This window comes from Megascapheus bottae, chromosome 8 (genome assembly GCF_031878675.1).
Source record: "Megascapheus bottae isolate mThoBot1 chromosome 8, mThoBot2.hap1, whole genome shotgun sequence".
NCBI lineage: Eukaryota > Metazoa > Chordata > Mammalia > Rodentia > Geomyidae > Megascapheus > Megascapheus bottae.
In genome coordinates, this window is record NC_143516.1 from 22,422,847 (window position 1) to 22,485,027 (window position 62,181).

A 62,181-nucleotide genomic window follows, 5' to 3' on the forward strand; every position below is an offset into this window, starting at 1 on the left:
ACCAATGTAACAGCCATAATATAATCACAAGACATTATGTTAGAAATGAATTTTACAACTTAGGGGTGGGATGTCAGGGAGGGGGGAGGGAAAGTGGAAGAAAAACAAGAGGTAATAATGTTTGACAAGAAACGTACTCATTAACCATTACCTTACTTATGTAACTGTAATCCCTCTGTACAACACCTTGAATGGTAAATTTTACTCTGCAAATGTACTGCGGCATTTTTTAATTAAAGGGTATCAAATGTTCGAGAATACACCCACTACCTAACAAATGTAACTAGAACTCCTCTATACAATACCCTGACAATAATATTTCTTTTTTAAAAAAAGTTTTTAACAGGCATGGTGGCAAGACTCTGGCTATTCTGTAAGATCCTGTCTCAAAAACATACAAGTTTTCAGTATAAAAATAATACATGTTGAAAAGAAAAATAACAAAAAATAAAAAATAAACAGATCCACCTTTCCAGAACCCACGGTTAACTCGATTTGTTCGATTTGTTTTTCAACATTTTTCCCTATGTTACTTCACCTTGGTGCCTTTTCAAAATGCTATCCTGATGTGTGTGTTTTGATGCCCCTTTAAAAGTATTCACATAGCCATCGCTGACTTATGCCTGTACTCGGGAGGCTGACATCTATAGCTCAAGGTTCAAAGCCAGCTCAGATGGAAAGTCTATGAGATTCATCTCCACTTAACCTCCAAATAACCAGAAGTAGAGCTGTGAATCTCGCAGAATACCAACCTTGAGTGAAAAAGTTTGGGGACAATGACTAGGCCCACCAGCAAGCCACTCACATAATCTAGTTACTGAGGAGGCTAGTACAGAGTGTCACAGTTTTAAGACAGACAGAGCAGAAAAGCCTACTAAATCACATATCCAAAAACAACTAGCAAGAAGCTTAGATGAAGATTTGATTCAAGTGGTAAGAGTACCAGTCAAGCAAGCAAGTTGACCATGTTCAAACCCTGGTATTAAAAGAATATCTGTAATAAATTTTTGCCTTAACAAAATGTTCTCCTGTATCATTTTTACAGGACCCTAATAGCCCAGCAGTGTTCTATTTCATCATTCTTCAACCAATGAAAGCATGAATAATATTTCTGTAATGCATATACTTAGAACTATTCCTGTTCTCCCATTAGAAATTTATCTAATAAACATGATTTCTTAAAGATTCCATGTCATATCTGGCCAATATTAACATACCCACACTGAACCAAGAAGACCTAAATCCAACTAAGCAGACCTATTTCAAGCACTGAAACAGAAATGACAATAAGAGGCCTTACATCCAAGAAAAGCCCAGGGCCAGATGGATTCACAGCTGAATTTTATAAGTTCTTCAAAGCAGAGCTCACACCAATACTCCGCAAGCTCTTCAATGAAATTGAAAATGAAGGCTCTTTGCCAAACTCATTCTAAGAAGCCACCATAACCCTCATCCCCAAACCAGACAGAGATTTATCAAAGAAAGAGAACTATAAACCCATTTCTTTGATGAATATTGATGCAAAAAACTTAAAATACTGACCAACTGCCTTCAGCAACTCATCAAAAAAATTATACACTATGATCAAACAGGATTCATCACAGGGAGGCAAAGCTGGTTCAACATGCTCAAGTCAATTAATATAATCCAACACATCAACAGGAGCAAAGACAAGAATCACCCGATTGTCTGAATAGATGCAGAAAAAGTATTTGACAAGATCCAACACCCCTTTATGCTAAAAGCTCTGGAGAAACTAGGAATCCATGGAACATTCCTCAGTTTAATGAAGGCTGTGTACGACAAACCCACAGCTAGCATTACACTTAATGGCGAAAATCTAAAGCCATTTCCTCTAAAATCAGGAATGAGACAAGGATGCCCATCTCTCCACTCCTCTTTAACATAGTATTACAATTCCTAGCCATAGCAGTAAGGCAAGAAGCAGGCATAAAGGGGATCCAAATAGGGAAAGAGGAAGTGAAACTTTCCCTTTGAAGAGTGGATGACATGATTCTGTATTTAAGGAACCCTACAGACTCCAGTCCCAAGGAGCTTGAACTGATTCAAAACTTTGGCAAGGTAGCACGGTATAAAATTACTCTCAAAAATCAACTGCCTTCCTATATGCCAACAATGAGAGGAACAAGGCAACAATCAGGAAAGCAACTCCTTTTGCAATAGAAAATAAAGTACCTAGGCATTAACTTAACTAAGGTTGTAAAGGAGATTTTTGATGAAAACTTTAAAACCCTGAAAAAGGAAATTACGGCAGAACTGAGGAAGTGGAAAAACCTCCCATGCTCCTGGATTGGAAGAATCAACATCATGAAAATGGTTATCTTGCCAAGGACTATATACAAATTCGATGCAATACCCAACAGTATCCCAATGTCATTCTTTAAAGAAATAGAAGAGGCAATCCAAAATTTCATATGGAATAATAAAGGACCATATATAGTAATTCTCAGGAGAAAGAATAGTGCAGGAGGAATTTCAGTATCAAACTTCAGACTCTATTACAGAGCTTGCTACTGGCACAAGAACAGGCCCGAGGACCAATGGAATAGAACTGAGGGACCCAGCTATTAACCCACAGACCTATGGTCACCTAATCTTTGATAAGGGAGCCAAAAAAATAGAATGGAAAAAAAGTCAGCCTCTTCAACAAGTGGTGCTGGCAGAACTGATTAAGCACTTACAGAAAACTAAAGTTGGATCCTTCTTTGTCACCCTGCACCAGGATCAAAGACATGGAGGTAAAAGCAGATACACTGAAAACTTTACAAGAAGGAATAGGAGATACACCAGGTCTCCTTGGCACAGGCCAACACTTTCTTAATAAGGACTCAGAAACACAACAAATCAAAGAAAGTCTGAAAAAGTGGGACTGCATTAAATCGCAGAGCTTCTGTATGGAAAAGGACATAGCCAGAAAACTAACTAGAAAAACTACAGAGTGGGAGAATATCTTTACTAGCCATACAACAGACAAATGCCTCAACAGCTCAAAAAATTGAATCACTCTAAAACTAATCTCCAAAGAAACAACCATCCCATTAAAACATGGGCCAAAGACTTAGAGTCTTCTCTGAAGAAGAAATAAGAATGGGCTATAGACACATGAAGAAATGTTTCACATTTCTGGCCATAAAAGAAAAGCAAATCAAAACAACTCTAAGATTCCACCTCACTCCAGTTAGATAATCTTGATAATCAAGAAATCTACTACCGGCCGGGAGTTTGGCCTAGTGGTTAAAGTGCTTGCCTAGCATGCATGAAGACCCAGGTTCGATTCCTCGGTACCACATACATAGAAAAAAGCCAGAAGTGGTGCTGAGGCTCAAGTGGTAGAGCTCTAGCCTTGAGAAAGTCCAAGGACAGTGCTCAGGCCCTGAGCTCAAGCCCAGGACTGGCAAAAAAAAAAAAAAAAAAAAAAAAGAAAAAAGAAATCTACTACCAACAGATGCTGGAGGGGATGTGGCCAGGAGGGATCACTACTACACTGTTGGTGGGAGTGCAAACTCGTCCAACCACTATGGAAAGCAGTTCCTCAAAAGAATAAACACAGAGCTCCCCTATGACCTAGCAATTCCACTCCTAGGCGTTTACCCAATCATCCAGAAACAAAGACATACTAAATCCACCAGCACAACAATGTTCATTGCAGCACTATTTACCATAGCAAAGATATGGAACCAACCCAGATGTCCCTCAGTAGATGAGTGGATCAACAAGATGTGGTATTTATTCACAGTGGAATTCTATGTTGCTGTCAGAAAGAATGACATAGCCTCATTTATAAGGAAATGGAAAGACTTAGAAAAAAATCATATTAAGTGAAGTAAGCCAGACCCAAAAGAACATAGGCTCAATGGTTTCCCTCATTTGTCATAATCAGTAGAAACCTTGGGCTCTCCTAGCAGAGATTCACAATAGAACAAAACCTAGATATATAAAGCTATGTAGAATGATGCTAAATGAAAGGACTTGCAGGTTATAGAAACAAAAGCCATATGTGTGGTTGTTGTCCTTAATGTACTGTTCTCTCTCATCTCTTTTGCTATCCCTTGGTTATTCCATATTGTTACATTATTTTATCTTGTTATCTGATATACTGTATATATGTTTATTTGGTTATTTGAAATAGGATAGGGAAGGGGGGAAAACAAGATGAGGGGCAGGGTTGGGGGAGGGAAATGGGGACCAAGACATGAGAAAGGTATCAATGTTTATGAAGTAATGCACCTTCTATCTGGCGAATGTAATGTAACCCTTCTATTAATTACAATAAAAAAAGACTGTCAATGCTTTATCATTTTTCTTTCCTTTTATCATAAGAAAGTTGAAAAATACTATAATCTCATGATTGGAAAGACCACCAGAAAATCACTAGTGCCCTTTACAAGTTTTATGGGCATCTCTTCTCTGACATGTCCTCAAACCCAAGGCACTGTGGAAACCAAATCGGCAATGTGATGGTCATTGAACAAATGAAAAATGCCTTAAACATTAGAAGGGAAATTTTAAAAACTCTCCCAAGGCTGGAAATTACCCATGCACGAAGCCCTGGGTTCGATTTCTCAGTACCACATAAACAGAAAAAGCAGGAATTGGCACTGTGCTACCTTGAACAAAAGCTCAGGGACAGTGCCTAGCTCCTGGGTCCCAGGACTGGAGGGGGAAAAAAAAAAATCTCCCCCAATGTAGGTAAGCTGATTTCTCTTCTAAGCTCTTCCAAGCAGGAATAACTATTATAGGTTGTAGTGCAACTTCACATTAAAATGCAAAAAAACCTAGCTGAAACATTTCACTTGTGATGAAAACAATTCCAACCCACAGATGCTAACACTGACCATAAAATTATGCCTTGCAATTTATTTTTGTCTGCCAAGTCTCAGCTTCAGTCCCTCTGAACTGTTTATGGTCCTAGGTTTTATAGAAGACAACACTCACTGAGCAGGTACTCTACTACTTGAGTAACACCTCAAACTCTTTCGAGATGAAGGCCCAATTCCCCCTAGGCTGGCCTGAGCTGTGACTGTCTATGCTTCTGTAAACCATTGGGCTAACAGCCTTGAGCCAGTGTCCAGCTTCTTGGATCTCACAAAGTGGGCAGATAACCTTACCTTGCTAGTTCTGAAGACTTAAGACATCCCAGTACATTAATCATCCATTGTGATTTTTGGCTTCTACTTTTGCCATTCCTGGGGCTCGAATTCAGGTAATGACCACTCTACACAGCACCACTTCCCTCTTCTGTAACTATATGGTAAGAGGAACTAAACCTGGGGCTCCGTGGATGTTAAGCAAGCACTACCACTAGGCCAAAATCTTGGCCCGCTTCTACTTTTAAAGCCTATCCCATCCCTGGCACAAGACACCAGGTGTGTTTATACTTCACCCAAGATCGTCTACCTGAGAATGGGAGCCTCCCGGTTTTCTCCTGAACTACTCCTCTATTGTCACCACCTAAGCTACTCTTCCAGGAATGGACACAACTACCTGGACAAGTAGTGCGCAGTATAGCCACTTAACTGTCCCACTCATTTCACGATAAAAATTGGCCCCCTTTCCTGCAACTAGTCCTCATTTTGCAGCATTATAAACTTGAGGTGCTTGTGCTTATCTCACTCCAACTAAGCTTTAAAGCACTCATTTAAAATTTACTCATCACTTATTGAATTGTAACCCCATGATCACCATTTTTAAAACCTACTGAATAACATCAAGCCAAAATCCATAGTTCTGGCACAAACCTGAGGCTCTTCAGCCAGCTTGGGCAGAAGGCGGTAAGTAACATGGAGGGAAAATCAAACTGGCAGCCATACTGAAAAGTTCCCAGTCAGTACAGCAGCACCAACAAAAAATTCCATTCTTACTGTGGGTCTTGAGCCTGGGCATTGCCCCTCCTCACCCCAAACTCTTCAGTTCAAAGCTACTGCCTTGAATCTCAGCCATACTTTTTTTTCCAACAGCCCTGAGTGCCTTCATCACCAAAGAATATGTACTTGCTTCCCCATGGCTGTAATTGCAAAGGTGTAAAAAGGCATTCCTATTAAATGTTATTTTGTAGTTCACCTGGATTAGTTATCCCTTGCACAAATTTCAGCAAAACCGGGAATAATGGAAATGGGAAACATAACTTGGAACAGCAAATGTAAACAGGGAATCCTCTTAAGTACTATTGTCCACAAGTCTGAATGTAAAACTCAAGCTTACCTTTACAATTCTTAGGCCAAGAGTATACAACTATTCCCAAAGTGAGCTCTTTTAGCCTTCTAGCCTCAGCCTATGCCAATCTCTGGGCCTTTGAATTCAAATATGCAAAAATTTCCCATTTCAGCCTACTAGATCTCTCGGGTTATCCAGTCAATACCATTCCAAATACCTCAATGTAGGCCTCCCCTTCTGCCTGTAGTTCCAGTGCACAACTGTAACTGATGGAATAAACCTTTTTAATTATAAGACATGAGTCAAGTTCCTAATTATTTCAATTATTTGACTTCTCCAGATTATTTACTACCCCAAATAATGAATCAGACAAAGATTCAACTTTCTTCTTTATTTGTTCATTTCTTGCATTTGAAGTACTCTTCGATGACATCCTTGGCCTGAGACTCTTTGCCATAGTCCTTCAAAAAAAGGTCACATGCAAATGATTAATGTTTTGAAGTCTCATTTCAATTTCTTAGCACTTTTATACTACTGAGGTGGTCTTACACATAAATTTGTTGTAGCCATTCTCAGGGACCTTAATGACTGATCGTCTTTAAGGCTCGTATCATGGCACTACTATCGCCAGCTTGATCTAAATATCTGCATGTACATGTTTAGGTAAGCAGAATCACTAACTGGCTTTCCCTTTTAGAAGTGCAGAAATATTTAAGCACAGGAAATCCATCCTTCATTTTAAAAACCAGTGCAAACAGGTTAACATTTAAAATAGTGCCTTACCTTAACTACTACACAGCTGCAACCAACCACTTTACGGGGTTTCCCCTCTCGATCAATTTTGCAGAGGCCTACCCACTCCCCGAGTTTTTTGTTGTCATCAACCTGCATGGATGATATACAAAAAGAAAGAACACCCTTAGAGTTAGTAGACATTCACAATACAGACAATGAGTTCCCACACCAAGATAGCTGTGGTCAGAAGGGTGACATGGCAGTTTCCTCATAACAATTCAGTAGAGGGAGCCAATCGTCATCATGCACAGCATTAGAACTGCTTAGAGCATGCCTACCAAAACCTCTCACCTATAAAATACACTAAACTCCAATCACTTCGATGTATATAGAAACCTTAACGCAAACTATGTTAAGGTAGTTGCTAACCTTCAAGGCAAATCTAACCAGCTTACCTTAATAAGGTTGATTTGGTGCTCAGCACAGAGGGCCTCCACCAACTTGACATACATGGGTTCATTGCAGTTGGATGCAAGCACACAAAGATGTGCTTGGCGTCTGCAACATAAAACGCACAAAATTGAGAACTGGGTGAAAATTTGCTTCTCTACCAATTGTTGCACCAAGTGTTTTTCATAATCACACCTGTCAAATGTAACACTATTTCTGTCATATAGCTATTCCAGTTCACTAGAATTCACTTATCTACTAGAACCAATCTAATTTTGCCAAAAACAATCTGTAGGGAAATTTACAAGTAACAAGTCCTGGCTTTCTCACACACACAAACACATACAGGATTTTACTATGATAAAAAAAACAACATGCTTACTCAACAGTAATGTACACTACTGAAGACTACTAGGGCCTGAATTAGCCAATTCACAGCAGTGAACCGTGCAAGCCCTGACACTGGAAACCAATCATTGTTAAATGTATGCATTTCTGCCAATTGTACAATCTGCAGTAAAAACAGGCCAAACATTTACATGTCAATAAATTTCCTTAGCAATTATCATAAAGTTCAGATAACTACACCAGCCTGATACTTCGACATGTTATATGACAATCCCCATCTACCCTCCGCGTAATGCTACTACTACAGGTTTGTCAGACTGTTGTTTTTCACCCATCAAAAAGGGTGAAGGGGTATCCGACAGTTTAAGTCATCATTCAAACGCTGTAGTTTGTAGTCTAAGAATCAAGTGCCAAACCCCATGCCGAACGGCAAACCCACGGCCACTCTACAGCCACTCTCGTTACTCTAAGTGGGTCAGAGAGATCTGAGTTCTGGTACCTTTTCCTAGGTTTCCGGGTGAACGGAGGTCATTCAGAACTCTTGTGCTAACATCATGAACTTCACGCTTTCTTCCCTTGGCTGCAGTTTTGTTCGGGCTGCAACAACCCACAGTATTGAGACTGATACACGTACTTGTCTAAGGCTTTGGCAGCTTCGCGGATTCCACGTGCTAGGCCGTCGTGGATGAGGGCGGTCTTCAGCACCTCTTGTAGAGCAGTGTTAACGTCCATTACACCTCCAGCAGCAATGCTGAAAACGCCAAGACACCTGGTCAGTCAGAGCTCCCTCAAAAGTGCGGCCCGAAGTTCCTGCGCCCCACCCCGGCCCAGCCCGACCTGGCCCAGCCCGACCTGGGCCCGGCCCACGGCTCACCCTTCCTCGGCCATGGCGGTGGATTACGGGTGAAGCCGAATCTTGAGCGCACTGCAAGAAGAAAGAGAGCAGAAAAACAAGTAAACAGACGACGTTAACGCAGACGGAGTAAAAACTGCGTACCTAAGTCCCCGCAGCTCACACCACGCGCACCCCAGCTCCGCTTCCCTCCACTCACCCCGGGCCTCCGCCTCCGCGCGGCTTGGCGGCGGCAGGGAAAGAGGCCGCCTGCGTCCGCTGGGCGATATTTAAGGCATCCGCAGGACCCCTGCGCGCATGTGCCTTCCCGCTCACGGCAGAGGTTGGCTCTCTCAGTGCCTGGCGCTGAGGAGTTTCTGTTTCCGGTTTGAAAGGGTTCGGACGCCGAAGTCCGGGATCTCCGTTGGGCGCGTTTTAGCGCGCGCAAGCAGGCACGGGACGGACAGCCTCACGTCCTTTCTCCCGTCGGGGGCGTGGCCTAGGAAGGCCCCTTAAGAGGGTCCGCTACGGAGCGCGAGGGGAACCAAATTTTCCGGTCCGCATGGGTGATTCTTGCGATTCGCGGTTCTCCCCGCGCGTCTCTGGCGACCTTCGTGTTCCCTCTATTCGCGGCTTCTTATTAGCTCTGCTCATTCGACTCCACCTTCGCGAGTGGCCCGCTCCTGTCCTGCGTCGCTTCATCATGTCGACGGAGTCATTTTCAAATCCCACTTCTCCGGTGTGTCAGTAGCGTGTGGCGTGGACCCTGGGAAGTGGCTTCGGGCCTCTAGGTTCCTGGAGGAGCCGAGGGGCCGTGCACTGCACCCCGGCTCTCGGCCTCCCAGCGGGGTCCGCCCCGGCGCGCCTGCAGCCGGAGCCCGGGGGGGGGGGGGGGGGGGACCTTTGCAGGGGCTTTGATTTCCAGAGTCGTTGAGCCTGCTTCTCTCCTTTTCTTTTTCTGTAGCTCAAACAAATATTTAGTTGTTGCTTAAAAGGAAAAAGAAAATACTTGAATGAAAGACCTATAGACCTAAATACCCCAAGTTCCAAGTTGTCCAGAAGGTTAGGGAGGGAGCTGGTGTGATTTGGAAGGGTGACGTATTTCTCTAGGAATAAATTCTTGCCAAAGCAAGACGGTGGGGATAAGACCTGGGAAAGGCAAGCGGGGAGAGGGTCATTGTCACCAAATGAAGCGCTTATGTCGAGGGAAGGAATTTAACTTCCTCTGTTCTAGACTCAAGCTCTGTCTTCTAGTACCTCTGACACGGATCTGCTCTCTTGACATGAGTAAGACCTTTACCCTAATATTTTACCTTAATAAATACCCTTCCTAGTAGCCACAACTGGAGCTATTTTCATTTCTTTTAAAAAAAAAACAACAAAATTTTTCCCTCTTTTATGTTTTGGAAAGGTAGAAAAAAAATACAAAGGAGGGCTGGGAGTTTGGCCTAGTGGTAGAGTGCTTGCCTAGCATGCATGAAGACCCAGGTTCGATTCCTCGGTACCACATACATAGGAAAAAAGCTAGAAGTGGAGCTGAGGCTCAAGTGGTAGAGCTCTAGCCTTGAGAAAGTCCAAGGACAGTGCTCAGGCCCTGAGCTCAAGCCCAGGACTGGCAAAAAAAAATACAAAGGACCATGACATGTGAAAGGGTATCAATGTGTGGGAATTAAGGCACCATTTAACTGGCAAATACCATGTAACCCTTCTATTAATTACAATAAAAACATATTAAAAAAATACAAAGGAGCCAGAGTACCAGTAACCCTACCTACTTAGAATGCTGTGATCTAAGGATCACTGTTTGAAGCCAGCTTGAACCGAAAAGTCTATCAGACTTATTTCAGATGAGCCACCCAAAAGCCAGAGGTGGGAGTTGTGGTTCAAGTGCTACAGCACTATCTTTGAGGTTAAAAAAGAGAGAGAGAAAGAAGGGAGAGGAGAGAAACACACTCAGGAACTCAGGGAGAGTGGTCAGGCATTGAGTACCAGCACCCAAACAAAAACTCACTCAGATTGCTCACAAATATAAGTCTGAAATTGTACACAATATGTGGTTGCAGTGTAGGTTTAAGAGTGCTTGACTACCACGTTGATGTCTCTGGGTTTGATCCCTAACATTGAAGAACACTAGTTACAAGTAAGAAAAATTATAAAAAGCTTCAGATAGGGTCTTACTGTATCAATAATTTGTTAAAATTTGACATGGGAGTAGAGGCCACTGATATTTATGTAGTATATAAAATTGTGAACCCTCTAATTGGAAGTCCCAGTTCATAAACATTGTGAGAGAATGAGACTAAATAATTGTGTGGCCAAGTATGAAACCCATACTAACAGCTTGCATATTTTGAGGGCTCTATGTAATTTCCATGAAGTTTTATAAGTTCTGCAGATAATAACCTTAAAAAAAAAATCAGATATAGTTCTCCAAAGAAGAATGGCATGTATTTGCAAATAGCATTTCAAAGGGAATACACACTACAGCCATAGACTTCACCAGAAGTTGAGCTAAGAAAAAATTTTAAACACAAGCATTGCATCAGATGATTTGAAATAAATCATTTTCTACAGTGATTAATGGCAAGAATGATACTGGTCTAGTCTGTGGTTGAATAAAAATATTGCTGGCTATAATCCTTGAGGAAGTATTTTTAACATAAGACTGGAGTGACCTTTGTGTGGGTTTGTGGTTCCACGGTCTCTTTCTTTCTTTCTTTCTTTCTTTCTTTCTTTCTTTCTTTCTTTATTTATTTATTTATTTATTTATTTATTTTTCTGTCATGGGGCTTGAATTCTGGGCCTGGGTGCCATTCCTGAGTTTTTCTGCCAAGGCTAGCACTCTACTATTTTGAGCCACAACTCCACTCCTGGTTTTTGAGTGGTTAATTGGAGATAAGACACTCATGAGGTTCTTTTCTGGAACAATGATCCTTAGATCAGCCCCCTTATAGGAATTAGCCACCAGCCCAGCCCAATAATCTTTTCAAAACTTTTTCATGGTGTGGTAAAAACATTGATCTGAACTATTTTAGTAAAAGAAGTAACAAATAAGATTGTGACAGTGCATACTTTGAGCTAGATAAATAAAGGACTCTGAAAAAACAAGAAATTGCTCTCAGCCAATCAAGAGTAATAGCCTTTCTTACAAAACTTCTTGGCTTTATGCATTTTTTTGTTCAAGTTGACACAACTATCCTTTCAGACCCTGATAACTTTTAAGCAAAGTATATACTAAGAATCACATGCTTCTATTGTGGGGCTGAATCTGTGAAAGTTAATTAGAAATATTATTTAACAGTCACTAATAAATGCATTAGAAACTATCTGCCTTATATAATTTATAGCAAATCAAAAGGAGGAGCCAAGAGAGCACACCTTAAATTCACATAACATTTATTCCCTGGGATACAAGGAGGGTCAGAGTATGTTTAGCTCCAGACCAATGCTACCTCCTGTAGAATAGCTCTGCTTGTGACCTTTGTGACATTTCTTTTTAAAAATCAATCAGGGGGCATTAAAATGTATCTGATTACTGTCTTAGTCAAGAATCATTGGAAGGAAGCTATTTCTTTCACTAACCCTAGAACTATACCTTTTTGTTTGTTTGTTTGTTTGTTTGCCAGTCCTGGGGCTTGAACTCAGGGCCTGAGCACTGTTCTTGGGCTTTTCTCAAGGCTAGGGTTCTACCACTTGAGCCACACAGTGTTTTATCAAAAATATAAACTTTTTACCATTTTCTGACTCTCTAGGCTTACTTAAAACACTTCCAGTTTCTAGGTCTTGTAGTCCATCAGTAAAAAAGATGGCTTGCCCTCAGCACTTTTGGAGTTTGGACCTTCTATGCCTTTATTTTTTGAAGCAAAGTTAACTGTTAGTAAATGTTAAACATCTTCTTTGTCTGCCATGAATTTTCTGATTTCCCTTGACATTAAGCCCCTGACACAGAACTATCATTGATGCTGGCTTCACATCTTCCTCTCAACTTTAAAGATATTCTCTTTATTTCTAAATGACAGTTTTTTTAAATACTAAGACTTATGATTATGCACTTCATTAAACATGCAGATGATATTACTTTGCTTATAGTTCTTTTCATGTAACAGAATGAGCCATGACTAACAGAATTCAAAGAAATATATTCATTAAGAAATATATTTATCTATTACTAAACTGCTGAGAGTGGTGTAGTAAAACATCTTTCAGGTTTTAAGACAGAAAATCTTGGATCTTTGGCCAGTCATGTCATTCATTATTATATATTTAAATTTGTTCAAAAATGTATCCTTGGTATACATTATCTACTCCATAAACTAATGTTAATAATATCTATTTGTCAAAAGTTTAGTGTGACTAAAATCAATATTATATATAAAATATATATATTAAGTACTGAGTGATAGCTTAAGAGCAGCTGAGTCTTGCTGAGGAGTTGAGTCTAGGAAATGATGAATTTGGGATTATTTCTAGCATTCTGGGTACAGAAATTCAGCACAGTCAATTAACTGTCTAAGGATTTTTCAACAAATCTACCATACATGATTAATTTAATGCAGTATGGCAAATATTCATCACTAGGAGTTTCTACAAGCCTGTCTTCCTTGCAGATGACAAATGTAACTCTGAAAATGTTCAAAATAACTATCCGAAGAGACAAAAAGCAGATAGAACAGGGCAAAGAGGTGGAGAATCACAAAAGGAAGAAGGTGGCACTGCTGATTTTCCATTTTTAGGCCTTGAAAACCCAAGGGCAGAGCTTAGAGCTGACACAATCAATGTCCAAGTGAAGGGATGGAAGGAAACTGAAGAAAGGACACATTCTTACAGTGAAGACCAAAGTTCTGTGTACAAACTGTACTCACATCCCTTACTGACTCCTGAACTGCCTGTGCATGGTGTCGGCTCTAAGCAGCTCAAGAAAAACTAAATAACACGCAAAGGGCTTCTCAGTTCTTTTTTAAACATCATTAGAGGAATAGATAATTTATTATTATTTTTTTTTTTTGCTAATCCTGGGCTTGAGCTCAGAGCTTGATCACTGTCTTTGGACTTTCTCAAGGCTAGAGCTCTATCACTCGAGCCTCAGCACCACTTCTGGCTTTTTTCTATGTATGTGGTACCAAGGAATTGAACCCGGGTCTTCATGCATGCTAGGCAGGCACTCAACCACTAGGCCAAACTCCTGGCCTAGATAATAAAATTTGAAGGTGATCTCATTCATTACTAAATTTTCCCGATATATTTTTATTGTAATTAATAGAAGGGTTACATTATATTCACCAGATAGAAAGTGCATTCACACATTGATACCCTTTCTCATGTCATGGTCCCTATTTCCCCCCACACCCCCATTCATCTTGATTTTCCCCCTTCCATATCCAATTTCAAATAACCAATTAAGCATATATAAAATATATCAGATAACAAGGTGAAATATTGTAACAATATGAGATAACCAAGGGACAGAAAAAGAGATGAGAGATAACATAGTACATTAAGGACAACAACCACTCATTAAATGGCTTTTGTTTCTATATCCTGGAGGTCCTTACATTTAGTGTCATACTATGTGGCCTTATGTATCTAAGTTTTGCTCTATTGCAAGTCTCTGCTAGGAGAGCCCAAGGTTTCTACTGATTATGACAAATGAGGGAAACCATTGAGCCTATGTTCTTTTCAGTCTGGCTTACTTCACTTGAGATGATTTTTTCTAAGTCTTTTCATTTCCTTACAAATGGGGCGATATCATTCTTTCTGAGAGCAGCATAGAATTCCATTGTGTGCAAATACCACATCTTGTTGATCCACTCATCTACTGAGGGGCATCTGGATTGGTTCCATATCTTTGCTATGGTAAATGGTGCTGCAATGAACATCGTTGCGCTGGTAGATTTAGTATGTCCTTGTTTCTTGATGATTGGGTAAATGCCAAGTAGTGGAATTGCTGGGTCAGACGGGAGTTTTATGTTTAGTCTTCATTACTACCATTTTTATTTGAAAACATATAAAATCCACAATTCCTGCAATATATCATTATCATTATTCTTGAATCTGAATGAAAATAGCCTACACTTGTAATTTTAGCCACTCAGGAGGCTGAAATCTGAAGATCACAGTTCAAAGCCACACTGACCAAGAACATTCATTGAAACTCTTTAGGTTTAAAAATTAAACTTGGAGGTGTGACTCAAGTGGTAGAGCAACAGCATTGAGTGAAAATATTCAGAAACAATGAGTAGGCCCTGAATTCAAGCCTACTGGTGCACAGGCATGCACACACACACACACACACACACACACACACACACACACAAAATGTTCTTGATAAGTTCCAAAAATTAGGGCCAGGAGCATAGCCTAGTGGTAGAGTGTTCATCTAGCATGCACAAAGCCCTGGATTTGATTCCTTAGTACCACATACACAGAAAACGCCAGAAGTGGTACTGTGGTTCAAGTGGCAGAGCACTAGCCTTGAGCAAGAAGTGTCCATGGACAGTGCCCAGGCCCTGAGTTCAAGCCCTGGAACTGGCAAAAAAAAAAAAATCCAAAAATTGTTAAATCTATTATGTGGAAAAGAAATGTACAGAAACTAATGTTAGAATCCGATAAAAATTTAAAGCAGTTATTAAAAATATAATTATAAAAATGTCCATGACGAATGAACAGCTATGAATTTAGGGACTATAAAAAAAGATCACATAGAAATTTTAGAAAAGTAAAATATGATAAATAGCTCACTGGAAGGTGTTAGTAGCAGGCTGGAGATGATGGGTCAGAGGTGATGGATCAGTGAGCATTTAACTAGATCACTCAGAAACGATTGATCTTCTAAAAGCAGCAAACAAAACAAAAACGAATTAAAGCATGAATAGTTCAGGGGCCTCAGACCTAAAGGATCTTGGTTTAAAGCTAATCCTAGCAGAAAAGTCTGGGAGTCTTAGTCTCCAAAATAACAAGGAAAAGTTGGGCTGCAAGCATGGCTCAAATGATAGAATGTTAGCTTAATACGCAAGCCATGTAAACATGAAGTCCTGTGTTCAAATCCTGGTGCTGTACAAACAATGACAAAATGTAAGATAATGAAAAAATGGATATACTCTGAAATCATCAAATACTAATGAACTAACAGAATTAATTGCTCTAAAACACATCCTTGTAGAAATGTTACTGGAAATTTTTCATGTTAAAGAGAAATGGTATCAGATGGAAAGTTCAGATGTTCCAAATTGAGGAGCACTGAAAGTGGTGAATACTGTTACTGAATTCAAAAGAAACCTTTTCCTCTTAATTAAAATAAAAGGACAAAAAATGGCTGTTTAAAAGTTATGTATAATGAACTTTCTATCTTCAGAATGCATTGACAATCAAAATACAAAAAGATACAAGAGGCTGGCTCCTGGAAAAGGAGGTACATAAAATTATAAGCAAATCAGCCAGATACTAGTGGCTCATTGCTTGTAATCAGCTATTCAGGAGGCTGAGATCTGAGGATTGTGGTTCAAAGCTAGCCTCTGCAGGAAAGTGTATGAGACTCATCACTAATTAACTACCAAAAAGCTGGAAGTAGTTCTGTAGCTCAAGTGGTAGAGTGCTCTCCTTGAGCATAAAACCTCAAGGACAGCAACTAGGCCTGGAGTTCAAGCCATAGGATTCACACACACACGCACACACACAAATATTACAAACAAATCAAGGGCTAGAAGTGTGACCCAAGTAGGAGACTCACACTTACCTAGTAAGCATGAGGCCTTGAGTTCACACTGCAAAACTACCAAAAATTTAAAATACAACCAAAGTTCTTTGTAAAGACAATCTATAAAATTACAAAATTTTACATGAAGTACTATAATATTACCATTCAGTATATAAGAAAAGTTAGGAATGTATATTGTATTCCCTGAGCAACCACTGAAAGGGTAAACTACACTTAGCTAAAAAGACAAATTAGAATTCCTTTTTTTTTTTAATTAAAAATGATGAGAAAGAAATAGAAAACAAATGGGATGATAAAAAGCAAATAACAAAATAGTAGACCTAGACCTTGCCATGACAATAACAACTTAAATATAAGTATACTAGCTGCTCAAAAGAATATCAAAATGTATTTTAATTGTATTTTATTGTTGGGTTTCAGTTACATTCATCAGGTAATAGGTACATTACTTCTCGAAACTTGATACTATTTCTCATGTTTTTGTCCCCCTTTTCCTCCCTCGGCCCCCCTCCCATTCATCTTGTTTTCCCCCTTTCTCTCCCAAAATGTACTTTTAAAAAATCATTACTTGGCTAGGAATGCAGCTTAGTGGTAGAGTGCTTGCCTAGCATGCCTGATGCATGAGGCCCTGGGTTGGTTCCTCAGTGCTATATAAGCAAAAAATTAAAATTAAAAAAATCAATTATAGCTGGGCTCTGGTGACTAGAAAGTCCATGAATCTCTTATCTCCAATAAACTATTCAGAAAAAGTGCTATGGCTCAAAAATGGTAGAGCACCAGCATTGAGTGAAAAAGCTCAGGGACAGCACTGAGGCTCTGAGTTCAAGCCCCATGACAGACAAAAAAGAATCATCAATTTCAACTTACAAGAGATTTTTTTCCCCTTCAGTACTAAGGATAGAATATAGGGCTCTGTGCAACTAATGCAAACACCCTTCAAGATCCAAGGTAACACTTCCTTCCAAAGCCATTCAGAGATCCTTTTATACTATGCATTCCTTCCAATATGCTTAGATTTATAAAGATTTATTGTATTATAGCAAAGCTTTATTCAGGATCTGTTTTACCTGCTACAAGATATGTTGCTGAAAGGTAACATTAATTAATTGGCATTTTTTCTCTCTCTTTTTATATTAGTCTACATTTTCTAATCTTATCTGTACAGGGGAGCATTTCATTGTTACAATTACACACACATGCATATATGAATACACCAAAAACCAATCAATATTACTCTATTACCCTCCCTCCCTCCCTTTCACCCTCTCTTCCTTCCTCCCTCCCTTGGTTTCTTCCCAAACAAATTAAAGGATTCTCATTGTCCTAGTTACATAGTTACACAAAATCTATTTCAACCATGTTCAGCTTCTCTCATCCTCCTTTATGGGTTCATTTCTTTTTAAATTCATAATGCTTGGCACAAGGTGGTTGCCTTGGCAGCAAATCAAGACTTTCTGAGAGTCCAAATTCCAGCCATTTCATATAGTGACACATCATGTAAAGCCAAGTAAACTCTAAACTCTATTTTTTTCATGCTCACATATTGTATGAGAGTACCAGTCATCAACACTCACAGGCACTCTACAAGAAAAGCATATTAATCTCAGTTGTCCAGATTAAAAAATCAGACTTGATTCCCCATCACACAGCAAACAAGCTCCTCAATGAAACCCAACCAACCCAGGCATCTGTCTCCAGAAGCGATTCTCAGAGACACTCACAATCCTACCTCAACATCCATTATTGTGGACTCCTACTGCTTGAACTCAAGGATCTTGCAGTCTTGCTTGGCTTTTGCACTCAAGGTTAGCATTCTACCACTTAAGCAACATCCCCTCTTCCGCCTTTTTGGAGGTTACCTGGAGATAAAGAGTCTCAGGGACATTTTCTGCCTAGGCTTACTTTGAATCCCAACCCTCAGAATTCAACCTCCTGAATAGCTTAGAGTTATAGATAAAAGCCACCAGCACCCATCACATTCTGATTCTTGCTAATCCATTTCATGGCATTTGCCTCACATTGCTTTAATTTATCAGCTATTATAAACACTACGTGGGAAGTGCAGGTGAGTCTCAAGTGGTCGAGGGCCAGTCTTGAGCGAATGAAGCATGAGCACAAAGCCCCGAGTTCAAGCCCAATACCGCTGGTACCACCACCACGCCCTACAATAAAACCCCCACAAATGCGATCTCATTGACGCCTGTGAAATATAACCATTAAAAGCAATGACATAAAAACAGTCAAAAGACAGGGCAGGAGCCTCCTTTTCTATTTCTATTTCTTTTCTTTCCTTTTTCTTTGGTGGTTTACAGGTCTGAAAAGGGACAGCATAAATGACAGCAAGTGGAGGCAGTGGGTTAATAGCAAATGTCATGTAGGTACAAGAAAGTGGACAAGGAAAGGAGATGGGACAAGGATGGGATGAATGGACAAGTCGGGGAGAAAGATGAAAGAGGTGACACGAATCACGACGCATTGTGCCCGTGGATAGACACGTTCCACCGGACCCTGTGGTCCCCTGATTTGAAGATATTAATTAAAAAATAAGAAGAAGAAAAAGCCGGCCCCGCCCTCTCCAACCTTCGCCACGCCCTCGCCCGCCCTCGCCACGCCCTCGCCCGCCTTCGCCCCTCCTCTCCTGCCATAGCCACGCCCTCGCCCGCCTTCGCCCCTCCTCTCCCGCTGTCGCCACACCCTCTCCTGCCATAGCCACGCCCTCTCCCGCCGTCGCCACGCCCCCGGCTGCGGCTCGGGAAGGTTTGGCCCGGTTGGGCACAGACTGTGGGCCAGGAATGCAACATGCCAGGCGAGGCCGCGGCCCAGGACGACCGTCCCCGCGCGCCGAATCCCGGGCCCCCCGCAGGCCGAGCTCCGGGCCCCGGACTGGAGGCACCGCGCACGGACGACGCCCCGGGTTCCCCGACTCCTGGAGGGACCGGAGGTGACCCAGCGCGCCACCGTGGCTTCGGGCCTGTTTCTTTCACTGGGACGTTGTTTCAATCCATTTTTAGGTCGCCTTTTTTTTTTTTCCCCTCTCGCCTTGAGATTCGATAGGACTGTGGGGTCAGCATTTCATTTCTTTCTCTGGTTAGGAGTGAAGATTGCCTAGGGTGCTGCGTTTCTTCTTAGAGCTCAGCTTTTAACCTCCTGCGTTTCAGATTGCATTTAAATTAGGTAGGTTATTGGACAGGCAGGAAACATCAGCTTTCAAGTATACCCTGTGTCATTCCTTTCCAACGTTCTTTCGTTTCCCTTCTCCGACTCCAATATTTTTTTTACCAAGATTGTTTTCTTTTTTTTTTTTTTTCATATAGCACTGGTTTTTGTGTCTTTCTGGATTGTGATGGCAACCTCTGGGGGAGGGGAGGACAAATACGTTATTTGCTCCCTCAGAACTACTTGATTTTGATTTTTTTTTTTAAATAAGGCTTATGGTTATGCTTAGATGCTTAAATCTGAGTAATTGGGAATTTTTTTTTAAGTGAAATGACAGGCTAACCCTGTGAACAAATGTTGAATGAATTAATGTAAAAAACTAGTAACTACAGATCTACAGATGTATGGGACTCCCCTGCAGAATCAGACCATTGTGTTCAATTCAGCCCTGAATGATTTAAGTAATTTTCTCCTATTTAGACTTCACTTGACTTCAACACTGACCTAGAGTTCCTAGTGCATAGCTAACACTGGTGCTTTAAACACTATTGAGCCCCAGGTAGCACGCGAAGCCAGTAGTTTGAGAAATGAGATGCTATACTTCAGTAGTAATTTTTGGAGATCATCCTGCTTGCTGGCAGCCTTGAAGAAATTTATCAGTGACCAGGGAGACAGGCCTAATGGCAAAGGCAAAACAGGCCAAGCTGATGCTTTTATAATTCTTGCACTGACAGTCTCATAAGACAAGAGTATACAAATGAAAACGATACCTTTTCCACATAACATTGAGGTTCTGGAATGCTTTTCCATTCATTTGGTTATGTCTTCTCTCTTTTCCTTCCTTCCTTCCTTCTTTTTTTTTCTTCTTTCTTTCATTCTTTTTCTTTTATGTTAGACATGAGACTTGAACTCAGGGTCTGGGAATGTCTCTGAGCTTTTTCACATGCTACCACTTGGAGCCACAGAGTCATTTTTGATTTTCTGATGGTTAATTGGAGATAAGAGTCATGGAAATTCCTGCCCAGGCTAGCTTAGAACCATGATCCTCAGATCTCAGCTTCCTGAATTGCTGGGATTACAGGCCTGAACCACTGGCATCCAGCCTGTTATAGTTAGTATAGTTCTTGGCCCAATCAGTATCTTCAGGATGCATTGCCTCTGCACAGAAATGACCGTGAGTCTTCTCATGCACAGTCTAAATTATGTCTCTGTAATTGCAATGCATGTTTATTCTAGATGATGACCCTGAAGAAATTGCAAGTGAGTCACCCAGGAGGCTTTCGAGAGAACAGATTTTTGTACTGATAGCAGCAGCGTCCATGAACTTAGGGTCTATGATGACCTATTCAATCCTAGGACCCTTTTTTCCCAAAGAGGTAAGACCTTTTTATATCTTGTAAGTCAGAATGTACTAAAAGGCCTTTTGAATGATTTAAGGATTTGCTTACAAAATAGGTAATGCATAGAATTTCAATTAACAGAATGTTTCTTATACAATACAGTGTTTAATACCAGAGGTGAGTGGGGGGAAAGAGCAACAGAAAGAACATCCTCTTAGTTAATAATTCACTTAAAATATAATTGGCTTTTTTTTTTTTTTGCCAGTCCCGAGCTTGAACTCAGGGCCTGAACACTGTCCTTGGACTTTCTCAAGGCTAGAGCTCTATCACTTGAGCCTCAGCACCATTTCTGGCTTTTTTTTTTTTTCTATGTATGTGGTACTGAGGAATCGAACCCTGGTCTTTGTGCATGCTAGGCAAGCACTTTACCACTAGGCCAAACTACCAGCCCCTATAATTAGCTTTTTGAACATGACTGTTTACTATCTAATATGATGTAACGTGGAGTCTGCAATTGAAAAAAAAATGAGGCACATTGAATGATTAAGTGTTGTTGAAGAAGATCTAGAGTAATACAGTCACTTTGTCTTTGATGTTTTGGTTTGCTAATATTTTGAAATTAGGAAACTATGACCCAATAAATTCTCTTTTCTCAGTCAAGTTTCTCATATACTGACTACAGCAGCAATATTTGCACGAAGGATTTTGATTCATATTGCCTAGTTAAATCTGAATGATATTAGAAACAATAGGTAGAAGCATACATAGAGTATCTCCAACAGAATTACCTCAAATATGGGGTAAATAATATAACAAGATAAGAGGACAAATCTCGGGTAAGAGGCAACAATTTGTTTGTGTATTTTATTCTGTGCTTCAAGCCAAAGCTTGGGGCTCAGAATGAGCTGGCAGCTTCTCAGTCCTCTTAACTCCTCAACAATATGGAATCCTCTAGTCTGTGGACTACAAAAGAAGATAAAATAGCTTTTTTGCTTGAGGAACAATGTGGCTCCTTACTCATAGAGCATTCACTGCTTTCCATGCACTTCCCACCATTTCCCCATTTGGTGCTTCCAGAAAGCCCACCCTGGAGGGTAGGACAGTCAGAATCCCACTGTGATGCAATGAAGAAAAGGTCTCAGAAGGTTAGGGACTTCCCAGCTCTTCACTAGCCATTCACTAGAAGCTTAAGAAGTTCCTTTTGTAAGGTGTGCTAGTCATCAGATGTGGCAGGGCAAAAGAAGGTCTTGCCTGTTCATGAGAAATGAAAAATGTGAAGAAGAAAAAGAAAGGCTTCGGATGACTTGGATAGCCTGTAATAATAACCATAACAATTCAAGCTGTCCTGTAATAATAATCACAACAACTTAAAAGAGGTTGTCCTGAAGGTGTAAAAGTCATAAGAAAGCTTAAGAGCTGTGAGAGAGTTAGGTCACTAAACAGAGCAGCAATAAAATGGTGTGCTGCTGGCTAGGGCTTCAGAAGATATATCTAAAGTATGGCTTGAGAAATGCTGGTTTCTAAGGTGGAAAGCAAAGCAAGAACCTTCCAGGTATGATCAGGGGAAGAGTAAAGAGAACGGCAGGCAGCTCTGATAAACCTAGTGTGGAGTGACATCTACTGAGCTCTTGACAGGCAAGCTGCAGCTAGGATACAAGGGTACTTGCGTGCGTTGTCAAGGAGCTCATCAGAGACGCTCGATTTGAGTTTTATGAAAAAACTATTGACAGCTTCTGAGATTCTACAAGGAAAAATGAACTCAAACCTACCTTCTACTACACACTCAAAACAGACTACTTAAGTAGCTTCCAAAGATACACAAGTAGTAAATCCACAGGAGCAAATAGCAGCTGGGTATCCACTAATCCTAGTCAGTTCTGACATTACCTACCTGGAGATAGCATCAGATTTTACAAATTGAGGGCTCTGCCCCCAACACTGTCCACTCCCTCCTCCTTCTCCCTCTCCCTCCCCCCGCAACCCCCCCCCCCCCGCTCTTTTCATTTGCCAGTCATATTCCTCAGGTTGTTTACTTTTGCTTCCATGACCCCCTACTTAATGTTGATATATTTGCTTGAGAAATCTACAGAATTATAGGTTCCGTTTCTAAGCAGTTACTGCAGTGCTGTGTGTCTGCCCTGTGACTTCCTACACCACTAAGGGCTTACGGAGCCACTTAAAAGATCTTCCTGGTAAAGGGGCCCTGAGCTGGGAAAGTGGCTTAGTGGTAGAATGTGGTATAGTGTTTACCTACCAATACATGAAGCCCTGGATTCAATTCCTCAGTACCACATACACAGAAAAAGCCAAAAGTAGCCCTGTGGCTCAAGTGGTAGAGTACTAGCATTGAACGAAAACAGCTCAGGAGCATTGCCCATGCTCTGGGACTGGCAAAAAAAGGGGGGGAGGGGCTTCCTAATGTTTGCCTTAGAACAGTGAGTTCACAGCTAGAAGTATTGCAATGCTCTCAGTAGACCAAGACAGGAGGATCAAGAGTTGAAGGCCGCACTGGGCTACCTACCTGGTACATTCTAGACCAATCTGTGTTACATACTGAGATTCTGTTTGAAAAAGAACACAAACACACACACACACACACACACACACACACACACACACACACACATATACATACACATACACCATGTGATTTTTCCGTAGTAGAATGTTGTATAGTCTGGTCTGAAATGAAAAGAGCATCCTTGAAAAAGGTAAGTATTACTTGATTATAGTATTCTGCTTGAGAAGGGATGGAGAAAATATTTTCCTAAAATTGAAGACAGAAAATGTGGTAAGATGTAATTATGGCTAGGGAATGTTGATTGTAAAGAATGTGTGTGTGTGTGTGTGTGTGTGTGTGTGTGTGTGTGTGTGTGTGTATGCATGCTCACTGCATTTCTGTAGGAGTAAAGTTATTCAAAGCTCAGGTGAAAGGATGAATTTAAGTCAGATTCCTGCTGGCCCCATGCCTGGAACCTTATGGAGGTGCTTAGTTAATGACTACTAACTGGGAGTCCAGAGCTGTGCAAGTCAGACTTCAAGCTTCATAGTGTGCAGTGTTGCCAACTTATCTTTGAGAAATTAGTCTTATTAAATGCCGATAGCAAATGTGCATTTGATCATATAAAATATAATTTTATGAAATGAACTCCAAGAAAAGGGAACAAGAGACTTTAAGTTGCTTTTGTTGTTTTGTTTTCTGTTCCTTTTGTCTTGTTTGTTAGTCTTTGAGAGGGTAAAGGGGGGGGTACAGAAAAGGTGAGTACTACAACAGTAATACTAGATGCTATGTGGAAAATGAACTTTATATCTTATGGGTGAGACAAGAAAGAAAAACTGTGAGAGAGGGCAGGAAGGTGAAACATGGTCCAGAAAGAATTGTTCTCATAGTTCTCTCTCAATTGCTCTCATGTACATCACCACTGCAGTAGTTATAGTTCGTATAATTAGAGGTTCCATAAAATAAGCAGCACATTTTCTATGGGTTAAAGAAAATGTTCAACCTTGTCTCTGTTTTTATGTGTGAATTCAGTTGTGTACCACAATTGCAGCATTTGAACTACAAACAAATTAGATTTAGAATAAATGTTTCACCATTTGTAGGAAATTTAGAGTTCCCTGCTGGACTGTCCCTCAGTATGACTAGACTAAATGTATAAATGGGACTGTGTATGATTTACATGACAGCCTAAGGGATTTCCTATGCTTGAAGTTGTGTTTGTGTGTGTGTGTGTGTGTGTGTGTGTGTGTGTGTGTGTAGTGTGTAGTGTTTTGTTGCTGTTCCTCCTCCCTCCCATCCTATTTCCCATTTCTACCCCCCTTCCCCTCTTCTGTCCCCTCCTGTTCTCTTCTCGTTACTTTATTGAGACATCTCACTTTGTAGCTAAGGTTGACCTCTAATTTTGATCCTCTTGAACCCTCCACCTCTCTAATACTGGAATTATAGATGGAAAGTACACTGTTTGCTTTTAGTGATACTAAAACAGTAATCTGTTCATTTCATAGTAAGTCCAAGGAATAGAGCCCCAATTTCCTCAAACTATTTTGTTTTTGTTTATGTTCTCAGATTTTGGATTTTTAAAGCTTAAGGGAACAATTTTCTTTAATTTGCAAATCATGGGGCTTGAACTCAGTGCCTGAGTACTGTTCCTGAGTTTTTTCACTCAAGTCTAATGCTCTACTGCTTTGAGCCACTGTGCCACTTCCACTTCTGGTGGTTAATTGGAGATGAGAGTCTCATGGACATTTTCCCCCAGCTGGTCCTCAGTTCTCAGCCTCCTGAGTAGCTAGGATTATAGGCATGAGCCGATGGTGCCCAGTGGGAACAATTCTTTATTATCATGGTAAGCAAATTATTTTCATGTCAAAGGCTAGCATTTTTACTATCTTAGTTCCCCTTCCTGTCCTACTCTACCTACTTTTATTTATTTATTTTTTGCCAGTCCTGGGCTTAAGCTCAGGGCCTGAGCACTGTCCTTGGGCTTTCTCAAGGCTTGAGCTCTACCACTTGAGCCTCAGCACAACTTCTGGCTTTTTTTTCCATGTATGTGGTACCAAGGAATTGAACCCTGGTCTTCATGCATGCTAGGCAAGCAGTCTACCACTAAGCCAAACTCCCGGCCCCCACCTATTTTTAAATGATAATCTTTGACACTGCTATATAGATAAATTCTCCAATTCCTATTTTCTTTACTGATATTCTTTAAAGTTTGTTCCATTCTTATTTTTCAAAGGCTGAAAAGAAGGGAGCCAGCAACACTATAATCGGTTTGATCTTTGGGTGTTATGCCTTATTTGACTTGTTGGCATCTTTGATATTTGGAAAATATGTAAGTATTAAAGTTTATATACATTTTCTAATTTTTAAAAAGTTGTATAATGAGTTATTCTGATTTACCAGTCTAGAATTTCCATGGATACAGAATAGCTACCACTCTAGTTTTATAAATAATGTCTCTGTTAACAGCCTCGGTCCTTAGAATTTTTTTTGACCTCTGCCCATATTTGTAATCAACATATACTAGTATTCCTTTAAATAATTATTTTAATCTTACCTCATTTTATCTTACTTCATATCTTCCCTCATTTTTATAACTGAGGATTTATTTGTGCAAATATAGATGTGTTGAAGTAATTCACTTACCACTCTTTGACATTTATTATAGCTTGTATGTATTGGAGCAAAATTTATGTTCATAGCAGGAATATTTGTCTCAGGAGCAGTTACAATTCTCTTTGGGTAAGTTATTTTCTGATATGTTTGGAAACTTGATCAGCTTTTGCCATCTGTCTTCAGTTACAAATGTTTGTGTCTCTTTAAACTTACCTGGTAGTATTGCAGCCTGCTGAATGCATGGTTTGAGGCAAATGGTGAGAAGAGATGAATGAATAGAGAGCAGTGTCTCCTCATGTAGCCCAGGCTGGCCTCACACACTCCATCCTCCTGCTTTGTGAATAGAGAACAGTGATGAATGGCACTGATATACCAAAGCCCTACCATTAAACCAATCAATAGGCCAATGTGATGGTGTGCAATTGTAATCCCAGCTGAGGCTTGAGGATTATGCATTGGTGGTCATGTAGGTAACATGACCTTGTCACAGAAACACCACATAACACAGTACAACATAGCACTAGCACAGCAAAACATCAAACTGGCTAATCTCTTGTGACAGAGTTATAGAAGCTTGACATCTTAGTTTTCTGACATTATAAAAAACTTGTTGACTTAGCAACTCAATGAATTTCTTTTCTAATGCTTCAAACACTATTATCCAGTTGCTAAAATGATTATCAGAAATCTTTCTTTCTTTCCTGGTTCTATTTCTTTTTCTTGTGCTATGTTCTTGGGCAAGCTGTCTCTCTCTTTGGCAGCAAGAAGATGTCCTAGCACCAGCCCAAGAGAGTCCTGCTTTCCTAATAGCTCCATTAGTGTCATTGAAAGGAGTCATTGGTGTCTAATCTTTGTTGAGGACCCATTCCTGCCTTAAAGCCTCTGTAGATGGGGGAAGGAATCATCTGATTAGTTTTAGGAAGTGGGAAAAGGAAGAAAGGAAGAGTAATAGTGGAAATGAGGTTGATTGAGATACAATGTATATCTAAGTAGAAATGTCCCAATGAAATCACTGCCTGTATAACTAATATATGCTAATTAAAAACTGCACTGAGCTGGGTGCAAATGACTAATGCCTGTAGTCCTAGCTACACAGGAAGCTGAAATCTGAGGAAGCCAGCTAGGGCTAGAATGTCTGTGAGACTTATCACCAATAAATTATTCAGAAAAAGGTGGAGTAACTCAAGTGGTAGAGCTCTAGCCTGGAGAACAGAGGCTCAGGGTCAGGGTTCTGGCCGAGAGTTCAATCCCTAGGGCTAGCATAAATAAAGAAATAAATGAATAAATATAAGTATTTTGATTGACCAGGTCAATTTCTGAACATAAAACCCAGAGCTGTTTCCAGGAAAATAAGAAAGAATATCAAAAGCAAAGTAGCTCTGAAATTTCTTAAGCTTAGAATTCTTAAACCAAAGCTGGGCACTATTGACTCATACCTATAATCCTAGCTACTCAGGAAGCTGAGATCTGAGGATCGAGGTTCAAAGCCAGTCCTGGCATGAAAGTTCCAGAGACTCTTATCTCCAATTAACCACCTGAAAACACGAAGTGGTGCAGTGGCTCAAGCAGTAGCCTTGAGCTGAAGAGCTCCGGGACAGAACCCAGGCCCAGAGTTCAAGCCCCACAACTGATTCTCCCCCCACCCCGCTTCAAAAAAACAAAACCGAAAAAGACCAAGTAATTCTCACACCAGCAGCAAAGTAAATACTAAAAATAGGGAAGAGTTCATATAAGTGCCTGTGGAACAAAGATAAAAGTATGAAGAGATAAACCTTGGGAAAGTGTAAAATGAAGTGATTTTTCATTTGTTTATTTGTTTGTTTTGGTCCTGGGGCTTGAACACTGGGCCTGGGAGCTGTCCCTGGGCTTCTTTTGTTCAAGGTTATCATTGTCCCACTTGAGCCACAGCTGTCCAGGCTAGGTTCAAACCACAGTCCTCAGATCTTAGCTTCCTGAGTAGCTAGGATTACAGGTGTGAGCCACCAGTATTCGGCTACCTTCCTAGCATTTATGTTGTGCTAGGTATTGTAAGGAACATCTAGAGATGATTTAAGGGGGATGGACGGCGTGGCTTAGCAGTAGAATGATTGTCTACCATGAGTGAGACTTTGCATTTCATCCTCAATGTGACAGAAAATAAGTAAAGGAATGAGTGAGTAAATAAATCTAATAGTAGCAATGATTGAAAGCACTTATCGGAGTGTGTAATAGATTATAAGCAAATGCAAGTCCATTTGAGAATATTTTTAGTACTGATACTAAGGCTTGAACTCAGAGCTTGAGTACTATCCCTTTTTTCCCCCTCAAGGCTGGTACTCTACCACTTGAGCCACAGATCCATTTCTGGCTTTTGGTAATTAGACATAAGAGGCTTAACTGGCTAGGCTGGCTTCAAACCAAGATCCTCACATCTCAGCCTCCTAAGCAGCTAGAGTTTGTGTGTGAATCACTGGTATCCAACTATGCCACTTTATATAAAGGACCCTTCCCTTTCCCAACTCCTCCTGCCCCTCAGCAAACTGGGTGCCAGTGGCTCACATCTGTAGTCTTAGCTACTCAGAAGGCTGAGATCTGAGAACCACAGTCCAAAGCCAGCCTAGAAGGGAAAGTCTGTGAGACTTTTATTTCCAATTAACCAACTGAAAAACTGAAAGTGGTGCTATTGCTCAAAGTGAAAGAGTGCTAGTCTTGATCAAAAAGAGCTCAGGGATAGCACCCAGGTCCTGAGTTCAAGCCCCCACAACCAACAAATAAACAAAACTCCCAGTATATTCTTTTTAACCATTATCAACAATAATAATCTACTGTTTTCCATGAATATAGTTAAAGTGAAAACACACACGCGCGCACACATGGATTGCGATTTGAGAATTGTGTTTTTCTTTTTTAGTGTCTTGGACCAACTTCCGGATGGACCGATATTTATTGCTATGTGTTTTCTAGTGAGAATAGTAGATGCAATAAGCTTTAGTGCAGCAATAACTGCATCAGATGCCATCCTAGCAAAGGCTTTTCCAAATAACTTGGCTACAGTATTGGTATGTACTTTACATATTTTCCTTTGCGTCCAGGTCAGAATATTTCTTTGATCTTGCAAGCTAAATCTGGGCTCCACTTTTCTGAACCTTCTGTTCTTGATTCCTCTGGTTTTGTTTCCTTATACACCAATTTCTATTTTGAGCAACAAGACCGTGCCCTTGGTGCTACTTAGGTGCTCTTCCTGATCTTTCTCAAACTGAATGGGCTATTTTGGCAGGGAGGTGTACTTGCAACCAACTATGACTTCACTACCTCTAGTAAAGCCATTTGAGGAGTATTTAGCTCATGCCTGAGCTACCAGAAACATTCTACTACAGAAAAGGTATTCCTGGTTGGGAAGCCACTTTTCTCAGCTGTTTGAAGGTCTGCATAGAGTCCTTAAACGCTGCAGTAATGTTGGAGGAATGCTTTCTTATGTGGACATACAAATCCAGATGTAATGGTCCTGGTATATATATTTGTTTTCTAGACTTCAGAGTTTAATCAGTTTAGTACCAAAGACTCCCTTGATTTACTCATTTAATACCATAATCTAAAAATGCTTTTACTACCATATGCTCTTTTTTTTATTCGCTGCTGCTGCTGCTGCTGCTGCTGCTGCTGCTGCTGCTTCTTCTTCTTCTTCTTCTTCTTCTTCTTCTTCTTCTTCTTCTTCTTCTTCTTCTTCTTCTTCTTCTCCTCCTCCTCCTTCTTCTTCTTCCTCCTCCTCCTCCTCCTCCTCTCTCCTCCTCCTCCTCCTCCTCCTCCTCCTCTCTTCTTCTTCTTCTTCTTCTTCTTCTTCTTCTTCTTCTTCTTCTTCTTCTTCTTCTTCTTCCTTCTCTCTCTCTCTCTCTCTCTCTCTCTCTCTCTCTCTCTCTCTCTCTCTCTCTCTCTCTCTCTCTCTCTCTCTCTCTCTCTGTCTCTCTCTGTCTCAAACCCAAGTAATTATGTATGTATCTAGACAGGTTCATTTGTGGTTTCTTAGCTCTTTGACATGCTGTGGTGGCCATAATGACACACACATCATTTACATTCCCCTGCACATATTTCTTAGGAAGGGTTCAGAACAGCTCAACACTGATCTGTTCTATGGAACAAGGTTTTATGGCTAAGTTTGAAGTGTGCTTTATGTTTCCCTTCCAATGAAGTATGTTACCATTCACATTCGTGTTCCAAGGCTCTGAGAAGTCCTGAAGTAAAGATACTTCATTAAATATTAAACAATTCAACTTGACCATGGAATCACTGTTTTTCAAACAAGATCTGTTAACCTACTAAGGAGTGGGTGTTCTGCAGAGCCACCTGGAAAGTGCTAGCTAAGAGTATGGCAGCAGTCCACTGGACTTTCTGGCAGTCAGGGATGTCATGCCAACTTCTGCTATAACATCACAGCCCAGTGCCTTCTACCTCTGATAACATTAGTAGATCAGAATGGCCTGGTGTTATTAAAGCTAGACTTCAGGGCCGGGAGTTTGGCCTAGTGGTAGAGTGCTTGCCTAGCATGCACGAAGACCCGGGTTCGATTCCTCGGTACCACATACATAGAAAAAAGCCAGAAATGGTGCTAAGGCTCAAGTGGTAGAGCTCTAACCTTGAGAAAGTCCAAGGACAGTGCTCAGGTCCTGAGCTCAAGCCCATGACTGGCAAAAAAAAAAAAAAAGATAGACTTCACACGTTCTTTATGGAAATTTGAAAGTTCTCTTTGGGCTGTCTTGTATACTTTGTGAGACCTGAGTAAGTAAGGTAGAAAGCCACAGATATCTATTTTTATCCCCAGAGACCTACACTGACTTAAAATGGTATCATTTCTTCAGTAGTAAACTTTTTCCCACAGTACTGGCTTGTTTATCTTTAGTTAACAAAATAATTTTATGAGGTATAAAGTTCAAAAGGTACAAAAGGGAGTATCAAATCAAATGCATATACATGACATATTACCGCTGCTTACCCTTCACAGACAGACCTGTTGTCGGAGTCCCCAGTGCTCTACACATTCCAGAGGGCAACAGATATGATGGCTTTCTTCCAGAGAGACACATACTGAGTGTCACGTACTGTGTGACAACATGATTCCCCTCCCAGTTCTTTCTTTACCCTAGTGATAGCAAATGGCCTATATTATTCATCACCTTGCTAATTTCACTAATCAAGAACTCATATCAGGCCAGGAGTTTAGCCTAGTGGTAGAGTGCTGGCCTAGGATGCACGAAGACCCAGGTTTGATTTCCCGGTGCCACATACATAGAAAAAAAGCTGGAAGCGGTACTGTGGCTGAAGTGGTAGAGCTCTAGCCTTGAGAAAGTCCAAGGACAGTGCTCAGGCCCTGAGTTAAAGCCCCAGGACTAGCAAAAAAAAATTCATATCAGAGATATTTCTATATCAACATATGAAGAGTTTTCTTACTGTCTTCGCTGGCTATATACTGTTTCACTATGATATGGATATTAGCCATACTATTTTAATTGCCAATGATTGTTTAATCATTTACATCTTTCATCCTTGCAAGCATCTTGGAAGGATAACCATGCTACATCTTGATGGCCATTCCTGTAAATTAGATTCTAGCCCTGGAAATCTGGGTCAGAGCATAGGTGCATTTGCAATTTTGATAGTTTACTTAATTGACTCCAGTTCTCACCCATCAACAACGTATGAGAAAGTCCCTATCCTACAGGTCATGACAGAATATTGTGTTGATAAGTGTTTAGTGAAAAGTTTATATCTTGAGGCTTAATCTTTTCTTTTAACAAGTGAGAGCAAGCTGCTGGTTGCATTTCATTTTATGTGTCAGCTGTTTATACAATTTGCCCAAGAGCCCATCTCTTCATTTTTTTTTTCTTATGGGTTGTCTGACTGTCTTTGGGAAATTAGTTTTTTTGTTACATTTTCTCTGATTTTTCATTTGTTCTTTGATGTGTATGCTGTGCATAGTTTTGCATATTTTCATATTATTGTATTTATCATTTATTTCTTTCATGTTTGTATCATAAGTAGAAAATTCCATCATGAGAATTAAAAATACTCACATATATTTTATTTTCCTAGTATCTTTATTTAAGTGTATATATATTTAAATAAATGTATACAAGTGTGCAACTTGTGAAGTACAATTTTTTTCAGAGGGTACTGTTAATTCTTCAAGTACAATATATTAATTCAACTTTGTTTTCTAATTTTAGGGAAGTCTTGAGGTCTTTTCTGGACTGGGACTAGTTTTGGGTCCTCCTTTAGGTGGATTTTTGTATCAGTCCTTCGGCTATAATATGCCTTTTATCTTTCTGGGATGCATAGTTCTGTTGATGATACCACTCAACATATGTATTGTACCCAATTATGGTAAGTCCAAATTTATTTCTTTTAAGAATCATAATGTACCAGACACTTTAGAAATGTAGGGAATTTTCCTGTAGGAATGTCTTCACATCACAAAATCTTTCCAACATTTGAAACTAGCACATATTTGATTCCTGTTCAGTCACTGTTATTGTATGCCAGAGTACTTGAGTTGAATCACATAATCAGAACAAGAAGTTTTTATGGATCACACGTGGCCTCAGTATTTCTAGGAGGCTGTGAGATATGAGAATAAGGCCAGTTCTCCCTTCCAGTGGTGTCATCATACCTGTAGCATAGACCCGATGCAAAATTATAAGATCACATCAGGCAATAACAAAACTCATTTCAGTTTCAAAGCTTATGCTCCATAGGAGAAAGCCTACTTTGTGCTAAATGCATTAGTTTTTCTTCCATATATAAATGCATATGCCATCATCTCAACAATAAAATAAAATAAAATGCATATGCTGTCCTTCCACATAGCCGTGAAGGATATGTGGATTCAAAGAGGCATACATATTCAAGGAGGCACAAAATATGGTGTCCTCATTAGTGTAGTTTATTTGTGAATCCTTCTGTTCAGATTAAATTTACAAGTCAGGGATGTTATTATTATTATTTTAAATATTCTTATCCTTAAGTAGTTGTACAAAGGAGTTTCAATCCCACAGGTCTGTGAATACAATTCATCTTTGTCATTGTCATCTTTTTCCTCAATCTCTCCCATCCCCAGCCCTAGCTCAAGGTTGCCTAGTACATATTGGGCATTGTTCACTTACCAAGTTATCAGTGGAACAAAACTAGATACTTAACTAGAAAACTGGAGGAAAAAGTACAAGAGCCAAAGAAGCAGTGCCATATGATACCACACGGTGGTGCTTGCTTCTTTTTTTTAAGTGTTTTCAGTTGGGTACTTGGCTGATAACGTCAGTCTCAAGGAGCAAGAGAAAAAAACATGTTGACTCTTTATCACCCCATGTTAAAGACTTTGCTTCCGGGCAGGGGTGGCTCAGGCCTGTAATCCTAGCTATTCAGGAGGCTGAGATCCGAAGATCATTGTGTCAACCCAGCCCCTTCAGAAAAGTCCCTGTGAAACCCTTGTTTCCAGTTAACCCCTCAAAAACCATAGGTGGAGCTGTGACTCAAAGTGGTAGACAGCTGACCTTAAGCAAAAGAGCTCAAGGACAAGCCCAACCCCAGAGTTCAAGCCCCATGACTGGTAAAACAAAACAAAACAAAAAAACAAAGAACACTTTGCTAACACAGACTAAATACTTAATAGCAGATCTATTTAGAAGTTCTTGGATACCAAATCAAAGAAGCCTTACCAAATTAAGAAGCCTTAATGCCTGTCACTCTTGGAGATCTTGCTTTCCCTTCCCACTTAGTGTCTTTTGCAGCTTCCTCCAGTCACCACCCATCTATTTAATGCATAGTTATTTTCATTTCTGTTATCCATTAAAATTTCTCTGCATCTTTACTAAACTTGTTGTTATATTTCGATCAACTAATCAAAGCCATACAAACAAAAAACCCAAAAGATTTGATGCACAATTTTTTCACCTACTGTAGTATCTTTTATTTAGATAAAAGAATAAAAAGACAAAACCAAAACTTGTGTTTGAGCTGTGAAGCCTGTAGTGTCCCTCAAAAAAATTCCAGTTGCATATCTGAGGTCATCTCTGGACAGAATCACTACAACTGTCTTCTACATAGACCCCGTGCATCTGTAACATCACTGACCAATCTCTACACCGCATGTCTAATTCTCCATATTGCTTGAAAGCACTCATGATTTCCCAGGCTCCATGTCTCATCGCTGCATCCTTCTGCTGCATCATAATGTGTTCTGCAATTTACCTGTTTGCCTTTTCCTTTCTCCCTTCTTTGCTTGATCATCTCAAGCCAAGTCTGTAGGCTCCGTATCTACTAAGATACCTAAGATTTGGAAGATTTTCTTATGTAGCTCTCCTTGATGTATGAAGACAGCCTTCTTTTATACTCCTGCAGGTAACCCTGTTGCCACATCCTGGCTATCTTCACTCGTGATAGGTTCTGGAACTTTCTTGTTTATTTTTGTTCTCCTAGTGTTATCAAGATGCCTAGTTCATCAGATAGCTCATTTAGTAAATGAATTGGAAGATAGAATCATTGAATGATAATATAAAGAGACATATAATGTCAGTGTGGATTATGTTACATAGATTGGAAGTATAGTTGGAAACCTAATTGTGTGTGTGTGTGTGTGTGTGTGTGTGTGTGTGTGTGTGTGTGTGTGTGTGTGTGATGGGGCTTAAATTCAGGGTCTTGTGCTCTGGCCTGGCTTTTCCCCTCAAGGCTTTACCACTTGAGTCATCTGCTGTTTTTGGCTTTTTGCTGTTTAACTAGAAATAAGAAACTCATGCATTTGTCTTCCTGGGTTTGCTTTGAACCAGGATCCTCAGATCCTCTTTCATAGCTCAGCCTCTTTCATAGCTAGCATTACAGGTATAAGCCACTTGTTTCAGATAGGAAACCTAAGGTTTTTTAAAATTTATTATTATTATTTTTTTATGAATCAGAGTAAGAATCAGGTCTTATGGACTAGAATTCGAAAAAAAAAGCTGGGGAAAATTAAAGGAGTCATGCAGTATGACTGGAGGCTTGAACATGAGATATGGCTTATGCATGGTACAGGGAAGCAGTTAAATTGAGTGTTTGGAGAATGATAGGACATGAGATTGGATTTTTAACCGATCTTAAATGCTAGAAATAGTTTGCCTGGCATTCAGTGCCCTCCCCTTTCAAACTCGTATTTGATTTGCCAACAGATAAAAATATGTTGTTTGTTTTTCTTTTTAATAGTAAGCTCATATTCCTCCTTGAGCACACACACATTATTCTTTTAGTAAATCTCTGCATCAAATCACGACCTTGAATTCCCTATCTTTTCCACAAAAAGCCTTACTTCTAGGTTACAACTTGAAACCTAAGATGTCTTCTTCCACTCACCCTTGGATACAAGTTAGTTCTTTCTGTATCTGAAAGAATGTTTTTTGAAGAAAATAAAATATGGCCTCTAGATTTGAATATCTTAGAGATGCAACTGGAGATGATGTACTGTTTTGGGTACCTCCAGGTGGCTCTGCTTGATTTCTTTTTCATTTTCATCCTAGAGTCTGATCGCAGTGAACACTCCTTCTGGAAACTTGTCACCATCCCCAAGGTTGGCCTTGTAGCCTTTGTCATCATCTCCTGCAGCTCTTGCTTGGGTTTCCTCGACCCCATTCTGTCTCTTTTTGTTCTGGAGAAGGTAAGAAGCTTGCTTGTTGAGGAGGGCTGCTTTATATTAAATGCTTGCCCGTGGGCTTTTCTTCAGGAAAGGACCCATGAATGGCTATGAGGAAGAAGAAGGGGAATTGGGAACTGCATACCAAGCTAGCAAGTTCAATATTAATACTTCATGGAGATGGATAAAATTAATGTTAATCATCCTTTATTTTTAATACCAGGGAACTCAAAGTACAGCCTTGGACAGGCAGTATCATTAAGGAGCTTGGCACATATGCCCATTCACCCAACTCTACTGTTCTTATGTCAGAAACTTAGGACTCAGATCAAAGACCATCCCTTGATGAGCTTTCTAGGCAGTTGAAACATTTTTGTGAAATGCTACATAATTCCTAGGACCTACATTATGTGTAATATCAAATGTTACAAAGCAAAACATGAATATCTTCTGCCCTCTAGTTAAGTTGTTTTCCTCCTGATGAAAAAAAATAGGCCATTTATAAAAATAAAGCAAAAATTCAGAAGAATTACTGTAATGGTTAATCTTGATTGGATTAAAAATTACCTAGGAAATTAGTAAAGCAGAAGTCTAGGTGTGACAAAGTTTGTCCAGAAAGGACTAACTATGGTCAGAGTATTGAAGGGGTCACCTATCCTGAATGTCTGAAGCACCATAATGGATGGAGTGTAATGGAAAAAAATGGAGAGTCAGCTAACACAGGAAGGTTTGTTTGCTTCTTCCCTTCCCTTCCCTTCCCTTCTTCTCTTTCCCTTCCTCTTTCCTCTTCCCCCTCCCCTCCCCTCCCTACCCTTCCCTTTTCTTCCTTCTTTTCCTCTGTTTCTCTCTTCCTTCCTCTGTATATTGTGGCCCCCGCCTTTCCTGGCCACCATACATGAGCTCACTTGCTCCATCAAACTCCCCCTGCCATGACACATTGAAACCACAATAAGTAATTTCTCTCTGTAGGTTGTTCTGGCCAGTGTTTTTGGTCACAGCTATAGAAAGGTAACAAATAGGAATGCACACTGTGCTTAGAAGAGTAGTCTTAATATGAGTTGAAGAAATAAGAGGGAAAGGAAGATACTATAAGAAATACCTTTACTATGTAACTTTAATATAGGATTTCTTTTTCAGTTTCATTTGCCAGCTGGATATGTGGGATTGGTCTTCCTGGGTTTGGCACTGGCTTACGCCATTTCTTCACCACTGCTTGGCATACTAAGTGATAAAAGGCCAGTATGTACACTTGATGTTTACTTGAATTGTTCTTGTGTGCTTAGGATCAGTTTTCTCCCTGTTCCTCTAGCACTGTAAAGGTCCATTGGTTAAAACTAATGGAGAAACTCTAATGTTTTCAACCTCAGCCATCATCCAGAGTAGACCAATTTTTAATTATTTCATGTGGGAAAAGAGGAATCATATCTTGGATTATGCTTTAAGTTTCTTTTTTCTCTTTTTTGTTAGTCATGGGGCTTGAACTCTGGGCCTGGGTACAATCTCTGAGCTCTTCAGTTCACTACTTCCTCTTTTAAGTTTCTTAAAAGAAGGAAATCTTTCTGTGCTGTCACAGATTCATCTTGAGAACAGAATCCTAGATTGTTATGATGGGACCTAATTAAATTTAGAAATTTTGCTTTAGGAAAATTCTGATTTACAGAGTGGGAGTTTAAGCATTAGCCATGTAAATGTACATTGACTATTAGCCATCTTGATAGCCATCTTTTTCAATGTAGTCCAACTCATTCCTTCTAATTGTCTACTATGCGAAATTAGCAATATTAGCCAAACTGTAAACTTTTATAGCTTCTTCTCTGACTTTTTTTTTTGCAATGACTCTCTTTTTGCTTTTTTTTTTGCAATGACTCTCTTTATTCATTTGCATATATATATATATATTTCAGGATTTACATCATATGGGGTTTATTGAGTAACACATGACAAAAAAAAGAAACTAGTGTCTTCAAAAGTATTTGGAGTTGGGAAATAATGTAGTCATGAGCCAGGTATGCTGGTACACACTGGTTATCCCAGCCCTTAGGAAGCTGAGATAGGAGGTTATCTAGTATAGGGCTGCCTGGACTACATGATAAATCTTTGTCTTGGGGAAAGACCGAAAGGAAGGAAGAAAGAGGCGGGAGGCGAAGAGGGAGGCAGAGAGGCCATCGCCTTACACAACTGAGCAGATATTGTATTACTGTGATTTTTAGACTCATCCAAGCAGTTTATAAGGGATAATTTTACTGGATACTATTTTAGGCTATTTAGACCTCTATTAGAAAACATTGTACTTTGAGGGAATTAAAAATATATGTATTTTTTTATAGTTGACAGCTGAGAAGTCTGAGATCCAGACACTAGGATATAGATGTTTACCAAGGGCCAATCTTTGATTGATGGGGTGGTTAATGGCTGCCTTCAGTGTCTCTTTGTATGGAAGAACAGACAAGAGAGCTCTCTGAAGACTCTTTGTAAGGGCACTAACAAAAAGCTGCACCTTTGTGACCAAATCCCTTTCCCAAGGCCTACATCCAGATACCAAAATTTACATTAGTATAGGAATCTGAGGGAAGCATTCTCATTCAGTCTATAGCAAGGGCTTTTCAAAATAAAGTGTGTGTGTATGTGTGAGTGTGTGTGTGTATGTGTGTGTGTGTGTGTGTATGTGTCCTGGGGCTTGAATTCTGGGCCTACATACTGTCCTCGAGCTTTCTATGCAAGGCTAGTGTTCTATCACTTGAGCCACAGCTCCACTCTTGGCTTTCTGGTGGTTAATTAGAGATAAGAGTCTTTCAGACTTTCCTTCCCAGGCTGGCTTTGAATTGCAGTCTTCAGATCTCAGCCTCCTGAGTAGCTAGGATTATAGGCACAAGTGATAGGTGCCTAGCTGATAATATGACTTTTCTTAGATATTTTGATTAGATATTTTGGCTACTAGTATGGTGACTGTTTTGGAAACTCTTCGGTATTTGGAATAGTTCATAATGTGCAAAATTGTATAATACACTCTCTCCCAGGGAATCTGTGTCCTTTGCTCAACCCTTATTCTGTGTATATAATCCTTCCTTTTGAGTTTACCATCTATTTTCTATTAAATGTAATATTTCATTTCTTCAATGTATTGGTATTTTTTAGTATCCTGACCTGCCTGATTTAATGACTTTTAAGCACGGCTTGATTATAGAAGGTCGTTCTGTAAGCATATCTGTGGGCTCTTTTTCTTTACCAGAATCAAAGGAAATGGCTTCTGGTATTTGGCAATTTAATCACAGCAGTATGTTACCTGCTCTTAGGACCTGTCCCAGTTTTTCACATTAAAAGGTAATTTTTTTCTTTTTTTGACCCAATGGCATTAATAATCATTTCAAAAAGATCTAGTATACTACTAATATGACTTAGTAATTTAAGCCTTAATGGTTAAATGATTCTTTTTATTTAGGCCTAGATTGATTTACTTGCTAGCCTGATTGTATTTTACATTCCTAGACATTTGGATCCAGTAAACAAGACTGCTAAATCTTTAGCAAGTGAGAAAAATGCTGTCTTCCTCTGTGTTTCAATCAAATACTTGTTAGTGCTTATTTTAAAATAGGATTTGTTTCTACTAACCTTTGCTTTGTAGTTTTTAGAATATATGGATTTATATGTATATATGTGCATACATATAATAACTATTATTACTTTTTTTTGTAGTACTGGGAATCGAATATAGAGCCACAATGATACTAGGAAAATGCTTTACTGCTTAAGCCACACTCCCAGCCTTAGAATATATCTTTTTCTATTTTTCCTCCCTCCTTGAGTCTGGGACCAAGTTTGATATGTTTGTAGCATTTAGTAGTTTCTCAAATATGATTTATTATGATTATTATTTGCTGAGTGATCTTATTAGTGTAATATCCTAATCTTTTGGGCATCCCCAACTCCCCCTCCCCAGCAATAGAGTCAAATAGAGTCACCAGCACTCAGTGAATGGAGCTAGGAGTCAGTTTAATAGCAGTGCAGCAGCTACACTCCACCTTAGGACTGATAGAGAGCAGCCTGATCTTCCTTGGGGGCTGAGATTTTTTTTTTTTCAGCTCTAGGCTACCATCCTATCTTTGAGCCACAGCCCCACTTCCCTTTTTCTAGTGATTAATTGGAGATAAGAGTCTCAAGGTCTTTAGTGCCCAGGCTGGGTTTGAACTGCGATCCTCAGATCTCAGCCTCCTTAGTAGCTAGGATTACAGGCATAAGCCACCATGCCCTGCTCATTGTATTTCTAGCATGTCATTTTTATGTCTTTTTTTCACATCCCATTAAATTAATGTACCAAAATGTATTTAATCATCCCATCCATGCATGCAAGTTGTTTCTAGATTTTATCATCACAAAGCAGTCCATAATTATATTTGGATCCAAATTTTATAAAATATTCATATTTACTTCCTTAGGTGAAATGAAAATGGGCACCATCAGTCATCGGTGATCATCTTAATTTTGTCACCTGTGGCACTACTTTTTTTTTTTAACTTTTGACATACAGAAGATTTTATTTCTTTTTATTCCCCTCCCCCAGTTTCTTTATTGAGATTAAGAAGTTACATATATTTCACAGTACAGTGGTATAGTTATACTTAGCTAAAGTCACAATCACTTTTTTCCATGTATTTTTATTGTAATTAATAGAAAGGTTACATTACATTCGCCAGATGGAAGGCGCATTACTTCACATACATTGATACCCTTTCTCATGTCTTGGTCCCCATTTCCCTCTCCCCTACCCCGCCCCCATCTTGTTTTCCCTCCTTTCCTATCCAATTTCAAATAACCAAATATGCATATATCCAATATATCAGATAACAAAGTGAAATACTATAACAATATGAGATAACCAAGGGACAGCAAAAGAGATGAGAGATAACATAGTACATTAAGGACAGCAATCACTCATTATATGGCTTTTGTTTCTATATCCTAGAGGTCCTTTCATTTAGTGTCATACTGTATGGCCTTATGTATCTAGATTTGCTCTATTGCAAATCTCTGCCAGGAGAGCCCAAGGTTTCTACTGAGAGCACCACACACAGTGGTCCTATTCACACCAGGAAAAAACCACGCACAGGTGATCAAGTAGTTTATGCATTTAAAAACAACCTGAAAAAACAAAAACAGAATTAGACAGCTAATCCTGACAGGTTACTACAATTAGACCTTTTCAGATATTTTTTTGGATAAGACCCATCATGGAAAGAAATGTCTCAGTCTTTCAGACTTGGATTTGAGTTTTGCCTTTGTCACTTACTATGATGTGAACTACTTGAACAGATCAGTAAACTTCCAAGAGCCTCAGTTTTATTATCTGTAAAAAGGAACACCTGTAGTATGAAACCAGCCAGATGTAACACTTACAGAAATGAGTATGACGGTATTCCAATACAGGTTTACTCTTAGACATGAACATTTAAATTCTATATAATTCCTTTTCTTTTTTTTTTTGCTTCTTTTCAAAATTAAATTCTATATAATTTCTACAATAAAGAGCAGTAAAACTCAAGAATAGTGCCTCGGCCCTGCATTTAAGTCCCAGGTCATCCTAAACAGACATAAAACTAACTTCTCTGCAATCTTATCCTTTTCATCTTTAAGATGCTGTAGCTTAGAGTGCTAATGCTCTGTGCTTCCAAATCTCTCTTACAGTCAGCTGTGGCTGCTGGTGCTGGTGTTAGTTGTCATTGGCATCTCTGCTGGAATGAGCATCATCCCAACTTTCCCCGAGATTCTCAGTTGCGCATAGTAAGTGACCCTCATTGTTTCAGCAACTGCCTTGTGTGTAGTTGTAAGCATGATAGCTTCCTCAAATCTCTTGGTTTTGTCTGATATTGGGCACCTTCCCCAATAGTAAAATAATAGTAAATAGTAAATCTTCCCCAATAATAAAATAATAGTAAATAGTAAATCTTCCCCAATAGTAAAATAATAGTAAATAGTAAATCTTCCCCAATACTGAAATAATAGTAAATAGTAAATCTTCCCCAATAGTGAAATAATAGTAAATAGTAACTCTTCCCCAATAGTAAGTGGTAAAATCCTAGCCTAAAAGTGTCGTGATATAAATCCTATCAACATGCAAATAGGTTAAAAAAAAAGAGATTAACCATAGATAATTGGCTGGGTGTATACCACAGTGTATACATTACTTTGCAAGGCCAAACAAATGGAAAGTCTTCTGAATTGTCCCTCTTTCATAGGAGATCCATACAGGACAGGAGGGAGGATAAGTGGGTCACTTGCCATTGGTACTGGCTCTGACAGGCCTAGTAATGAAGAACACCAAGTACAATGATAGTGCTCGGTCCATTCTACACTCCCCCTGTGTTTCCTTAAAGCTACCATTGTTCTGTTAAACTCATTTTTGGAATCTCATAGATGATTGTGATTTAGAAGAATTTAATGCAAAGGGGTTATAAGTTCTTGTAGTTTATTATATGTATGATGAAATTATCTTCAGAAAAAATTATGGAAATTCCTTCAAGTTACATGGATATATATTATTTTACTTGATGGACCTTAAAGTGTTGTACATACTAAGCGTATGTTCTACCATTGAGTCATATTCCCAGCTCCCTAGATTTGTTCTTTTATGTTAGAGATAGAATATTCTTGTTTTTGGTCTCCAGGTTATCCCTGGTTTATCTTAATCCCATGAAAGTTTTCTTAAAAAACAGTAACTTTTTAAATATTATCTTTAAGTAGTTTATACAAGGAAGTTTCTATTTAACCAAGCAGTTTATGGATACAATGTATCGTGATCAATGTCTCCTCTTGACATTCTCACCTGTCTCTCTCCTACCTCCTACTGGCTCCTTTCCTCACTTCTCTTTAATTCTTAGGATATACATGGATTTTTTTTTTCCAATCCTGGGACTTAAACTTGGGGCCTGGGCACTATCCTTGAGCACCTTCTGCTCGAGGCTAGCATTCTGCCATTTGAACCACTGTACCACTTCTGGCTTTTGCTGTGTATGTAGTACCAAGGAATTGAGCCCAGAGCTTTGTGCATGCTAGGCAAGCACTCTACTACTAGGTCCCACCCCTGACCCTATACCTGGATTCTTGTCTGCATGTTTCCTCTCTTCTCCTCTTCATTTATCTACCCTTTATGTCTTGACCCCACTCCACCTCTTTTCCTGATATTTTATTTTGCTGAACTTTAATTTTGGCTTTCTAAGGAATTACATTATTTGAGATCTCCCTTGAATCTATGGTATTTCAGTTAACACAGTTGTATACACTTGCATACCACCCAATGTATTTACTTCTGAGTCTGTAAGTTAAATCCAGTTTCCATATAGAAGGGAAAACATGGGTCCTTTGTCTCTCTGTGCCTGACTTACTTCTCCTAAGATGATTGGGATATACTCATGTCTCTCTTTGCAGTGAGAATGGATTTGAAGAAGGATTAAGTACATTGGGACTCGTATCAGGTTTCTTTGGTGCCATGTGGTCAGTTGGGTGAGTAGTCACTGAATTTACTAAGATCTGCAAGATGGAACCTAGTGTCTCTGTTTTACAGATAAAAACATGTAGACACTAAGAAGTCACATGAGTTTCTCAAAGACTAATAGTTAGGAGAGCCAGAGTTCCATTCCACATCTTCTGCCTCAGAAACCTAGTCTATCAGCAGATCCAATACCAAATCAGAGTGATCTTACAGACTTTGTTTCAGTTGAAAGATATTTGTAAAATTCCTGTAACACATCACCTATTTCAAAAATGTCTTCCTTCAGTGAGTTATTTAAATTTTAGCTTTTATGTCAGAAAGGTAACTATCATAATAACATTACATATAGTGAATAAAAATGTATTAAATGGGAGGGGAGTTTGGCCTAGTAATAGAGTGCTTGCTTAGCATGCACTAAGACCCAGGTTCGATTTCTCAGTACCACATACATAGAAAAAAAAGCTGGAAGTGGTACTATGGCTCAAGTGGTAGAGCTCTAGCCTTGAGAAAAGTCCAAGGACAGTGCTCAGGCCCTGAGTTCAAGTCCCAAGACTGGCAAAAAAGCTATATATATATATATATATATAGCCAACTTTTCAAAAAAGCATTTAAAATAATTAAAAAACAATATTATCAGGTAGAATTTTCTTTCTTTTCTCTCCCTTTCTCTTTTTGTGATATTGGGGATCAAACCCAGGACCTCAGGACCTCAACCACTATAGGCAAGTACTTTACCACAGAATTACACCCTCATCCTTAGAATTATTTTCTTATAGCCAATGCTTTGTCCAAGAATTGGCCTTTTTCTTGAGAATTTATATTTCTAGTGAAAGGAAATACATCATGTACCTTACATGGAGTCTTTTCTTACTCTATTTAATATCCATTCCTTCTTTTTTCCATTGTTAGGGCTTTTATGGGACCCATGCTGGGTGGATTTCTGTACGAGAAAATTGGTTTTGAGTGGGCAGCAGCTATACAAGGCCTGTGGTCTCTGATAAGTGTGAGTAACGACCTTTCCCCCTTTCTTTCTCCATTTCTTTACGTTTTGGGGAAATTTGACTTAAAGGACTTAAATTAACTGTATATTTTTTTTATTATGTTAAAGGGACTAGTGATGGGCTTATTTTATCTTCTGGAGTTCTTCAGAAGGAACAGGTATGATTCACTTGAGATTTTGGGGGGTTTTCCCCTCACTCCTTAAATGTCAGTTTAAAGAAGTGGGAAAGAAATATTGTCTTCCATTTATTCTTCTAGTTAGCAGATTTCTGGGTAGGTTCATCACTTGGTAAACATTAATTAACAGTGGGCATCTATAGTTCATTCATGTAGTCCTAGCTCCTTAGAAGACTGAGATCTGAGGATCGTGCTTCAAAGCCACCTTGGGCAGGAAAATCTGTGAGACTCTGATCTCCAATAAAGCACTGAAAACACTTCATCTGTAGCTCAAGTGGTAGAGTACTAATCTTGAGCAACAAAAGCTTAGGGACAGTGCTCAGGCCCTTAGTTCAAGCTCCAAGGCGCGCGCGTGTGCGCGCGCATGCGCGCGCACACATACACACACACACACACACACACACACACACACACACCAACATATTTAGGTAGAGATGTAGGTACTGTGAATGTTTCTTTGTTTTCAACGTAAACAATACTGAGATTCTCTTGCTTTTTCCCCTCCATTATAGGTCTAAATCGCAAAACATTGATAGTCTGGAAGATGAACAAGCTGACCTTTTGCCTGATGAAAGCTAGCCTCACAAGTCTTGATACAAGATTGGGAGATGGGTTCTCCTGGCCTTGAACATCACTGCCAGAAGTGTTTCTTAGTTTTACATACAGAGCTTTGTGGACTCCACACTCACTTTCTTAGAAGTGTCAGCATATATTTGGGGCAATTCTTTTTTTTTTGCCTGTCCTAGGCCAGGGCCCAAGTACTGTCCTTGGACTTTCTCAAGGTTAGAGCTCTACCACTTGTGCCTCAGCACAAGTTCCAGCTTTTTTTTCTGTGTATGTGGTACTGAGAAATCAATCCCGATCTTCGTGCATGCTAGGCAAGCACTCTACCACTAGGCCAAACTCCCGGTCCTATTTGGGACAATTCTTTGTTGGACTAGATTTACAGTTTTGAAAAGTTGACTTACAGAGTCAGGCATATTTGAAAGGAAATAACAAATCAGCAAAAGTTTCCATCTTTTTTTTTTTTTTTGGATCCAGTATTAGGGCTTGAATTCAGGGCCTCATGTTCTCATTTGGCTTTTATGGTCAGAGCTGGTGCTCTACCAATTGTACCATGCCTCCTATCCGGTATTTTGCCGGTTAATTACACAAGCAGTCTCACAGACTTTTCTGTCTAGATTAACTTCAAACTTCATTCGTCCTCAGTCTTCTGAGTAGCATGATTACAGGCATAAGCCACTGGCACTCAGCTAAAATTTGTGTTTTTTAGTCACCAATATTAGCTCTGGCTTTTTTGTTTCTTCTGTGTATTATTTATTCTGAGGCACTGTTTCTATGAATGTATCTTTCCAGTTAATAAGAAAAATGAAGTGATTTGATATGTACTACACATGTAAAGATAACTCTAATAAATAATTATTACGAAATTCATTTTAGAAAGGTATATGTTATCTTTGTGCTGAGGATTCTGTTCTTGGTGAAATTTAAAATTACTTCTTGGAAAAACTCTGTAGCATTGCTTGACCCTCAATTTTTCTTGAAAAGAAATTGTGTTTGTGGAAGATGTTCATTTTTGTGACATATTCAACTAAGAGCTGGATTTACGAACACTCTGTGGTATAACATTAATTATTTTTCATAATGTCTCTTTCACTTCTACCATCTGATTTATATTCGGTTGTTTTGGGGTGTTACACACTTAAAAAAATTATCCTTAGAGGGCCAGGAGTTTGGTTTAGTGGTAGAGTGATTGCCTAGCATGTATGAAGACCACGTTTGATTCCTCAGTACCATATACACAGAAAAAGCTGGAAGTGGTGCTATGGCTCAAGTGGTAGAGCTCTAGCCTTGAGAAATCCCAAGGACAGTACTCAGGCCGTGACTTCAAGCTCCAGGATTGACCAAAAAATAAAAAATGAATTACCTTTAGATTTACAAAGGGATTTCAATTCAACAAGACAATTCATAAGTACAGTGCATCTTGATTAGTGTCACCTTTCCATCATTCATCCCCACCCCCATCTATAACTACTTTTAGTAAATATAGTCCATCCCTAGAGCTGTGTAGCATTCCTTCATATGCAGACATGATTATATGTTGCATGTTAGGAACTTCTATTGTCATGTGAAATCTATGCTGATTTGAATGCTTCTTTGGACTGATATTTTACTGAGGTGCTAGGGATTTAATTGTGATCATGGTAAGCATAATCTTTGCCTTCCTCGAAGGTAGTACAGTATGAGTGGAAAGAGATAAAGAGAGGTAGAGAGAGATTAAGTGAAGATGGAAAGAAAGAAAGCGAGATCATGTGTGTCTTCCCTATTTTCCCTAGAAATTTATTTCCATTTGCCCGACTTGTTTTCACTTCCTAAGAAAGTTCTTGCTGTAACCATAGCCAACTCTTCTACTAACTTTGGAAGGGTTTGTGATTAAACAAACCCTTAAAAATTTTAGTCTGTATATTTATTATAATTCTAGTAACTATTTCAAGGAGCCTTGGTTTGAGAACCCTGGAAGACCAGCGCTGTTGGCTTGCATTACTCCATTTGGAAGATTCAGCATTTTCACATGGTTTGATAGACTTCCCTGATGCTGGTGTTTCCCTTGCAAATGATCTCAGGTAGATGCCACCCTGTTTCCCACTGCTTGGATGAATGTTTTGCTCTTTCAGTTAGCTATTGAGTTCCATTCAACGTGGGCAACGGGAATAAGAGTGAATCTTTTTGGGGCCATCACACTTCATATTAGCCTACATTTGATGAGATACCTCATGACCAGGTTATACTTCTAAATACAGAGAAATGAACTCCTCAGATAGGATCTGTCTTAATTTTTTGCTTTGTATTGAAATTCCTCACTTGTTTGCTGACCTTTCACAAAAAGAAAGTAGTGCTTGATTGCAGTTATATTATAATTTATACTCATTGACATTTAGTATTACCTACATTATCTACAATATTATAATTATCTAAAACATTTATGTGTATTTTTCCTCATGATCATTATCACAGCTCTTCGTGACAGGCATTAAGATTAGAAAATTGACACAGAACGGGCAATTAACTTGACAGAGGCCACCCAGCTATCTAGAGGAGGAGCAGGAACCGGAACAGAGATGTACTCTAAAGTGCCAAAGGCAGATGTTAATATTTATTTGCTTCCTCATTTCCAATTACTCTAAAAGTTAAAAGGAAATGTAGCTTAGGCCAACAAATATTGTCTTAGAGTTTCTGTTCGGCAGTTATTAGTGGCTTAAGAGCTCTAGATTTCATCAAGTTGCTGGCAGGGGAGCAGTTATCTGAGCTCATTAGTATTCAGGAACACTCAGTTGCTTAGTGGCTTTTGACAGAGAGAGCTTCATTTCTTGTCCATTTTTAAGTTATTAGACCTCATAATAAATGTATCCCCTTGACAGGGCACTTCCTCTAGAGAAAATCATGAAAGAAGAGACAAAAACAGAGAGACAAAGAGAAAGAGAGAGACAGAAGGAGGAGGAATCTAGGCTGTCATTTTTGTTTTGTCAGTCACGATGCTTGAACCTTGGGCCTGGGCACTGTCCCTGAACACTTCAGCTGCAGGCTAGCCCTCTACCACTTTGAGCCACAGTGCCATTCCCAGTGTTCTGGTGGTTAATTGGAGATAAGAGTCTCATAGGCTTTCATACCCAGGCTGGCTTTGACCTGTGATCCTCACATCTCAACCTCCTGCATAGCTAGAATTACTGGTATGAGCCACCAGAGCTGGGCTTGAGCTGCCATTTCTGAGCAGTCATTATTACCATTACTGCATTAGTAATGACAAGTGAGATACAAGGTCCAGGGGGAGAGAACCAGATCTTCTCATTAGAAAAGAAAGTATTGAGGAATGTGTGGACACATTTGCAAGTTACAACAGTAGGGAACAAGGGAAAATTGTGCATGACCTTTCTCAAACTATTAGGATCTCCTGAACACCAAGATTTCTATGCTTGTTTTAATCTTCAAAATTGTTAATAATATATTCAAATCTCATTTAAAATGAGGCGACCAGGCAGCTTATTTTTTCCTATAGAGAAGCATTTGTAACTAATATGGTGATTGCTGTGATCATAGGCTTGTGATAAATTGACAGGTGTGTGTGTGTGTGTGTGTGTGTGTGTGTGTGTGTGTGTGTGTGTTGTTCCCATTCATAGGGAATAGTGTAGGTATGCACCTCATGTTCCCAAGATGTACCACTATGACATGGGAACACAGAGGGGAAAGTCTTGTTGCAAAGATAGATTCACATCCTTCACTCACACCAGCTATTCCAGCAGCTATAAAATGGAGCTTCTGTTGCTATAAATACCATCTCTTCCCAACACAGAACAAAAACTTAAGGGCTTTATTTTCTGGGATGGCTTCAACCTCACAGAACTTTTTTGAAAGTGCAGGAACTCTTAGAAGTTTGACAAAAAAAAGTTACGTTTTCAAAAAGAAAGTTACAAAGAAAAAAAAAAGAAGAGAATGAAGTCTGTGTTTTGGAAAGTTTTATAGGATTTTGTGACCAAAGGCAAAGAGCATATTGGCATGTAATACTGGCTTCAGCCACAGGTAATAGTTTAGTGTCTGTAAATTCTAGGTTAACATTTCACACTTGTTCCAGGAAACCAAGTGCTTTCCGTTGGCATGGCCCCATACAGCATTACACACCACACACACACACACACACACACACACACACACACACACACACACATTCACACATAAATAACTAGGTGTTTGCAGTGGGAATTAAATATAACTCAATATTTTACCTTAAACTTCTCAAATCACATTAAAAAAACCCAACTAACCTGACCAAAGTGCTTTCCAATATGATATTGTGGTGACATTCAACTATGATTGCCCACAATCTGAATGTGAACCCAGAAATGATTACAAATACCATCTTTACCTTAGTTCCTCATCTTGCCAGATTGTCCTAGTCTTTCCCTTTTTTTCCAATGACAGGTTCGGTGATTTTCTTTTCTTTCTTTTTTCTTTTTTAAACCAGACAGACATTTATTTTGCCTTTGATTTTATTAGCTCAAATGTCTAATGTCAAAATAATCCATATCCTCTCTTTAAGGTTCTTCCTTGCAAGTGTGTTAACTTGACCACACATGGCATAGTCTGGCCCTTCACAGCTAGGGGCTGCAGGGCCTGGCACGCAGCCAACTCAGAAGATGGCCCCCAGATATTCTCATAGGATCTGCACTAGTGATTCTCCTAAGACAGGCAGGATGGAGCTCTGATGCTCAGCTGCAGGACCACACTCACACACACTCTAAGACCACCAGCCCCAGCTGATCTGAGCCCTGAGCCCCCCCCTTTTTTTTGGCTGATTTTTTTTTTGTCACCCTGATCTAGCTTCCAAGGGCCTCAAAACATCCTCACCACATCTGGACAAGAAAGCAACAGCTGGTGTTTCGGGTCTGCCTTCCTCTGCTCTCAGAGAGAATGGCTAATGTTGTCTAGTTTCTTTGTTATTTCTCTTCAAGAGTTGCTTGACCCAATGTCTCTGTGTCTGCTAATAAATAAAGCCCGCATTTCAGTAAGATCTACAGTGAATGACGATGGCAATGCCTTCTGGGCAGTTTCACACCTAGGCAGGGTCAACATTTGTGGAAGAAGTTAAGAGAATGTGCATTCAATATTGGTTTGCAGCATGTATCTTGTGAGTTAGGCCACACATAGCATTTCATGGCTTGTGCAGGACGCAGAGGCGGCTGGGGAGAGGGAAGTAAGCATGCACTGGGGTTTGAGTTCATGAAAACTTTGGAGAAGCCTGGCAGGCAGCCAGCCTAGACAGCACAAGACAAAGGGTAGACCAATTCAACAGTTGGGGAGGAACAAACTGGGAGAAAATGAGGGAGGGGATGACATTGTTCAAAAAGAAACATACTTATGTAACTTATGAATGACTTATGTAACTGTAAACCCTCTCTGCATCACTTTCATTATATATATATATATATGTATATTTTTTTTAAAGAGTAAACGTGTTAAGGGACGCATAGGACTCTTTAAAGGTCCAGATGCTTTCCTTGCTGTTATTTATGTTCATCCTCCATCCATGGTGGGCAATCAGGAGGATTTTGTGCTGTTCCAAGTTAGAAAGAGCTGTGACTTTCAGTCCACGGGCTTGCAGTGCTCTCCTCCTCATCGTCCACTTCATTCTGGAAGTCCTCCTTGTCTCATATGTGGTGTTGTGCAGCTTCCAAGTTCAGCCTGTCATCCAAGTTCAAAAGATCAGTCAATGAAGCGGTGAATCCTCTGAGCCTCATCCTTCAGCATTCTGGTGGGAGAGCCCAGCCGTTCCATCAGTCAGCGTAGACGCATTGCCCTGTCTCTGTGATATTCGGGTGCCAGACCTCTCTGAGACATTTCACTTGGGAGGCACCCTGTTGTCCTTCAAGCTGAAATTCTCCATCTTGGTAACAACCCTCCTGTGGGATTCCAGTTAGGTGAAAGCAGCCAAGCTTCTTTGGATCAGAAACGCACACGCTGCATGAACAAGGAAAATTGGCTTCAAGTTCTGCAACCTCTGGGTACCCCAGAGGTTGGCTGGCACCCCAACAACATGCCCAGCCAGCGGCGATGGTGGCAGAGAGACGCAGGCTTTACCTGAAGATACTCACTTTGTTTTTATAGTTTGCTGGCCATGAATTTGCATTTTTTGAAGAATAAACAAGAAAACAAGGATCAAGGGAGGGAGTCAGGGAGGGTCCAGGTTCACCATTCTTTCAGTACCTGTAAGAATGCCAGTTGCCCCCAAACCTCCACGCCCTTGGGCTTAGGGCCATTACACAATTCACCAAAAGCAATGGCTTAAGTCTAATTCCAAACCAACTTTTTTTTTCTTGCCATCTCCATTTTCTAGAAAGCAAGTAACTAAATAAGAGTTGACCGCTCCCACTTAAAAGGAAGAAGGGAGGGAGGAAGGAGGAATGAGAGAAGAAAGAAAAGAAATAAAGAAAAGGGGAGGGAGGGAGGAAAGAAGGAAGGAAGAAGGAAAGAAGGAAGAATAGAAGGAAGAAAGGGAGGAAAGGAAGGAGGAAGGGATGGAAGGAAGGAGATAGAAAAGAAATGACAACCAACAAAATTCCCTTACAGAGAAAGAAATCTTTGCTTAGCTATGGGAAAAAGCCAACAGTTCTGGTGTAAGTAATTGAGCCAGAAGCTATAGCATCTTGTGTGAATGTGATCCACACAGGGATGCGCGATGGTGATAGGCCAAAACCCTAATTCAACAACCTGTGTCTGGACAGGAGGCACTGCTTCTACAATGTTTGAAATGTTCTTGTTCAGTGGTACATTTGGAACAGACAATGATTCTCCCAAAGCACTAACTAGTTTTGTATTTTGTCTTTCTAAAATTTACTTGTCACCTAGAGAATCTGAGGAAAGAGGATTTCAGCAGCTTTCTTCCTTCCTGTCTTCCTTCCTTCCTTTCCTTTCTTTCTTTCTTTCTTTCTGTCTGTCTGTCTGTCTTTCTTTCTTTCTTTCTTTCTTTCTTTCTTTCTTTCTTTCTTTCTTTCTTTCTTTCTTTTTTTTGTTGTTGTTGTTGGTTGTGGGGCTTGAACTCTGGGCCTGGTCACTGTCCCTAAGCTCTTCAGCTCAAGGCTACAGTCCTACCCCTTGAGCCATAGGACCATTTCTGGTTTTCTGGTGGTTAATTGGAGATAAGAGTCTCAGGGACTTTAATGCCTGGGCTGGGTTTGAACCTTGAACCTCAGATCTCAGCCTTCTGAGTAGCTAGGATTACAGGTGTGAGCCACCATGCCCAGCCTCAAGAGATTTTGTTTTTTTATCTCTGTTCTCTGATGCAAAGTAAAACAGCTTAGAGTAGTTATGCTATCAACAGTCAGCTAACTTTTGCTTGTCATAAACTTCCTCAAAATGTAATGGCTTTAAACAATGACCAATTTATTCAGCCCTGATTTTGTGGTTTAGCATTCAACTCTGGTAGCTAAGCTGGTTTTTTTTTCTTTTTCTTTTTCTTTTTTTGTGGTTTGAGATGGGTTCAGTTGATGTTGCTTAGACTCCTGGAATCTTCTAATACCCGGGGGTCAGCGGGGACAGATCAGATCATGACGGACTGAGACAGTTGGGATAACTAGACCTCTTACCTCTCACTGCATGTAATTTATTCATCTCACTGAATGAGTCCCAGAGCATCAAAAAGGGAAAGTTACAATAGATGAATTCTATTGTCAATCCCTGCTTGTACATTTATGAAGGTCTTATCAGCCTCAGCCAGTCACATGACAATGCATATGAAAATTGTAGAGAAATAAATGATCCAGATTCTCAATGGGAAGAGCTATATAAAACCACATTACAAAAATTTTGCATGGATGCAGATGAGGTGTTTTTTTTTTTAAGTTTTCAACTTTTTTTTTTTTTTTTACAATAGGTTTCTCCTTTGGATGCTTCTCAGTGGTGACTTATGTTTCTTCAACACAAGTGAACTTATCCCTTCTATTTATTCTATGGTATAGAATCACGTGGGATACACTGATTGTGCAGCTATGGCCTCTCAGCTTCAACCCCCCCTGTTTATGTTCTTCTGATGTTCTGACTGGAACTAGCAAACCTATTTCTCCCATGCTGTCTGTGTCCCTAAATCATGCCAAAAGAAGGCGCTAAAACACCAAAGATTGGAAGAGCAAAGGGCCTTTCTCTTTTGGGCGGGACTTGCTCTTATTTGCCTTTGTGCTTACTTTTCACTGTCTTCCCATCCAGAGCTCCTATATTTGATCATAGCTCTCTGATTTGAGGCAATTGGCTTTACTTTTGGGTCTTCCTTAAACAAATCAGAATAATAATAAAAAAATAGACAGTAATTGTCAATTTGTGAAGGTGTTTGATGAGGTAGAAAGTCTGTTGAGAGACAGAGAAGAGGAAGAGGGGGAGTGGAAGGGGAAAAGAAGGAAAAGAGAGAGGTAGAAGAGGAGGAAGAGCTGTAGGGAGCTTGGGGGAGGGGAGAAGAAAAAGACAAAAGGAAAGGAGAAGAGAGGGGAGAGGAAAGTTGTAGGTGACTGAACATTAAGAATTTAATCCAACTTGCTGTAATCCTAGCTACTCAGGAGGCTAAGATCTGAGGATCAGGGTTCAAAGCCAGCCCAGGCACTAAAAAACCTGAGATTCTTATCTTTAACTACTAGAAAACGGGAAGTGGGGCTGTGACTCAAGGGGTAGGGTGGTACCCTTGAGCTAAAGATCCCAGGCCCACCAGAGTTTAGCCATATGAACCCCCCCCAAAAAAACCCAAATTTAATCCAATTTAACATATGTTAATATGGTTTAACACATCTTAACACAAAACTTTAGGCTTTAAATTTGCTAGTCTTGTGATGATTCCTGTCATTTTGAGTAGAGACAAAATGCCCCATTTATAAAGAACTAGTATCTACAATCCTGATTCCTTACATGTGTACATTGCAAATAGATTATTCTTTTTTTAAATTATTAACCACATTGAGTAACAAGATGTCTATTTTATTATTTTCAGCCTAATAAACAGTTGGTACATTTCCTGGAATTGAGGACTGGGAATATGCAGGGGAATTCCCAGTTTTTTACTTTCGATTCTATGCAGAAAGTCTGATGAGCCATAATGAATTAGAATTTCAGCCAGAAAGATGCAAACTTTTTGCTCGCATCATGGAACAATTCACCTGCATAGTTTCCTTCTTGTTCTCAGATGTTATGTTATTCTGAGTTAGTTGATACCCTATAGATGTCTTTTCAATGCATTAGGATACTGTGGCCTGGAAAACCTAGGAACTTTGAATTGGCAGAACCAATCACCATACCCATCAATCAGAAAGCACAAATCTCCACAATGGTTTGTCTAGATGAGACAAGGATTTAAAAAGATCCCTATGGAAAGAACAAGTATTAATAATGCTGTAATCAGAGGTTTACATTTCAAAAGAAACTCTTTATAGTTAAAACTTTTTATGTTTAACCAATTCATAAATAAAGGAATTCAATGCAAAAGTAGGCCAGGAAATTGAGTTTAGCAATTAGAACATTTTTTTTATTCTATAGAGTTAATGAGTGGTAAATGTTTCTAAGAAAATTAACAGCTAATCTGTAGTGATTAAAATATGAAGTATTTATCTGCATATGTTACAACTTCAGTTAACTTGTCTATTTCTTATGGAAGCATAGAACTGGTAATGAACTCAGCGTTAATGGTTCTTTACATTGAACCAGACATGGTGGTTCATCCAGCATGCTGACAAGGGAATCATGTGTTTGAGGCCAGCTTGGACTATGTGAGACTCTATTTCAAAATAATAATAGCAGCAAAACAACTTATTATGCTCCATCCTCACCCCCAAAGTGATGACATTTGGAGGTAGAGTCTCTGGGAGGTGATTAATTCATGAGGTTGAAGCCTTCAAGAATGAGATTAATACTCTTTATAAAAGAGACTTCAGAGACTTCTCTTTCTCCTTCTGCCGAATGAGGCTACACCAAGGAGACAGTTATCTATGAATTAGGAAGTGATTCCTAGGTAACGGGGCACTAAACACTGAACCTTACAACACGTTAAAGTCCCCAGCCTGCCACTGAATTGTTGTTATTGAGTTGTATGGTTTGCAGACTTCTCAACTTCTGATATTTTGTTTATAGCAGCCCAAACAAACTAAAATAATATTTCTAAGGAACTAATGTTTTAAATAATGGAATGCTACTGGATGTTGGGATGTCTAAAGGAAGCTGTGCTTTGAAGGGAAAGTTTCTGGGGGATCTGTATGTAATGCACCATTTTTTCCTTTGTGGGAGAAAATTTGGTGTAGCATACCAAATTACCAAGAGATGTTGAAAAGAAATCTTGTGAGGACTATATAGACCAACTAGATCTAACAGACATCTGCAGAATATTCCACCCAGCAATGACACAATATACGTTTTTCTCAGCAGCACATGGAACATTTTCCAAAATAGATCACATCTTAGGCCATAAAACCAACCTGGACAGATTCAGAAACACAGAAATTATTCCATGCACACTCTCAGACCACAAAGGCATCAAACTGGAACTGAACACACATCTCCACCAACGAAAACCCTGTAACTCATGGAGACTGAACAACACATTGTTGAATCACCAATGGGTCATCGAAGAGATCAGAACAGAAATCCAACAGTTTATGAAATTTAACAGTAAGGAGCACACAAACTACCAACTCCTTTGGGACACAGCAAAGGCAGTACTCAGAGGAAAATTTATAGCGCTGAGTGCCTACAACAACAAGTTGGAAAAATTGCAAACCAACAAGTTAATGTCTCACCTTAAACTCCTGGAAAAAGAGCAACAAACCAACCCTAATCCCAGTAGAAGAAAGCAAATTATTAAAATCAAAGCAGAATTAAATGATTTGGAATCCAAAAAAACTATAGAAAGAATCAACAAAACAAGGAGTTGGTTCTTTGAAAGAATTAACAAAATTGACAAGCCCTTAGCAAATCTTACCAAAAAAAGAAGAGAGCATATCGAAATAAACAAAATCGCAGATGAAAATGGTAATATCACGACAGAAATTACCAAGATCCGGAATATCATGAGGGAATACTTCTCAAACCTTTATGCCAACAAATTCAAGAATCTAGATGAAATGGATGAATTCCTAGCCAATATTAACATACCCACACTGAACCAAGAAGAACTAAGCCAACTCAACAGGCCTATTTCAAGCTCTGAAATAGAAATGGCAATTAGAGAACTTCCACCTAAGAAAAGCCCAGGGCCAGATGGATTCACAGCTGAATTCTATAAGGTCTTCAAAGCAGAGCTCACACCAATACTCCTCAAGCTCTTCAACGAAATTGAAAATGAAGGTTCCTTACCAAACTCATTCTATGAAGCCAGTATAACCCTGATCCCCAAACCAGACAGAGATTCATCAAAGAAAGAGAACTATAGACCTATATCTTTGATGAACATCGATGCAAAACTTCTCAACAAAATACTGGCCAACCGTCTACAACAACTCATCAAAAAAATTATACACTATGATCAAACTGGATTCATCACAGGGAGGCAAAGCTGGTTCAACATACACAAATCAATTAATATAATTCAACACATCAACAGGAGCAAAGACAAAAATCACATGATTGTCTCAATAGACCCGGAAAAGGCATTTGACAAGATCCAACACCCCTTTATGTTAAAAGCTCTGGAGAAACTAGGTATCCATGGAACATTCCTCAATGTAATAAAGGCTGTGTATGAGAAACCTACTGCTAGTATTACACTTAGTGGTGAAAATCTAAAGCCATTCTCTCTAAAATCAGGAACGAGACAAGGATGCCCACTCTCTCCACTACTCTTTAACATAGCACTAGAATTCCTAGCCAGTGCAATAAGGCAAGAAGCAAGCATAAAGGGGATCCAAGTAGGGAAAGAGGAAATAAAACTATCCCTCTTTGCAGATGACATGATTCTGTATTTAAAGAATCCTATAGACTCTACTCCCAAGCTCCTTGAGCTGATTCAAAGCTTTGGAAGAGTAGCAGGCTATAAAATCAACCCTCAAAAATCAACTGCCTTCCTTTATGCCAACAGTGAGAGGAACGAGGCAATAATCAGGAAAGAAACTCCTTTCACAATAGCCTAAAGAAAATAAAGTACCTAGGAATTAGCTTAACTAAGAATGTAAAGGACCTTTTTGATGAAAACTTTAAAACCCTAAAAAAGGAAATTAAAGCAGAACTAAGGAAATGGAAAAACCTCCCATGCTCCTGGATTGGAAGAATCAACATTGTGAAAATGACAATCTTGCCAAGAGCTATCTACAAATTCAATGCAATACCCATCAACATCCCAATGTCATTCTTTAAAGAAATAGAAGAGGCAATCCAAAATTTCATATGGAATAATAAAAGACCCCGTATAGAAAAAAAACACTTCTTAGCAGAAAGAACAGCGCTGGAGGAATTTCAATTCCAAACTTTAGACTCTATTACAGAGCTATAATTCTCAAAACAGCTTGGTACTGGCACAGGAACAGGCCTGAAGACCAATGGAATAGAATTGAGGACCCAGATATTAAACCACAGACCTATGGCCACCTAATCTTTGACAAGGGAGCCAAAAAAATAGAATGGAAGAAAGACAGCCTCTTCAACAAGTTGTGCTGGCAGAACTGGTTAAGCACCTGCAGAAAACTAAAGCTGGATCCTTCTTTATCACCTTGCACTAGAATTAACTCCAAATGGATCAAAGACCTGGAGGTAAAAGCTGACACACTGAAAACTCTACAGGAAGGAATAGGAGATACACTAGGCCTCCTTGGCACAGGTCGAAACTTTCTTAATAAAGACAAAGAATCACAACAAATCAGAGAAAGGCTGGATAAGTGGGACTGCATTAAACGGCAGAGCTTTTGTATGGCAAAGGACATAGCTAGTAAACTAATCAGGAAGCCTACAGAGTGGGAGAAGATCTTCACCAACCAAACAATGGACAAAGGCCTCATATCTAAAATATATCAACAACTCAAAAAATTGAATCACTCCAAAACTAACCTCCAAAGTAACAACCATCCCATTAAAAAATGGGCCAAAGACTTAAAGAGAGTCTTCTCTGAAGAAGAAACAAAAATGGCCTATAGACACATGAAGAAATGCTCAACATCTCTGGTCATAAAAGAAATGCAAATCAAAACAACTCTAAGATTCCACCTCACTCCAGCTAGAATGGCCAAGATCAGGAAAACGAATGACAACAGATGCTGGAGGGGATGTGGGCAGGAGGGATCACTACTACACTGCTGGAGGAAGTGCAAACTTGTTCAACCACTACGGAAAGCAGTGTGGCAGTGCCTCAAAAGGCTAAACATAGAACTCCCCTATGACCCAGCAATTCCACTACTTGGCATTTACCCAACCACCCAGAAACAAGGACATACTAAACCCACTAGCACAACAATGTTCATTGCAGCATTATTCACCATAGCAAAGATATGGAACCAACCTAGATGTCCCTCAGTTGATGAGTGGATCAACAAGATGTGGTATTTGTACACAATGGAATTCTATGCTGCTGTCAGAAAGAATGACATCGCCTCATTTGTTAGGAAATGGAAAGACTTAGAAAAAATCATATTAAGTGAAGTAAGCCAGACTCAAAGGAACTTAGGCTCAATGGTTTCCCTCATTCGTCATAATCAGTAGAAACCTTGGGCTCTACTAGCAGAGATCTGCAATAGAGCAAAACCTTGATACATAGGACATATAATGTGAAGCTAATTGAAAGGACCTCCAGGATAGTGAAACAAAAGCCATATAATGAATGATTGTTGTCCTTAATGTACTATGTTGTGTCTCATCTCCTTTGCTGTCCCTTGGTTATCTCATATTGGTATAGTATCTCACTTTGTTATCTGATATATTGAACTTATTTGTATTTGGATATTTGAAATTTGATAGGGAAGGGGGGAAAACCAAGACGGGTGGGGGGTGTGGGGGGGAGGGAAACGGGTACCAAGACATGTGAAAGGGTATCAATGTATGTGAATTAATGCACCTTCTGTCTGGCAAATATCATGTAACCCTTTTACTAATTACAATAAAAAAAAACTCAATAGTAAAGTATAAAAAAAAAGAAATCTTGTGAGGAATTACAAGTGAGAATTAAAAGAAAGCAAGTTGGTAGAGACATAACTTAAGATATAATAAATCTATCTTAATATTACTTAGCTTTAATGGCACAGAAAGATAACTCCTGAAATTAGACTTTTGAATAATATAATAGCACAAAGCTATCAGTAAAATAAATAGGAGCACAGTAAAAAAACATTTATTTATCCATCTATTATCTATCTATCTATCTATCTGTCTGTCTGTCTGTCTGTCTGTCTATTTATTTATTTATTTATTTATTGCTAGTCCTGGGGTTTGAACTCAATGCCTGGACATTGTCCATGAGCATCTTTTGTTCAAGGCTAGCACTCTATCTCTTGAACCACACTGCTACTTCCAGCTTTTCTGTTTTGTTGTTGTTGTTTTTGTCGTTGTTGTTGTTGGTCATGGGGCTTGAACTCTGGGTCTGGGCACTGGCCCTGAGCTCTTCAGCTCAAGGCTACTGCCCTACCACTTGAGCCACAGCCCCACTTCCCATTTTCTAGTAATTAATTGGAGATAAGCATCTCACTTTCTTTAGTGCCCAAGCTGGCTTTGAATCGTGATCCTTATATCCCAGCCTCCTGAGTAGCTAGGAGTACAGGCTAGCTAGGAATACAGGCGTGAGCCACCATACCCGGCGGTTTTTCTGTTTATGTGGTACTCAAGGCTCACACATGCTTGGCAAGCACTCTATCACATTCCTCGACCACAAGCAGATTCTTTAAGGTGGTATTCTTTAAGCTGGGTATTTCTCTGCTCAGGGTTTGCACTCTAGCACTTGAGCCACAACTCCACTTGCCTTTTTTTGGTTAATTGGAGATAAGAGTCTCATAGAATTTCCTGCCCTGGTTGATTTTGAATCATGATCTTTAAATCTCAGCTTTCTGAGTAAAGAGGATTATAGGCACAGGCCACCAGCATCCAGCTGATATGCAATTTTTATAAGTGCTTAATTGGATTTTAACAAAGTGAGAAAGCGCTTATATGTAAGATCTTTGTTCTCATTCATACAGGAATGATAAAAAATGAATGAGTCTGTGTTCTAAAGAGCTTTGCTATCACCATGATTTACAGTATAATCAGCAGGGTAAATAAAATTGAATAAGTCTTGAAACAGAAAGTATTTTTTCTGGGTCCACCTTTTTCTAACTCCTAGCTAAGTAATGTGTGACATTTCTATGACTTTTTCTATAAAGAGCAAAAGTTCTAAGATTGCTCCCCTGCTTCTTTCAGCAAGAAGAACATGTCAAATGAAGTCATACTGTGGAATCTCACATCGGATGACTTCTCCAATGTCAGCTGCCATTATAGCATTTTTTGGGGGATGATATTTGGGTTTGAACTCATTCCTTTACATTTTCTAGGCAAATATTCTATATCTTGAGCCACTACTTAGTCCTCTTAATTTCTTTTCCTTCCTTCCTTCCTTCCTTCCTTCCTTCCTTCCTTCCTTCCTTCCTTTCTTTCCTTTCCTTCCTTTCCTTCCTTCCTTCCCTCCCTCCCTCCCTCCCTCCCTCCCTCCCTCCTTCCTTTCCTTTCCTTCCTTCCTTCCTTCCTTTCCTTCCTTCCTTCCTTCCTTCCTTCCTTCCTTCCTTCCTTCCTTCCTTCCTTCCTTCCTTTCCTTCCTTTCCTTCCTTCCTTCCTTCCTTCCTTCCTTCCTTCCTTCCTTCCTTTCCTTCCTTCCTTTTCCTTTCCTTCCTTCCTTTCTTCTTTCTTTTTTCTTTTTGCTCTACACTTTTAACCACAGCACCATTTCTGGCTTTTTCTGTGTATGTGATACCAAAGAATCAAACTTCATGTATGCTAGGCGAGCACTCTACCACTAGGCCACGCTCCTGACCCCTACTTAGTCCTTTTTTAAAAAAAAAAATATTTTTTCCCTTGTGGGCTTGAACTCGGGGCCTGGGCATTGTCTCTGTGTTTTTGTACTCAAGATTAGCATAGTATCACTTTGAACTACAGCACCATTTCTGGTTTCTGGGTGGTTTATTGGCGATAAGAGTCTCAGGGACTTTCCTGTCCAGGCTGGCTTTGAACCACAGTCCTCAGGTCTCAGCTTCCTGAGCAGCTAGGATTACAAGCATGAGCTGCCAGTGCCCAGCTTCCCTGGTTCTTTTGCTTTTATTTTGCTTTTCAAATAGAATCTCACCCTGGGAATTTCTATTTTAGACTAATATTCTATTAAAGTGGCACAGTCTGTGTTTATAGAAACTGCAGCTAATGACTAAATGTCATGTAACTAGTAATGCAACTGAGTCAGTCTCATATTTAGCAGACTTTTCTTAGAACTGGTAGGAATCATTATCTTCCAGAAGCTTAGATTAAAATGCAATGTGCGTGGATGGGATAGAAAATCAGGCTTTTCTAGTGAGTACCCGATACAAGTTCAAGCCTTAAATAAATTCTATTGAGAAGGAAACTGATGGAAACTTTAATATTGTTGAATTTGGAAAACACTTAGTTGAATGAAAACCTTTTATTCTATGTTATAAACAGAAAAAAAATCTAGCTGGGCAAGACAGTGCATGTCTGTAGGCTCAGCAGAAGCGGAAAGATCGTATAAATGAACATAAAAGGAGAAATTCAGTATTAATAGTAACATAATGGCAGTATTCAAAACGAAAGCCACCTGGTAATGTTTATCTTTAAAATGGACCTACATTCCCATGGCTTCATCTCTGTGCATTTTAAATCTACTGTTTATACATGTTGATATGTCAGCCATTTCTTTAAGCTCCTTTTCCCTGGAACTGCTTTTTTGCCAAAAAATTAAACTATTTATGTGACAGGTTTATTAAAGAGTCCTTGACAGACATGAATATCAATGAAATTTCCCTGTTTTCCTGAAGGAAAATGAAAGGTCTGTATCAATAACTAATTTATCCTTTTATTCAAAGATCAGCTCATCTCAGTTGCTGACACAGTGATGCTGCTGGCCTCAAGAAACAATGAAGCTGGTAGAGAAAAGTAGCTCACGTCGGTAATTCTAGCATTTAGGAAGTTGAGGCAGAGAGATTGCAAGTTAAACTATTGTTTATTTCTTGTGCAATTACTTGATCCCAGGACCTTACCTGATGTGTTGTGCACATTCACTTTGTCATTAGTGATAGTAGGTATCACTATTTGCATATCATTTGTGAGACAAAAAGGAGTCTTAAGGCTTCAGCTTTGGTAGGCAGATTAAATGAAATGAAAACACAGTTACATAGAGTCATGCTAACCATTTGAACAATGGCCTAACTACTAAATACTAGTAAACTGATTTTCTGCTGAAATTCATTTTCTTTGGGCCGTGGGGTTTTTTCTTTTGTTCTGCTTTGTTTTGTCTTTTTTTTTCTCTTTCCATTTTCCTTTTTATCTGCTGTTGCTATTGGAGTTTGAAGTCA

At 39.5% G+C, this 62,181-nt stretch overlaps 2 protein-coding genes and 3 non-coding genes across 7 annotated transcripts; 1 reads left to right on the forward strand and 4 right to left on the reverse strand.

Annotated features, from left to right (window-relative positions):
* Nucleotides 1–6,546: 6,546 nt before the first annotated feature.
* On the reverse strand, nt 6,547–8,827 carry Rps12 (ribosomal protein S12). Its single transcript, XM_090338106.1, has 6 exons — nt 8,760–8,827; nt 8,582–8,632; nt 8,342–8,458; nt 7,365–7,467; nt 6,958–7,059; nt 6,547–6,635 (listed from the first exon to the last, which is right to left on the reverse strand). Exons 2-6 carry the CDS (start codon nt 8,593–8,595, stop codon nt 6,573–6,575), a joined length of 399 nt encoding a protein of 132 aa, XP_090194232.1. The 5' UTR covers nt 8,596–8,632; nt 8,760–8,827; the 3' UTR covers nt 6,547–6,572.
* Nucleotides 6,733–6,861, reverse strand: LOC150059645 (small nucleolar RNA SNORA33). The gene has a single exon (XR_016536504.1). It is a non-coding gene; the product is annotated as a small nucleolar RNA SNORA33 (small nucleolar RNA).
* On the reverse strand, nt 7,146–7,221 carry LOC150059646 (small nucleolar RNA SNORD100). The gene has a single exon (XR_016536506.1). It is a non-coding gene; the product is annotated as a small nucleolar RNA SNORD100 (small nucleolar RNA).
* On the reverse strand, nt 8,015–8,088 carry LOC150059647 (small nucleolar RNA SNORD101). The gene has a single exon (XR_016536543.1). It is a non-coding gene; the product is annotated as a small nucleolar RNA SNORD101 (small nucleolar RNA).
* Nucleotides 8,828–18,995: 10,168 nt separating the features above from the next.
* On the forward strand, nt 18,996–44,947 carry Slc18b1 (solute carrier family 18 member B1). 3 transcript variants are annotated; one of them, XM_090337648.1, is made up of 14 exons: nt 18,996–19,194; nt 20,646–20,785; nt 25,483–25,578; nt 25,915–25,988; nt 28,753–28,900; nt 32,060–32,216; nt 35,372–35,508; nt 36,622–36,723; nt 38,714–38,805; nt 41,164–41,259; nt 42,904–42,978; nt 43,877–43,970; nt 44,076–44,125; nt 44,656–44,947. In XM_090337648.1, the coding sequence occupies exons 1-14, from the start codon at nt 19,053–19,055 to the stop codon at nt 44,720–44,722; spliced, it is 1,470 nt and encodes a 489-aa protein (XP_090193774.1). In that variant the 5' UTR covers nt 18,996–19,052; the 3' UTR covers nt 44,723–44,947. The 3 variants fall into 3 exon arrangements, with proteins under 3 accessions (XP_090193774.1, XP_090193776.1, XP_090193777.1); XM_090337650.1 differs by lacking the exon at nt 18,996–19,194 and adding an exon at nt 19,349–19,427; XM_090337651.1 differs by lacking the exons at nt 18,996–19,194; nt 20,646–20,785; nt 25,915–25,988 and having other exon boundaries at nt 25,489–25,578.
* Nucleotides 44,948–62,181: the final 17,234 nt, after the last annotated feature.

Excerpts from the sequence above, each read along its gene's own strand:
- Slc18b1 (XM_090337648.1), top strand. The coding sequence starts at position 19,053 with ATGCCAGGCGAGGCCGCGGCCCAGGACGACCGTCCCCGCGCGCCGAAT. Across the intron at positions 19,195-20,645 it reads GACTCCTGGAGGGACCGGAG|ATGATGACCCTGAAGAAATT; the intron begins GTGACCCAGCGC and ends TGTTTATTCTAG. Across the intron at positions 36,724-38,713 it reads TACTAAGTGATAAAAGGCCA|AATCAAAGGAAATGGCTTCT; the intron begins GTATGTACACTT and ends TTTCTTTACCAG.
- Rps12 (XM_090338106.1), bottom strand. Across the intron at positions 7,468-8,341 it reads GCTGCCAAAGCCTTAGACAA|ACGCCAAGCACATCTTTGTG; the intron begins GTACGTGTATCA and ends TTTATGTTGCAG. Across the intron at positions 6,636-6,957 it reads GCAGCTGTGTAGTAGTTAAG|GACTATGGCAAAGAGTCTCA; the intron begins GTAAGGCACTAT and ends CTTTTTTTGAAG.